The sequence below is a fragment of the Dama dama genome, chromosome 2 (genome assembly GCF_033118175.1).
Source record: "Dama dama isolate Ldn47 chromosome 2, ASM3311817v1, whole genome shotgun sequence".
Taxonomy (NCBI): Eukaryota; Metazoa; Chordata; class Mammalia; order Artiodactyla; family Cervidae; genus Dama; species Dama dama.
Window position 1 is genome coordinate 13,754,717 of NC_083682.1, and position 71,237 is coordinate 13,825,953.

At 49.2% G+C, this 71,237-nt stretch overlaps 1 protein-coding gene across 1 annotated transcript; it reads right to left on the minus strand.

The window, feature by feature from the left end:
• Positions 1–5,898: 5,898 nt before the first annotated feature.
• CD5 (CD5 molecule) lies at positions 5,899–27,487 on the minus strand. The gene is made up of 11 exons (XM_061166374.1): positions 27,335–27,487; positions 16,040–16,078; positions 14,251–14,562; positions 13,750–13,812; positions 13,165–13,497; positions 10,601–10,894; positions 9,807–9,932; positions 9,052–9,105; positions 7,860–7,979; positions 7,235–7,326; positions 5,899–6,365 (listed from the first exon to the last, which is right to left on the minus strand). The coding sequence occupies exons 1-10, from the start codon at positions 27,384–27,386 to the stop codon at positions 7,238–7,240; spliced, it is 1,482 nt and encodes a 493-aa protein (XP_061022357.1). The 5' UTR covers positions 27,387–27,487; the 3' UTR covers positions 5,899–6,365; positions 7,235–7,237.
• Between the last annotated feature and the right edge of the window lie 43,750 nt (positions 27,488–71,237).

Below are 71,237 nucleotides of genomic sequence, written 5' to 3' on the forward strand. Positions count from 1 at the left end.
CTCCGTCTCTCCCTCTAGTAGTCTAGAACCACTGTGGGCATGCAGATCCCTGGATGGCCAGTCTTCATGTGAGGGTCCCTGGACTAGCTAGTTTTTAAAAGGAACAAGTGGATTTCCTTATGGGACTGCTGGATATTATGAGGATTCACCTTCACCAGTTCTGTTCATTTCTCAGTTGCCTGAGAAAGTCATGACTAGCTGGTGAGAGCTATGTCCCTTATCTTTGGAGCTGAAAGCCCTTGTATGGTATCTTCACTTTTGTCCTGACAAACCCCATTAAGCTGCCAATTTGATGAAAGATGGCAGGCCAACTGCCTGCCTAATCACCCCATCCAAACCTCAGTGTCTCTCAACTGGACGATTTTCTCAGTGTTTTCAGCTGAGCCCTTTCTTTGTATCTTTCAACTGAGAAATCAGGTAACTTTTTATCTGCTACCAAATTGAACACAAGATTGTCAGCCAAGTTGAGAGCTCTGAGACTCGGGAGAGAGTCACCCAGTATTCTGGACTAGTGAGGCAGACAGGCTGAAAGGGCCCTTGGTGGTATCAGGGCTGCAGATACTTGGAGAATATCAGGTGAAGGAGACAAGTCTGCCGTGGGTCCCTTTGTGGTCACCAAAACTGTCAACTGAAAGAAAAATGCACAGTGTAAGAGCTGTGGGTTTGCTTTATTGAGGGACCTTACTATAGGACTGTTACTCAGGAAACAGCCTCTCAGTAGCTCAGAGAAGCCAGTATAGATATGGTTTTGGCTTGGGAATGTATGCAGTCAGGCACATATCTTGGTTAAAAAGAAAAAATGTGACTGTTACTTGCGATGATCAGGTAGCTCAGTTAATGATTTTAGTGTTTTTCTATACATAAAAAGTGAAAGTGAAAGTCACTCAGTCGTGTCCGACTCTTTGCAGCCTCATGGACTGTACTGTCCATGGAATTCTCCAGGCCAGAATACTGGAGTGAGTGTGGCCTTTCCCTCCTCCAGGGGATCTTGCCAACCCAGGGATCAAACCCAGGTCTCCTGCATTGCAAGGGGATTCTTTTTTTTTTTTTTTTTTTGTAATTTATTTTAATTGGAGGCTAATTACTTTACAATATTGTAGTGGTTTTGTCATTCATTGACATGAATCAGCTATGGGTGTACATGTTCCCCATCCTGAGCCCCCCTCCCACCTCCCTCCCCATCCCATCCCTCTGGGTCATCCCAGTGCACCAGCCCCGAGCACCATGTCTCATGCATTGAACCTTGACTGGCGATCTGTTTCACATATGGTAATATACATGTTTCAATGCTATTCTCTCAAATCATCCCACCCTCGGCTTCTCCCACAGAGTCCAAAAGACTGTTCTGTACATCTGTGTCTCTTTAGCTGTCTCACATATAGGGTTATCGTTACCATCTTTCTAAAGTCCATATATATGCATTAGTATACTGTATTGGTGTTTTTCTTTCTGACTTACTTCACTCTGTATAATAGGCTCCAGTTTCATCCACCTCATTAGAACTGATTCAAATGTATCCTTTTTAATGGCTGAGTAATAGTCCATTGTGTATATGTACCACAGCTTTCTTATCCATTTGTCTGCTGACGGACATCTTGCAGGGGGATTCTTTACCAGCTGAGCCACCAGGGAAGCCCAAGAATACTGGAGTGGGTAGCCTTTCCCTTCTCCAGCAGAGCTTCCTGACCCAGGAATCGAACTAGGGTCTCCTGCATTGCAGGCAGATTCTTTACCAACTGAGCTAAGGTGCAAGAATCTGGGTTCATTAAAATTTTTTTCTGGAACTTCGTGGTGGTCCAGAGGTTAATAGTCTGCCTGCCAATGCCGGGGACACAGGTTAGATCCTAGGTCCAGAAATTAAGATCCCACATGCCTCAGGGCAACTAAGCCCACTTACCACAACTACCGAGCCCTCACACCCTAGAGTCCAAGCTGCACAAGAGAGGCCACTGCAATGAGAAGCATGGATACTGCAACTAAAGAGGAGCCCCCACTCGCCAAAAATAGAGAAAGCCTGCACCAGCAATGAAGAGCCTCTGTGCCGCAATGAAGACCCAGTACGGCCAAAAATGAATGGACAAACAAAGCTATGATTTGAAAAGAAAAAACCTCAGCCTGTTTTTCCAAAGTATGGAGTACCTTATCCTGTTTTTCATCCTGAATGCCTTTCAGGGCACACTGGCTAATGACTTAATCCTTGTAGAACTGGGCAGTGTTCTTTGTTTTGCGATTTCTTCCACAGCCTTCAGGGTCATGCTCTGCTGAAAGGCCTGTTTGATTCACAGAGCCCCATATTTCTGCATATCATCTCTTGAGCCGCTGCCCTCCTCTATTCCTTCACTCCCGGCGGGGAGGGGGGGGGGGGCGGCTGGCTCTTCCAGTGTTTCCCTTTCCGGCTTTTGCACTCTGGCTTTGTTTCCTTCTATCCGAGGCATTTTCACGCTGGAGCCTGCACGCTTGCGGTGTCCTGGGTGCAGAGCTTGGGCGGTGCAAGGCCACAGATGCCCACTAGGTGGCGCGAGAGCCTCATTGGCGCACAGGAGGGGCTTCATTACTGCCACCTGCTGGACTGACCAGGACAGTCAGCCTGTCCGCCTGTCCAGGATCCCCAGCAGGGGTCCGAGTCTTCGCATCCCATTTCTAAACGGGGATCGAGGGGCAGCAGGCTGCTAAACTGGCTATGGAGCCAAGCTGTCTTCTGCCACCACCCAGGCTGCCTCCCTCTCCAGCTGACCCTGAGCTCAGTTCAGTCATCGTGAGCCCTGGGAAGGCATGTTCTGCCTTTCAGCCAGAAGAGTCGCTTTGGTGGAGTTAGGAGACCAGGCTTCTGATGGACCCTTGAATCATCCCTTCTGTTTTTCCTTCCCTGCAAGGTGTTCTCATCAGGACAGGCTGCCTGTGGGTGATGCCCAGAGATGCTGAGAGTCATCAGTCTTGAATACTCAACAGGGCCACACCTTGTATTAACCTTTGATGTGCAGTTATCTCACGGGCTCCTCTCAGCAGCCCTTTGGCCCCCAAGTTTAAACAAAGGGAGGAGACTGCAGGGTGGGTGGTTCAGTGACCAGGTCACTCACCTGGGGGCGTCAGGATGAGACTTGCACCCAGCTCTGATCTGGCTGCTGAGATACCTTTGTGGTTCCAGAAGTCATCAGGCCTCCTCGAGACACCACCGTCCTGAGAAAAGCCTGGGGAACCTAAATTGCGAACCCACCTACACTCTGGTCAGAGGGTTACTGTCCCTTTGCCCCCTCCTGAACTCTGACCTTGCCTTGAAAGTGTGTTGGGGCCTGGGGATGTCAGAGCACCAGGGAAAGCTAGGAGACCCCTGGGCTGTGTAGGAAGAAGCTGAGAATCTCACAGGGTGGGGTGGGGGCACAATCAAGTTAGGGCCTTGGGTTGGTCCCAAAGTGGTGGCCAGGGGCACCCAGGGGCTGGAGAGAGGAAGCGCCACTTTCTAAGTGGCTTGATGGAGAGTGAGGCTGGTCACTCGGGGCGGGCTGCCCCCGCTGCTCTTCACTCTGGCTCTCAGGCCCTCCCCCCGCCCCCACCCCCGCCCTGCATCCGCCACATGAAATCACTGGGCGTCCTCTGCCAGACCGCAGTGGGCCTCTCACTGTGTGTGGGCTGCACGGGGCCAGACCCTAAGTGTTAAGTTCAGAGCTTCACAGAGATTCCTCGCTCGGTGAGAAGGACACTTAGCTCTGTTAGCTGCCATGAGGCCATCTGAAATGTCCTTTTAGGGTAGTCCCACCCAGCACTCCCAGACCCTAGAGGCATGACCGGTTTGGGCCTAGACCTGGCTCTTGCTTGTTGGAGTGAGCTGGTCTTTTAGGGTCCCCAGTGTCCTGGACGTAGCACGAGGAGAATGTGCTAGAATCTGGTTGCCCATGAGAGTCAGGTGGATGATATGATTCAGGGGAGTGGGCCGGGGTCGGGGGGTTACACAGGTGGGTGCCACCCTCTCTGGCCGATGTAGAATGGTGAGGGATGGGGGTGGGGGCTGCAGTGTGGACCCAGGGTTGGGCCCGGGTTGCAGCGGGGCATCCTCCAAGCCTGAGGGAGACCCTGTGAGCTTCTCATCACAGGAACAGCACTGACCAGCAGCCTGTGGGCTGTGTCTGCCCACCACAGCTGGACCTGGACAGAAGCACCTCCAAGGCTCGGATAGCTCCCATTCAGTTGCTTAACCAAATGTTCCTTCTGGAGATGTATCACCCGACCCCCTTTCTGCTCAAAGGCAGTTTTTTGGGGGGAAGTGTGTTTTTAAAGTAGGCCGAGATAGCTATGAGGCCAGTGAATGGGGGCCAAGCTAGAAATGCAAGAGCTTTTGCCCAGAAAGGGGCTGGTAAGAGACATTTGGTGCCCCAGGCCCTTTGCACCCCAGTTCCCTTTGGAGGATCCTCCCTTCTGAGGAGGGTCTCCAGGACAGGAGTCTCTGCAGGTGACTTGTAGCCCCCAGGTGACTGGGTGTCCCTGTTGCCGAATTCCTGGCATGGGCAGAGGTAGAGCCATGCCCTGGGCTCTCCCATGATGGAGTCCTCAGTAGGGGGTGGGCGGGAGGTCTGCTCGGAGGGTATCGGTGGGGACAGGGGGCTGGCCTGGCTCTCTGGCATGCTCATGCCAGAGCTCATGCCAGAGCCCCTCATTCTGTAAGCACACCCCTCACCCCCGCCATGTCCTTCTAGAAACTTCCTTTTGCTCTTCCAGAGTTGGCTTTTGCGACTTGGACCATTGATATCTGTTGCTCCCAGTGGACATGGGGCCAAATCATGTGGAGAAAGGCCCCAGGCCCAAAATGTCTTCTCAGGTCACTGTCTGATTCCCAGGGGGGCAAAGAAACCTGAGCCAGCCTCTCCCTTCACTAGACCCTTAAGTTCCAGGTCAGATATTCTCCTCTGGCATGTCATTAAGAAAACCTGGGCACTGCAGGGTTAAGTATGTCTAGGCTCTTTGGGCCCATATAGTCAAAGCTATGGTTTTTCTAGTAGTCATTTATGGATGTGAGAGCTGGATCATAAAGAAGGCTGAGCGCCGAAGAATTGATGCTTTCGAATTGTGGTGCTAGAGAAGACTCCTGAGAGTCCCTTGGACAGCAAGAAAATCAAACCAGTCAAATCCTAAAGAAAATCAATCCTGAATATTCACTGGAAGGACTGATGCTGAAGCTGAAGCTCCAGTACTTTGGCCACCTGACGCAAAGAGCCGACTCATTGGAAAATAGCCTGATGCTGGGAAAGATTGAAGGCAGGAGGAGAAGGGACTGCAGGGGATGAGATGGTTGGAAAGCATCATCAACTCAATGGACATGAGTTTCAGCAAGCTCCGGGAGATAGTGAAGGACAGGGAAGCCTGGTGTGCTGCAGTCTGTGGGGTCACAAAGAGTTGGACACAATTGAGCAACTGAACAACAAAGGCTCTCTGCAGGGTAGAAGGGACCATTTAAGCTAAGGGAATGATTTAGCCCAAGGAAATGTTCAGCCCTGGTCTCTGACTCTCAGGTTAGAAGGTTACCTAATTGGCAGAAACTACTTTGCACTTTTAATAACTGTGTGAACCCAAACCCCACATTGGCTAGAATTTACTAGGTGCCCACTCTGTGCAGGGCCCTGAGGTGGGCCTGGTGCCCTTCAGGCTTGACAGCCAGTGTCCCTGCTCTCTGTCAAGCGAGGGCCCAGATGGAGGGCTGGTGATAGGCTCTGGGTCAGGCGGCCACAGGCAGCCAGGGCGCCAACACACGTGCTGGCTGGCAGCTGCTGTGCCCTGCTAGGTGGTCCTGTGTCAGGAATGAAGCCCTCCAACCACGAGACTGCAGAGCCCCCTGCCCCCAGCAGGTGCCCCTTCCCACTGGCACCCCCAGAGGGATCCACAGGGATAGATTGAGCAGGCTGGGCAGGCTTTTCCAGGAAGCAGAAAAAAGCATTATTTACAAAAAACATATTAAAAATACATGAGAGAAATCAGCCCTCCCTCCCACCACCCCCCTCCAGGTGCAGGCTTCCTATGGGTCCTCATGGGGTCAGAGTCTGAAGAGAGAGCCGATGTCCACAGACAAGGGAGGGGGCTGCCCAGGTCTGGATCCCGTGTGTCTCTGCTTGGGAAGGCTGCTTGCTTCCAGACTCTGCCCTTTCACAGCTTCCACCCATGGAAGGGCCAGCTGAGCCATGCTGGGGTCTTCCCGGGGGCTGGTGAAGATGTGAGGAGATGTCAGAGCGGACCTGCCTCTGCAGGGCAGTGGGATGTGTTGGGAAGTCCCGTCCGTGGTCCTGCCGGGCATGAAGTGGGACATGACATCCAAGTGGTGACTGCAGAGGATTCTCGGGATGAAAAGTCTGGCCCTTAATATTTGTTCCCGGGTCCCAGATCTGTGGGGTGAGAAGGAAGTGTGTTGGTGGAGGGCACCTCATGCTCTGGGGATGGTTCAAGGAGTTGGGGGACAGGCCCAGAACCCTCAACCCAACATCAGGGACAGTGGCTTTGCCCTCCTTCTGGGGTGAGTCAAGCAGGACATTTTCAGAGGTGCTTTTTTAAAACCTCAGGTGTATTGATTTACAACATTACATGTGCTTCAGGTGTACAACATCGTGATTCAGAAAGTTTACAGATTTTAAGGAAATCAACCCTGAATAGTCGTTGGAACAACTGGCTGCTGAAGCTGAAGCTCCAATACTTTGGCCCCCTGATGCAAAAAGCCGACTCATTGGAAAAGACCCTGATGCTGGGAAAGACTGAAGGCAGGAGAAGGGGACAACAGAGGATGAGATGGTTGGATGGCATCACCAACTCGATGGACATGAGTTTGAGCAAGCTCCGTGAGTTGGTGATGGACAGGGAGGCCTGGCGTGCTGCAGTCCACGGGGTCACAAAGAGTCAGACACGACTGAGCGACTGAACCGCAACATGATTATTATAAAATATTGGCTCTCTTGCTGTGCTGTACAATACACCCTCGTAGCTTATTTCTTTTATGCATAGTAGCTTGTGCCTCTTAACATTCCTCTACCCTCAGGGGCTCTTTCATGTGGTCTTCCCAGATAGAGTTTAAGGTTCATGACCCCGCTGGCTCAGAGGGTCAAATCGGCTCCCACCACCTGAATTGCTGATGCTTACGTTTCCTTTACAATAGCCCTGGCGCTCAGTGCTCGTCGCCCCACCCCGTTCCTGGATAGGCAGGGTAAGCAGACCCAGGGGGACTTGCGCTTATGCCCAGGGCAGTGCCGGGGGCCAGGCTCACCTCTTACAGCCTCTGAGCCCCGTGTAGATCATAGTCACTGTCGGAGGAGTTATCAGGCTGGGTGGAGATGCGGTGCAGGGCCCCTTCCAGAGCTGCAGAAAGAAAGCAGGCCGCGTGAGCAGGCTTATCCCTTCAGGACACACAAAGACAGCCCCTCAGAGCCGAGGGCCTTTCAGGGCTCGGAAGATCACAGAGGCTTCCTGAGCTGGTGACTCAACAGCCCGGCAGGTGTTGTGATCAAATCGGCTAGTGTCCCCTAACGATGCCGAGCGCCAGGCTCCCTGCGGCTTAATTGTCAGTGCCAGCCGGGAAGCATTCAATACAGGGCCCTGCGGGCCGCTGGTGGATGGCTCTGTTCTGCCTCAAAGAATCCAAGGGGCCTCATTTATTGAGAAACAGGTCCTTTGGGTCACAGCGGAGCTGGGCTTTAATGACATCCCGGCACGTTCTTCTCTCCAGCTGAGGGGCCCGTTAAGGCTGTTTGCCTTCCATTACCTGCCGTGACCAGCCGTCAAAGGGGCAGTTTGATCCTCCGCCCGGTTCGGCCTCCCTTCTCCCTCTGGGCAACCATGTGGCCCTCTGTTCGGCCCTGGCATCATTCCTAGGAGCGCCAGCTGGTGCTTACCTGGATAAGCTGAGATCTGGGAGTTCCTGGGAGGCTGACTGTATTCGTTCTCCACGTGGGAGGCCGTGGCATTCTCAACCTGGGACCGGACAGTCACCGTGTGGTTGCGATGGAAAGACACTGAGTAAGTGCAGGAGACGGTGTGGTTAGATGTGTTGTTCTGTTCTCCTCCTCCCCGACTGGGGCCTAGAACTCCAGTTTCCTCTTCCCATTGTGTAACGTAGGGACGGGGAGAGGAGGAAAGGACACCCAGAAATCCTTTGGCACATACTTTTTTTTCCTTTCTTCCTGGGGATGCTCATTCCAGCAGGGCTCAAACTTTCATTTCTATTATTTTTTTTATGAAATTTTTGGCCACACCCCATGGCATGTGGGCCCTTAGTTCCCTGACCAGGGATGGAACACATGTCGGAAGGCGGAGTCTTAACCACTGGACCAACGGGGATGTCCCAGCGCTCAGACTTTCAGAGCAGCTTTGGGTTGGCCAGCAAGCTGATTGGTGGGCAGGCCTTCAGTCGGTCAGTCCTCAATCATTGATCAAGCAGGGATTTGGGACATGAGTGATAGGGCAAATACGGTCCCTGCCCTCCTGGAGCTGAGCGTTTTTACCTTGTAAGAAAGACTTGACAACACAGTTGAAGGATTTGGCCTTCGACGTGTGAAAGGGGAGGATGTGGGGTGGAGACAGGAGGAAGGCTGTGGTTCTACCCACAAAAGTGCTCTGACTGTGGCCAGAAAGAAAGACGATGGGGACCAGGGGTGGGGGTTGGGTTGGCTGCATCCTAACGTCTTAAAACTGGCCTCGTAAAGTCTGCCCGTGATAAAGACACTCCATGAAAAATCTAGCTTGGACCACCCTTCTTCACATATGCCCGTTTTGGAAAGATGAACCACCCAAAAATGCCTGTGAAGGTTCTCTGACAGTTCTGAAGTTAAGATCTATGTCTAGCTTTGCTTAATTCACTGATTCCCAAGTCTCTTTGATCATGGCTTCCTCTTTTCTGAGTACCACCTGCTAGCCCACGGCCACAGGCACATCTTAGACGAACACAGTGGAGTCGGAGGCCACAGGCAGCCTCTGGCTCCATCCGCGGTCAGCAGTGACCCATGGCCCTGCTCCACCCCCTCCTTCCTGAGCCCCGAGGATGCTAGCCCCGGCCAGGGGAGGATCCTGCCCCCGGGGGATACTTACTGTTCTGGTTCATTCCCGTTGGGCCAATCCACTGGCGCTGCTTCTTCTGGCGGACTGGGTGACAGATGGCAAAAGGCACATCAGGATGCGGGTGGAGGAGTTGAGGAGAGGCATAGGGGAGGGGGACAGGGAAGGAGGGAGGAGGCAGCAGGTGCGTGCTAAGCGGCTGATTTTCCAGGAGAAACAGCGCAAGGTGGGTAGAACTAGAATTCAGACCTGGGAGGGCCGCCAGGGACCCAGCCAACACTGCCCACCTCTGGGCTTTCTCCCACCCGCCTCTCTAATCTCACAGCCTCGTCTCCAAACGATTGTCTCCCGAGCTCTGCAAGGCCAAGATGACGCCTACTGCATTTCCCGGGTCTGCCCTTGCCCATTCGTTGGATGGGGAAACATGCAGAGCTCAGACAGGAAGTGGCTCCATCAGCTGCAAAGTGGTGGAGCCGACCTGGGACACCTGTCTTCTGAGGTCAGACCCTCTGGACCCATCACAGTCTAAAGAATACCCACACCCTCCCTTGGGCCTGGAGTGGGGTCCCTCTCTGGGCCCCAGGTGTGGGCGAATCAGTGATTTTCCTGCTTGTTGCTTGGAGTAGAGAAGGGCCAGTGGGCAGGAGACGGAGGGGCGGGGCTGGGCCGTGAAGAGGAGGGGCGCCCAGCCAGCTCTCCGAAGGCGGGGACCCTCCCCTGCGGGGCTGACGTGCAGCCCTCCCCGGCAGGGGCTTCAGAGGGAGGCGGCTCAGGGCACCGTCACCTACATTTCTTCACGACCTTCTTGTAGGCCAGGGGGCCACACACGACCAGAAGCACCGCCAGAAGCACGAGGGCCAGGATAATGCTCATCACGGTGCCGGCGCCCAGGCCCGCTCGGCTGGAGTTCTGGCCTGCAGGGGGCAGAGTGGGGTCAGTCCTGGCCTAGGAGCGGGCGGAGGGGGGTACCTCAAAGCTATCCATTCGAGGGAAGCTCCTGGCTGGCTGACTGGCGTCCCCTAGGAACTGGCCAGCATGTGCAGGAGGCAGTTTTCTCTCTGGCTGGCTGTCCATCCATCTCTGAAATCCTCTGCTCCCTGTTCATTTACCCACCATTTACTATCTCACAACTGATCATCCAGCTCTCATTTACCACTTCTGCTATCAACTTTCCACCATTTTCCAGTTACTTATGAGTGATCGCCTTGCCTTCATCTACCAATAGCCGTCCACCCATCCATTTCTCTCTTTTGTATATTAGTCCATTACCATTAGTATATAGCAAAGGTGTACCCCATCCCTTGCTTTCCTAACATCCATCTGAAAGAGCAGAAGACGGAATAAGAGCCCTATTATTCACTAGCCTCCTGACAATTACAGCCAGTCTCCTCCTGATGGTTCCTGCTCATTGCTGTCTGAGCACGCTGTCCCCTCTCCCCCCACTTGTCATCTCTCCATCCTGTCCTAGGGCCCTCTCTCTTTAGTCCCTGGACCTGTTCTTCAGAAATAATGCTCATTGACTGAGTCTTAGAACAAAAATCCAGAACCACCCTCTACCCACCACGGACCATGGCCAACTCACATGTGACAAACACCCTCTTGCAGTGTGACCTTTTCTCCAGAAGCTGGTGGCACTGGGACAGTATCCCTGGGGGACAGTAGAAGCCCCCCAAGGTCTTCTCGCTGGGGTCCAGCCCCTGGTAGAAGCTGACGTTGCCGCACTGCTGCTCCCGGCACACCTCCTCCCACCGTGCCGTGCCCTTGGCCCAGGAACTGTCGCAGAGCGTGCCCCACTGCTGGCCCTGGCGCACTTCCACGGAGCCTTCGCACGTGTCACTGCCCCCTACCAGGCGGCTCTGCACCTTGGGCTGGAAATCTGGGGGGAAAGGAATGGGAGGTGAGGTGGTGGGCTCGGCCGGAGCTCCCTGGGTCCCAAGCCTGCATACCGGGCCACTGGGACCCCGTGACATTGGCCAAGTGTGGGCCCTAACAGGGCCCAGGTCTCGGCGCGGGGGGGCTTGGGTACCACGTGGGACTGCCTTCCTTTCTGCCTTTCCCTTCTTCTGGCATCCTCTTTGGCATTTTCTCCATCAAGTTCTGTCCCTGGCACCTCTGGACAGCTGCAACAGCTTGGGCACTTTCAGTGAAAAGGCCAGCAGGGGGGCAGTGTCCATTGGCAGTGCCCCCCAGCTGCCATCGTCCCCCACCCAGGTGGCAGTAAGAGAAGTGAGAAGTGAGAAATATGCTCCATCTGGGTCTGCTTCCCTCTCTGAAACATCCTCTCATTCTCTTGCTGCTCCCTGGGAGGTGGGAGGGCTTTTCAGAGAGGGGAAACTGAGGCCTGGGGATGAGAAATACCGTCTGCTTTGAGTCCCGGAGATTCAGAGCTGGGAACCATACCCAGGAATCCTGCTGCCCAGGCCTCAAGCCTGGAGGGACTGGCTTTCATAAAAGGGCATGGTGCAACAGAAAATCATTGATGTCTGCTTGTCCGTTTGGCCTGGAAGCCCATGTGTGCTCAGGTCTGAGCACTTTGTGATCTTACCAGCTGTGGCCAGTTGCTATAGCAACATCTATCTTCAAAGCTCCAGTAAATCTTCTACTCAGAAAAAAAAAAAAAAAAACAAAAAAAAAATCAAAGGCAAGCCCTCTGGGTATGGCTTTGCAGGTTGTAGCCTGCAAGAGGGCTCAGAGCAGAGTGGTGGGTGAGCCTGTGAGCCAGCCAGGTTTTTTCCCCTCCTCTGGCCGAGAGATCCTTGGGGACTACTTCTGCCTGGAGGGGGCAGCATTTTACTAATTCACACCATGAATCCAGTGTTTTGGGGATATTCCTGCTTGCAGGATGGGCCCAGTGTTCCAGAGCAATGCTTCCCAGGTTAGTGCACATGAACCCCTGAGACTTTGCTGAAATGCAAATCTTGATTAGTAGATGGAAGGTGGGGTCTGGGAGTCTGCATTTCTAACCAGTCAGATGAAGCTGCTAATCCAGGACCACATTTGGAGTGTATGCATGCGTGGGTGCACACATATGTGCTCAGTTGCTCAGTTGTATCCAACTCTTTGAGACCCTATAGACAGTATTCTGCCAGGCTCTTCCATCCTTGGGATTTCCCAGGCAAGAATACCGGAGTGGGTTGCCATTTCCTCCTTTGGGGGATCTTACCAAACCAGGGATCGAACTCACATCTCCTGCATTGGCAGGCAGATTCTTTCCCACTGAGCTACCTGGGAAGCCCTCCACACTTGGAGTAACCAAGGTTTATACTACAGACTCTGGAGTGATGCTACTTGAATGGAAACCCCAGCTAGTGTTCTGTGATGCTGAATAAGAAATTTAATCTCTCAGAGCCTCAACTTTCCTATCTGTAAAGTGGGGATAACAATAGCATCCACCTCCTAAGCCTGTTGTGAAAAGGATGGAATGCCCTGAATGGTCCCCAGTGTGATATAAGTGCTCAGTAAGTGTGACTTCTTAAAGTCTGGACTTTACTAGAACATTTGTGATAGGAGCTACTACCTGCTGAGGTCTGCTGTGCTTACCCTTAATTTGACCTCTGGTCCTTTATCCTGTTTCTCTACTGATCCTGGTTTTGGAAGCCCCCAGCCCGGCCTCTGGGCTCCTGCCTCAGCCACAGTGGCATCGCTAGTTTCTTCAGGGTGGCAGTGTATGACTCAGCAGCCTCTGCAGGAAGCCCCTGGGGGCTCCACTCTGCCCTCTCTCTACCTCCTATGAGTTACCATTGCTCCAACCTCATCTGTCGCAGTCGCGTAAACTCCCCTCCTGCAAGGCTGGTCTCCTCCAAGTGCTCCATCCTTCTTGGGCCCTTGACACAAGCCACGATCCATCAAAACCACCAAAAGACCCTGCCTCCTCCTGAAAGTCCTGCCCCTCCCCAAGTGGCAGCCGGAGGCGGCGGCACATTCGGGCCTGTTCTGCTTTACTTTGTGGAGATTCCCAGGGCCTCGGGCGTGCCACCTCTCCACCCCACCACCGCCCGACCTCTCAGAGGCCAACGATCAGCTCTCCGTTTCCCTGGGTTCTCCATGGCACTAGTGCCCTGAGCTGCATGCTGGGGTTTCAGGGACGTGCGGTAAGTGACGTGACCACGTGGGGACGCCCGTGGGTCTCAGTCGGCTCCCACTCACCAGAACAGATGAGGCCAAGAGCTTGGCCATCCTCCCGGGGCTGCACTTTTCGGAAGCACTGCTCCAGGGAGGCGCATCTCGGGTTCTGGATCTCCCAGCGGATTGGCAAGGGCCTGTGGTCTCCTGGCTCTGGTGTCCAGGCTGCCTCGGTCGCTGGCAGGGGCTTCAGGAAGGAGCCACACTGGAGGGCTGCACAGATGAGTCTCCCCAGATCCTTGATCTCATCCTGCGGCTCGATGCCAATGGTGCCGCCCAGGCCACCGCTGTAGAACTCCACCAGGCCAGCACACCGCAGGCCCCCGGGCTCTGCCACCAGCTGAAACCTGGGAGGTGCTAGGGGAGAGAAGGGAGGGGGCAGGGACTGAGCGCTGATGACCAGCAGCCAGACCTTCCTTGCTCTGTGGTTCTAACACACAGAGGAACGAGTGACTGGCTGATGACCGTAGGAGGTGGTGAGGTCCCAAATATTGCATGGAACATATGCTACAATTTTTCATGCTTACTTGAAACTCAAGCGTAAACATCCTGTGTTTTTATTTGCTAACATCCAGCACCCTACCCCCAAAGCCCCCAGAATCCTTTTACCTGTGGGCTCCGGAGTGGTTGTGGGTGGGGAGGTCGTGGGAGGAGCTGTTGTCCTCGGTGGCTCTGCAAAAAGATGCTCTGGTTAGGGAGAGGCTGGGGCCCCTGGAAGAGGAGAGGGTGTGGGGAGAGCTGGGGGCAACTGTCAGTGTTGAGAAAGAACTGGAAGTCATGATATAAGCGCCACAGGCGCCATTAAACCCACTTGACCCATACGTTGGCCTCCTGCGAGTGCCAGCCCATTTTACAGTTGGGAAAATAGAGGTTAAGAGTAGACAATGAAGTTAGCCATTGGCAGAACCAGTTCCTCTACCCTTTCCATCCCCAGACAGGGGCCAGCACCCTCTCTGCTCTCCCCTTCCTGTTCCCCACAAGTGCATGTTTCTGAGGGGGTGGTTGTAAATCGGTGACCCCTTCCACCTGCTTGCTCAGGCTCCAGGTCACAGGCATGGGCAGGGAGGCTGCCCAGGCCTAGGGAACCCACTGGGCCGGCTAGTCACCCACCTAAGCAGATCAGGGCCAGAGAGTCCACCCAGCTTCCCTTGCTGCGACTGCAGTTGGAGAAGGACCCCAGCTGTCCATGGCAGGTCACGAAGTTCCGTAATTGCTTCTCTGTGAAGTGACGCAGGGGAGAGAGGATGAAAGGGTCCCCGCACTGCAGCTCCTGGCACAGCTTCGAGAACTCCTTGGGATTCACCTGATGGGGTGAACGCTGGCCCCAGCTCTGGCTGTGCACCGCGCGCCACTCTCTCTCTTGGTAGACCTCCAGACGGCCCTGACACCGTGAGCCAGAGCTGCTTAGTCTCACAGAGAGCCCTAGGAGTCAGAGAGATGGCAAGTGGGAGGTCAGGCTGGACAGGGTCCTCCATAGGGGCCCCTCCCTGTACCCTCCCCACCTGGGACCCCAAGTCAGCCAGGCTGCCTCTACCCACGGTATCCTCCCGCCAGCTTTGCTCCTCCCGTGAGTTTCGTCCTTGGGGTCCCTTCAGGGACTTTCCAGAAACTCTTGCTGGTGCTGCTCTGGTTCCAAGTGGTCCCTTAAAAACCAGGTCCAGGAGGATGGGGCTCAAGACCCCAGGGGAACTTGGAGCAGTGAGCAAGGAGTTTTCAGCACCCACTGCCCAGCAGAATCGCTCCCCGCCCCCCACCTTGAAATTCTCTTTCGATAGACCCCAGATAGGGCCCAGCACCTGATTTTTTTCCCTCTATCCAACTTTTAAAATTAGTTTTATTGAGGCATGATCTATCTACAGGGGCAGGCACACATTTTAAAGGCACTGTTCAATGAAATTTGACAAATGTATACACGCTTGCAGCCCCACCGCGCTCCAGTCAAAGAATTTTCCCATCACCCAGAAGTTCCCTTGTGCCCCTTCATAGCCGATTTCCCCGAATCCAGCCTCAGGCTGCCAGTGATCTGCTTTCTGTCACTAGAGATGAGTTCTGCCTGCTCTCAAATGTGATATAAGTGGAGTCGTGTGGCAGGTCCCATCTGGCTAGCATTTGGAGTTAGCATGTCATTGCAGGCTTCCAGGTCCCAGTCCACCAGTGCACCAGGGACTGCCAAGGACCCCACAGCCCCTTCTGACTACTTGGTAGCTTCAGGAGACCCTCTTGCTACATTTATCTCTAAATACATTCAGCCTGATATTATCTTAGGACATGTGAAAAAGAGAGGTCTGTGGTGAAGGGAGCCTGGGGACTGCTGGATTTGAAAATGCTTAACAGAGTTCCTCATTGCAGGACTTCTCAGAGCCTTTACCAGGCCATTGTCCCCTGTCAGTCTCTAAGGTGGGATGTAGTGTGGCCTATGCTTTGTCCAACAAGTTCCATGGAACCCTGTTTGGGAAACACTCACCTCTAGGATTAAAGTCCAAGACATTTAACACACCTCACAATCTGGAGCAGCCTCTCTGCAGCCTCTGCTGCAAATGTCTCTGGCCAGGGAGCATCTGGCAGGACTGGGTAGGAAATTGGACTTTGCAAAATGCATTTATGGGCCAGTATACTTTCTGTACCCGATGAGTAGACTGTAATAATAGTTAGCATGAGAACTAGCATTTGCATGGTACTTTATGGCTGTCTAGGGCAGCTCTCTGCAAATGGGCCTCTTTAGGGTGCGTGAGTATGTGTGTGCGTGCACGCACGCGTCTGCATGCGTGTGTTTGGGGTGTACTCTTTCTCTCTCCCTGTAAGGCGGGATTCACTCTGATGAAAAGATGGTAGGTCCCCCTACAGCCTGGTGGAGTTGCAGCCCTGCTCCCTGACCCCTCTCCGCGTGGCTCTTCCTTACCTTGGTCCTCCACCTTGAGCCCTCCGAGGCAGGAAGTGACTGCGGAAAGGAGAGAGGAGGGTCAGGAAGTGAGGTCTCTCCCCTGCTCCCGTCTCCCCACCTCACCTCTACCCGCAGCCTGATCAACGGCCTATTCTGCCCCATGCCGCCGTCATGGGGTTTGGGGACCGGGGTTTTCACATTGAAGGTTGTAACCCTTAGGTGGGTCATGAAATCAATGTTGTGCATTGCAAGCATCAATTTTCTTTCTTGCTTTAAAACTTGACTTTTTCAATGAACATGTGACATTGATTTTCTTTTAGTGCACAGTTCTAGGACTATAAACATACACATAGATCTGCATGATCACTGTCACCATCAAGGTGTACAGTTCTGCACACCCCTCAAAGATTTCCTCCTGCTATTCCTCTGTAGTAATATGCAGCATGGCAACCATCGACTTTTTAAAAATTGTTTAGCAATGCAATCATCAGCTTAAAAAATATTTTTCAAACTTTTGACAGCACCCCATCTTAGTTCCCTAACCAGGGATTGAACCCATGCCTCCTGCATTGGAAGGCAGAGTCTTAACCACTGGACCCACCAGAGAAGTCCCTACAACCCTCAGTTTTTTAAAAAATGAAATGGACGAGAATAGAGAATGTCAGAATGCATCATGTTTTGTGAAGATAAGGCTCAGTTTTTGTGCACTGGGTGTCAATATAAAAATGTCCTGAGTGTCACTTTCAATCAAAAAAAAAAAAATCGAACATCTTAGTTCTAGAGAGCTGAGAAACAAGCCAGCATGGGAACCTAGGACATTTTGGTACTTTCTAGAATTCCCAAGGCAGGATAGAAACGAAGCAATTTCTCTTCAACTGCTCCCAGTTTAGGAGGAGGAAATTGGAGCTCAAAGAGGCAGTGGGACTTGCCCAAGATCAAGCAGTCAGTTGGTGAAGGAGCCCAGTGGACATGTGTTTGGGGAGAACTGGTCTACCCTTTGGCCAGGCTCCTGCCTGGGCTCCTTCAATAGGAATGTGGGCCCCTAGGAAGTCCCACTTCCTCCCAGCCTCGTCTGGAAGGAGCAAGTGGTCCTCCACTTGTGGAGCAAGTGGTCAAAGCAGCTAATCGTCAGCCTCTTGGCAGAGCAGTTCATGGCTGACTCAGGGGTAGCTGGGAAAGGTTTGATATGGGTGGGTACGAGTGGGATGGCACACTTGTGCAGCCTCCAAGCCCACCCTCCACATTTACTACTGGGCATCATCAGTGGTGGAACCAGTGGTTTGGTTTCTGTCTGCCCCCAGGGGCTCGCTTCTCAACTAGGAACTGGGGACACTATTGGGCTAGGGTGGGTACTTTATGTACTAAAGGGCTGTGTTTAAGTTGCTTTTGAGAGATTGTTGCTGGCTGTAAAAAAGCCTAGTTTTGCCTGAGTGTTCTGAAGCTGATGGTAGAATTTTAAAGGAAGTCACGCCCCACCAGCCTGCCCTCTCTTCCAACCAAGATTCCTTGCAATGACTTGGCAGCCTGTGGTAAGTCTCATCCATCCCGGCAAGAGCCCACCATAGTTGTCCTGAGAGTCCTGGGCCTCGGAAAGGGAGGGTATTTCTAATGCAGAGACTGTGTCAGGCCCAGAGCTCTGCTCTCAGCTGGGAGAGGGTTGACCAGCTATCAATCATCCAATCCACTGCAATGGGCAGGATGGCCTCAGGAGGACACGGTGAAGACACTTGGCTCACTTGGTGACAAGGAGGTAGGAGGCCCTTTGTTTTGCCCTCACCTTTCACCCCTGACCTCTTACCTCCCTTGGTGCCAATTCCCAGTGGGAATGGGGCTGTGTACTTTTAGGGAGTCATTTCTTTGGCTAAACCCTGAGAGTTGAGGCCGCTTGAAGTGGCATTCATGAGAAGAGGGGACCTAAAGATCCACCCTTTGGTGCTCAAAGCTGCAGGAAAGTTTCTCAGGCATTGAGGCCCTTTGCGGGGTCTGAGTAAGACCTCTGCCACATCCTTGGCCCCTCTGAGCCTCAGTTTCCTTGTCTGTGGCATGGGAGCAAGAAAGGGACCAGCTTTATAGCAATGTCATGAGGATGAGATGAAGCAATCTATGTGGAAGCCTTGGCCCAGGGCCTTCCTGGCCAGCATTCTCCATCCGGCATTCCGTGCTCAGATCTGGTGTTGCCGGTTGTGGAGCTGGCTGGGCCTGTGGCCCAGGTGGGTGGACTGCAGGCATGCCGGGGGTTTTCCCAGAGGGAGGGGTCCATGTCTGGATGCTTGGAGAGCTGGATCACAGAGCTCGCTGCCCCCCTTTCCCACCTGAGAACTTCGTATTTCCAAAGTCACCACAGCCAACCTTTGTTAACAGCAGCTATCAACTACTGAACACCTACTGTATACTCAGCCCTCGGGAGGGTAGTTCCTTATAGATATGGTTGTTCATCTTTCACACGGCCCCACAATGTGAGCTGAATATGTGTTCGATATAGATGTCTGTTCAGGGTGACACCACTAGATCCTAGATTCGGACCACAAGTCTGCCTTCCAAACCCACCTCTCTGCTTTCTGCCACCGATCTGGGCCTCCAAAGTGCCAAGTCCTCAGAACGGACAAACGAGCAGAAATGGACATGACCTAGACCCTGACTCTGCTGCTGGAGCCTCCAGACCCCGAAGCTCCTGAGGGCAGGGACTGGGCCTGACCATCCTTGCCGATCTCACATGGAACAGCCAGAGAACATCCTCAGGAAAGACTGCACAACCTGAGAACCAAGGACAAGTCTAAAAGAGAAAACGCCCGGTGGAGACAAGGCATCTATGTGATCCAGAGCTTCACCTTCCTTCTGGGAGCCTGACTGGCCTCAGGGGAGCAGCATTGCTTGTCACCATCACTGTCACCATCATCACCATTGCCATCACCACTATCACACTCACAACACAGTCACCATCACCATTGCTGCCACCATCACCGTCAACATAATCACCACCACTGTTGCCATCACCCCCACCTCTACCATCACCGTAAACACTTCTATGGTTCGTACTTTCTCCCAGACATTTTTATACGTGATCTCTCTCAAACCACACTGCAGCTCTGTGAAGCTGGCACTATTATTTTGACCTTCTCATTTGATAGATGAGGGCATGGAGAGATTAAATAACCTGTTAAGCAACTGGTGAGCACTGGGGCCAGGCCTCCAAGCCAAGCCACCTGGCACAGTGTCTGTGCTTTTGATGCTGGGCTGAGCTGCCTCCCTTCCCTTCAGTGGAAGGCTGTGCTGGCCTGCTCTGTGTCTCACTGATTCCTGTGTATTCCTGGCATGCAAACCTGATGAAAAGGAGTGAATTTTTAATCCCCTTCAGTCAGCAAAACATCGTATGGGAAGACTTTCCCTGCTGTGTGATCTTGGCAAATCACTCAACCTCCCTGGGTTTGATTTCCTTGTTTATAAAGTGAAGACCTTAGATTCCACCCTCCCTCACCTTCCTTTCAGTTCCAACTTACAGGATCTATAATCTCTGGTTCCTTATGTATCTCAGGCACAGGCAGGCAGGCGTGGGCAGGTGAGATGCACGACTGACTAGGAGGCTTCCTGGGTGCTGCTTCTTCCTGTCTGTCCAGGGATCTGCCAGCTTTTGATTTGTCCACAACTTATTTTCATTCTTTCTTTCAACTGCTTCTCACAGGGGCTGGACCAGCATCCTCCTTCCCTGAACCCTGCAGACTGTGCTCAGACCCCCTCCCTGGCTACACTTTAGCCTGGCCCCTGCTTGCAACCAGAGGTCCAAGGCTTTGCTGCTGCAGCAGCAGAAGCCTGGGGACCCTGCAGACCATAAGGGACACTAGTCATGGAAGCATCGCGCCATTCCCCAATCCATCATCTACCACCACAATCTGAGCAGCCAGGGCCAGGCCCCTTCCTTACCGTGCCAACCTCTCCTCGGAGCCCCCACTATTTCAGGCTTAGATTGGCCGAGCCAGGGAAAGCTTGGGGCTGAAAAAGCCAGAGAGGCAGTAGGAAGGTTTTTTCATGCTCCCTGAGCTCCTCTCCTCATCTCTGCCTTTGCAGAGATTTAGCTGTTTAGACCCTGCTGCCCTAAGGAGGTCTCGGGTGGGGAGTAAATGAATTTCTGAAAGCAACTCTGAGACTTTTATGCACTCATCCCCTCCCTTGCTTCTCCTCTTGCACCCGTCCCCTCCCCCAGCCCCCCATTCTGGATGGTTCTCTCCTTGGCTCCCTCTACTACAACACTTTGAGCTGCATCAGACCACAGATGAGTTTTATTTTCTCAGCAAAGTATTAAAAAAAATGGGGGAGGGGAGCCTGTTATTTTTAAAGGTTTCTTTTTGTTTTCTTTTTCCTCTTCTTGTTTATTTTTCAGCCTCATACATAGCATGCAAGATCTTAGTTCCCTGACCAGGAATCAAACTTGTGTCCCCTGCAGTGGAAGCACAGTCTTAACCACTGGACCACCAGGGAAGTCCCTTGCTTTTCTTTTTTATAATAAATCCCAAGATCGAGATATTGGAAAACAAGTTTTCTGTGGCTCAGGCGGTAAAGAATCTGCCTGTAATGCAGGAGACCCGAGTTCAATCCCTGTATCAGGAAGACCCCTGGAGAAGGCAATAGCTACCCACTCCAGTATTCTTGCCTAGAGAATTCTATGGACAGAGGGGCCTGACAGGCTATAGTCCATGGGTTAGCAAAGTCAGACACGACTGATTGACTTAACTCTGTTTCTGGTCATGCGGGGCTGCATTGCCGTGAGCCCAAGGGCAGTCAGTTCTATCCAGGTTTGCTAGCGTCCTTGGGGCACCCTACTGTCCCCCTACATCTGGAGAGCCTCAGCTGTAAACATATGATGGTTTCTGCAGCGAAACATGAACTTTCACACCAAGTGGGATGCGTGAAGATTATAAATAGTCTCCTATTCATTCAGGTCAGGATTTGCAGTGTATGCATTTGCTGGAAATTTACAAATACTTTTTGGAATTGCAGATGCAAGCTAGTGGGCCTGTATTATTGGTTCCACTTTATAGCAGAGCCTGAACTTGGCTCAGGCTGCTGGCTTCAGAGACTGTACCCTTGATGCCGGCCTCAGACCCACCCGTGGGCCCTCCTAGACCCACGAGCACCTCTGCTCACAGCCCCTATGTACTGAGAAATGGAGGCAAGAGTGAGGCCCACCTTGGGGAGCCCTGCCTTGCGAGGGTCCAGTGGGCACGGGGATCCCAGGGAGGCGCTGGGACTTCACTGGTGATAAAAACAGGGACAGCCACCTCTTATCCCATGTAGACCCCCGGACCAGGGTTTTACACGGGAGACCCCATTTCTTCCCTACATCCTCAATCATGGGGTCTTGTCTTCACTCTGTTTTCCAGATAAGGAAACTGACAGACCAATTTAGTATGGTTAGGAAGCCAGATGTTCCCTTTTTTCCATTAACAGTGATTCCCTTTAATGGTCCCTAACATTCTCATCAATTTACGGCAAACACAGTATGTCCACTGCCTTTGGGGCGCTTTCTGTATTTTCCTTCCCTCGGCCTCTGATGAGAGGCTGGGTCAGGAGGCCAGGAATCCTGATTTTCTGACACGACACTTGTCACTGGAGCCCTGTTAATCTGAATCTGTATCAGGGCTTCAGGGAAACAAAGATCACAAAGGGCCAAAATTCTGTTTCTCTGGTGCAGCACCAGATGAAGGGTTGGTTTTTGGTTTAGAGGACTTTTTATGTGCAAAACACTCAGAGAATCACACAGGGCTCATGCCAGGAGAAGCCTGGAGGCTGGAGCCCACAGAAGGAGCAGCGGATTCGGGTCTCTAATCTCACCCACCCAGAGCCTGCGCCAACGATTGACAGCGAGCAGCTCCTGGGCAGAACGGCCTTCGTATCTGAACTGCGATTCCACGTTCTCCCTGGTGGTCTTGTGTGTCTGATTGAATTTGCATGAGTTTCACACTTGCCGTATGTGGTTCCACTGTCACACGGACCAGCCCTCCTTTCTTTTCAGAGCCTCACTTACTCCAAAGCCTGCGCACGGGCTCGTCCTTTCCATCCACAGCCCTGTGAAGAAGGGACGGAGCCCATCTCTACTTTCAGATCAAGAAACTGATGTTCAGAGAGGCTGAGCGATTAGCCCAAGGTGGTAGGGTCAGGACAGAAACCCCCATCACCATCATTTGACAGAGCCCTATGGGGCTCTACCACTGGGAGGCCCCAGAGCCTGCTGGCCCCGAGGTACAGATGGGGAAACTGAGGCCAGAGAGAAGGAGGGCTTCACCCCACAGGGGTGTCTGTGGGACCCTTGTTGCCTTTGCCGACCGTCACCGATTTCCCGTTCTGTTCCCACCACACATCTCCCAGTTGTGCTCCCAGGGAGAAGGGAGTACCAGGATTCCTGGGGGAATGTGAGGGTCAAGCTCCCCAGGGGTACACAGCAATGGCAGGGCAGGAGTGGTGACATCGGTAGTTAGAGGAAGTAACACTGGGCCACGGCCCCCACCCTGTCTGCAATTCAAAGCCAAAACGAAATCTTTTCTGACACATTTGGTGGGAAGGTATTTATGCTTTTAGTGCACAAATGTAGTTGCACTGCAGAAATGGGAATGTGTTAGATTACAGCGTGTCGCCCAGACCTCCTTGTGTGTTGTGAGCACAGAGCACATACACAACAGTACCTTCCACCGCCTGGAAAATTCTGAGTTTCCAAACGCATCCGGCCAGAGGTTCAAGATAACGGCTTGTGGACCTCGAGAGGTCCCGTTTCTCTCCAGGGTGCTCAGCACCCTTTTTCCTTGGCTTGGCCTCAAGTGCCTCGAGTTTGTTGGGGAAAATGCCCCGTCCTCACGGAGGCCGTCATGGCTGCCCTGCCACCAGCCTACATGTGACTGCCACCGTCCTTCCTGGGCCCGTATGGTGCAGTGGAATCACTCACTTCCTACATGTATTTTCTCAAATGTGATATTCTTATGAGACCCACTGCACCCTCTCTGGGTACAGCACAGCCCCCAGAGCCCCTAACCCCCTACCCCAAATCACTCCTGACCTCCTAACACCAATATAATCCTTGACTTATCTTGTCTCTTGTCTATCTCCCCATCACACCTCCAACTACGATGTCAGCTCCAGCTGGACAGGAATTTTGAGTGTTCACTGCTGTATCCCTGGCACTTAGAATAACAGGTGCTTGATAAATACTTGCTGTCTGAATGAATGAATGAACCAGATTTAAGGATAACAATTATCCTTTGAGATGGGCGCAGTGGTTATCCCCATTTTATAGGTGAGAAGGCTGAGTCTCAGAGGCATGCTCCTGTCATTTGTGAGTGATCTCAAAGACATCAAACCCAGTTCTGCATTGCTTCAAAGCCCCACTGGCCTTTGCACGTGTGCACGCACAACACAGGTACACATATAGTGCGCGCACACACACACAAGCTCACAAGGTACCCACATGCATGCACATAGAATAGGCTTTCAATCCATTTTGTAGGATGGCAAAGTCCCTCTGTGGTCCCCTGGTTGCTGCAGGGAAACCCCGCTGAGCTGTTGGCACAGGACTGAGTGACCAGAGGGGTCAGCGGGGGCCCTGCTCCCTGCTGGAGGTGGGGAGCTTGGGGCTTCTGGGGGCCTGATTCTTTGCACTCAGAGCCTCTTGAGGCCTTGCACAATGGCCTCAGCTCTGCAGCCTGAGACTTCAGACCAGGTGGCTGGCTCTCAGTGGGCACCCCCTCTCCCCACCTCCACTATGGACATCCAGCCCCTCTAGGCCTGTCCTGCTTGTTGCCTTCACCCTCCACGTGCCCTCTGCCTGGATCACTCCTCCCACTTTTCCCTGCCTGACTGGATGCTTCCATCATTTGGGTCTCAGATGAGACATCGTCTCATCAGAGAGCAGCCCCTCAGACTGGGGGCCCCGTCAAATGTGAACCTGGTCCCAGAGGTTCAGCGGTTACTGTTTCCTTCATCACACTAATGACAAAATTCAGAAATTTGTAAAATTTTGGGTGCTCCCTCCATAAGGGGGGCTCTTGTCCGGTTCACTGCTGTATCCCCAGAGTTTTACACAGAACTGGACACATAGTAGATGCTCAATAAATATATGGAGATGAAGAAATGAACGAATCATCAGCCAGAACAGGAGGATTGGAGGACAGAAAGCCTGATCGCTAGGCTCAAGTCTTCCCCACTGGGTCCTGCCTCACCTGGTTTCTTGTTGACTCTGATAATAATGATAATAATAAATTCACATAATAAACAATAAATAATCTTTATGATAAATTACATAATAAATTTATATATTTATTATGTATTATGTATACATAGGCTTTCCTGGTGGCTCAGATGGTAAAGAATCTGCCTGCAATGCAGGAGACCTGAGTTCAATCCCTGGGCTGGGAAGATCCTCTGGAGAAGGAAATAGCAACCCGCTTCAGTATTCTGGCCTGGAGAATTTATTATGTATAAATAATACATAAGTTATATAATTATGTTACTATATAAATTAATTAGTTATTATTATTAATGCTTACTGAGCACTTACTATACAAGCTAATGTTCCTACTGAAATCTACATTCATTGATTCATTTAATCCTTACAAATCACTATAAGACAGGTGCTATTATCATTCGAGTTTTGCATAGGAGGACACTGAAGCTTACAGAACGAGTCCATAGTCACCTAACTGGCAAGGGAGGAGACCAGAATTCAGACTGCTGAGTCCGTGAGTTTACCGCGCCTTGGTGTCAGTTTCTGGAACCCTGGTGGCTAGACCTGAGTGGCTGGGTCGTGATCAGAGCTGCCTCCACACCCCACCTGCAGCAGGTGAGCCCCCGGGAGGTTGAAGCTAAGAGCAGCTGTGGAGGAAAGCAGGCCGTGGTACCTCCATGTACCAAAGGTCCCCAAGCCACGGGCACAACTTTGGTGGCCAGACAGGAGGCCAAAGAGTCCCCAGGGCTCTGGCGTTGGGTCATCTCTGCTTAGAACAGCTTGAAGGGTGCCTGTGCTGCTTGCCTCCAGCCCAGCCCAACCCGGGCCTAGGTGTCCCCAGCCCTTGGTGGCTGCCTGTCTGCTGGAGGCGGTCGTGTCCTGCGGCCATTTTCCTAGTCGTGGGAGTGGCTTTGGTGTGTCTTTGCTCTTGGCCGGGGCCACGGAGGGGCTCCATGGGAGCAGGAGCGCTGGGCTAGGGGGGGCTCTGCAGCTCACCAGCTGCTCCTCCTGGACTTCAGTTTTCCATACTGTAAAATGGGGCAATGGGCCCTGCTTACTAGGCATTTACTAGGCTACCTGCTTACTAGGCTGTTGTGACGCTTTCAGAAGAAAATGGCTTTCAAAGTATTTCTTAAGCTGTGGCCCACTGAACAGTGGAAATGTTTATTATCCATCAGTTATACCCACACACATACACACTGAGAACCCTGTGCTCCTGGACTTCCGGATGGTTCTTATACTCTGGTGAGGGCCCTGCCTTTTGGACTCTGGGCTCCGCTGGGCCTGATCCTGCCAAGAGCCTTGCCCCTGATGGGATTCAGGGGAAGACCTGCAGAGAAGGATCCCACCCCCACCTTCAGCTGGGAATTTGGCCAGACCCTTGACCCAGTGGGGTCAGAGGCCACAGGTAAGGAATAGGTTGGGGGGGAGGTGGGGATTGTGTACTTAGTCGCTCAGTTGTATCTGACTCTTTGCCACCCCATAGACTGTAGCCTGCCAGGCTCCTGTGCCCCTGGGGATTCTCCAGGCAAGAATACTGGAGTGGGTTGCCGTGCCCTCCTCCAGGGGATCTCCCCAACTCAGGGATCGAACCCAGGTCTCCTGCACTGCAGGCAGATTCTTTACCGCCTTTACCTCCCCCTTCCCTGAGCCACCAGGGAAGGGGGAGGCTTAGGACCCTGGTTTTTTGAATCTCCAGGGCCAAGGAGGCCACAGCAGCTGCTCAGGAGGGTACTGGAAAGTAACCAGGGCCCATCCCTCAGCCTCCACCCTGGGGACAGAAAGCATTTTGCATCTCCTGCAGATCCATGGAAGAACAGTCATGAGAACATGTGTGCACATGAGCCATCACCACATGCCCGGGGGGGGAAGGCAAGTTACATGCAGAAGCCATGTTTTGCTATGAAAACACACACTTGTACTCACACACTTCTCACACACATATTCACACATACACACCCTTTTCTAGAAGGGACTGAGGTGCCCCGCTAAGCAGGCTACGTCCCCTGAGTCCTTTCCTCCTAAACTGGGAAGCTTCAAGCTGCCATCTGTTCTCACCTGTTCCTGTCCTGAGTCAATCACCTCTCTCAACTGCCACACCTTCCAAATCCTTGAGAAGTGGTCAGATCTCACCCAGTTCACCCCCTGCATTTTATAAATAAGGAGGTAGAAGCCTGGAGAGGCTCGAGTCCTATTTGGGCCGTACAGGGCCAAACTTAAACCCCAGAGTTCAGACCACAAAGTACACTGCTCTCCCCCGTCTCCCGCTTGCTCAGGATCCTCCCCATTGGCCATTGTCGGTGATGCCCCAGCAGCAGGCCTCCAGTCCCGAGCTAGTGTCCCGAGACCTCAGGGATGGAGGGCTGCCTCTTCCACCATCTCCCCTCCGGCAGACAGGAGGCCCCAGGCTCACCCATCCCAAATCTTATCCCCGGCCAGCTTCTCCAGAGGCCCCAGGTCATTTCCACAGTCACCCTTGGGTAAGAGTTAGGAAGTCCCTCATCCAGGTCTGGAATGACAGCAGACCCAGTGTGAGCTCACCTCTGGCTGGGAGGCCTGGCTGAGGCCCCTAGGATGAAAACAGAGCGACTAGGAACTAAGACTTATGTTTTTGACATCTGCTCAACTGCAATCCGGTCCCCACCCGGCCTCGGCCCGCCCTGTCCAAAGCATCACCAGAACTGCCCAGGAGACGGTGAGTTTTCCCGTCCGGAGGCCCCCAAGTAAAGCTGGACACTCATAAGGCAGTGGTGAGGGTGGGTAGCTGCAGAGGGAAGCCGGCATTGAATGAGAGCTGGACAACTTGAATTCTAGGCTCAGAGCCTGATCTGAGGATGGATTCCACCTGGAAGGGGACAGTAAGGTCCCTAACCCTCCAAAAGCGCAAGAGAGAAGGAGAGGTAGGGCCCTTGTGGTGGGACAAGCAGGGCCCAGAACCAAGCTGGGGCTGGGGGATAAGACAGGGATCCTGTGGCCCCAACCCTCCGTGATACTCCAGAGAGGTGACATGCGGGCCTGAGTCAGACCGAGGGATCGGATGCTGACATCTTCTCCCTTGTACCCCGAGCCCAGGTACCCCCGGCAGATGCCCCAGAAGGGGTACTCACCCAGCAACTCCAGCAGGTACAGGGCGGCCAGTGGCGGATGCTGAGACCCCATGGGCGCGGCCTCCTCCCGCCTCAGCCTCCGCAAGCTCAGCGCCCAAGTTGAGGTTGTCTGGCCCTGTGTCTCCCTCTCTGGGAGGAGGGGGCGGGGCGGACAGGGCTCAGGCAGGGGTGGGACAGGGGAGCAGGCAGTGCGGGGCCTGCGTCACCCCTGTTTGAAGTTGAAACTGTCAACTTCCTCCTCGGTAAAAAACCATCTGCCCCAGTTCGATTAGCGGTCCTGGTCTCTGCCAGCTTCCTGCCCAGGACGCCTGGGCCTGGGGCAGTCAGTGCCTATGGCCTGGGGATGGGGTCGGGGGGATGGGGCGGTCCTACACCAGGCTGAAGGGAGGGAGGCCTGGGGGGGTTGGGGGGGAAAGGGGACACAGCTCACCAAGTGAGCTCTTAGCTGTGCTGGAGTGATGAAAGGAAGGTGGTGGACACTGCCCCAGTCCTTGCAGCAGACTCAGTGATGAAAAACCCCACCCAACCCTCCATCTCTGTTGTGGGGATGAGGTGGGAATTGGAGGTGAATCCCCGCAGGTAGCATTTTATGAGAAAGCACAGGAGAGGGGTCCTCCATGGACGCCAGACTTGCATCAGGCTGTGTGTGGATGGTTCAGTCTCTGTGTCAGCGTTGTTAAAATAACCCACTGGCTGTTGAGGAAAAGGCAGGCTGGCTGGCATTCTGCAAAACAGATGCAGGGAAGGGCTCAGCCTCTCCAGGGCCTGGGCTCAGGTCCCTCACTCCAGGATGGGTAGATGGAGCCCAGACCTGGGCTCCTTGGGGCTTCTCACAATCTGGGCCATGCCAGGCAGGGGCAAAGCGGTTCGGGGACATGACAGTAGGTGGCTGTGAAGAATTGGAGGGTAAGAGTTGGAGACGGGCCTCCCAACACCCACCCTCTCTGGCCCCCACCCAGCACCCGGCTGCAGGGTAGGGCCTCTCCCTCCCTGGGTTCTGAAGTTTTCTCAGCTCCAGCATCCAACACTCTCCCCGTCTCTGCTAACATGGGACCGGGAGGGTGTTGGGAAGCTTTAATCCATTCCCCACAGGGAAGGATCGAGGTCTGGGATCAAGTCCTGTTATAAGTGAGATTGGGGGGCACACTCATCTCCTCAGGTAAGATTTGGAGGTGCCTCCACACCTCCCCAGAGGTGACACGGAGGCATCAGCCAGCCCTTATCCGGTGCTGCAACCCTTTCCTCCCTATTGCACCCCCTCCTCCCCAGCCTTGCCATCCATCCTTCCTGTCCTATAACTGGAAATCCCAGACTTTTCATCCTTCCTTCAGTTGGGTTTGTTTATCCAACAAGTCATTTCCCCAGGCTAAGCACTGGAAGGGCTTCCTCGGTGGCTCAGATGGTAAAGAATCTGCCCGCAATGCAGAAGACCTGGGTTTGATCCCTGGGTTGGGAAGACCCCCTGGAGAAGGGAATGGCTACCCACTTTAGTATTCTTTCCTGGAGAAGCACCAGAGACACAGACCTCACTCTGCTTACATTCCAAGGACCCACCTTCTGGATAATTTTTATCTTAAAAACGATGCTGGGAATTCCCTGGCAGTCCAGCCATTAGCACTCCACGCTCTCCCTTACAAGGACTCCAGTTCGATCCCTGGTGAGGGAAGTAAGATTCCCACTGTGGCTTAAAAAAAATACAAAATCACTCCATGTTTAAGAAGCTTTTATTGGTCACACTAGTGGTGTGCATTAAGTGGCCCTTCATGGTCCCTATTACCACACTCAGTTGACACAACTGCAGCCCAAAAGGGAGAAAGAGGGTTTTTTTTTGAGCACCTCCCCATGTCGGGGGCGTGACCTCTTTTAATCTTCCCAAGCACTATGGAGAGTGGGTGGAGCTTTCCATTTCACAGAGGAGGTAACTGGGGCTCAGAAGGTAAGCTACTTGGCCTCAGGAGGTTAAAACTAAGATTTGAACCCTCGTATATTTCACTCCACAACCTTTGCCACTACCCTCCACCCGCATATACCCAAAGAAAGCAAACAAAAAATTTGGCTTTTTACTTGATCTCAGAGTCTTCATTACAGACAAAGTTGTGGTTTTTACTCTTTTCTGTTAGTCTTTGGAAAATTGAAAGCAGCGCAGTGCCTCGGGTAGCTGCCTGACCCTGTCCCAGTGGAAGCGATCCTCACACCCCTAAAGCGTCCATCCCCTCCCCAGCCGCCCGTCTACAGACGCCCCCCTCTGTCTCCTCCAGCCCCTCCCTCCGGCCGCCCACCCCCTCGCTCAGCCCCCCTTCCACCCCTCCCAGGCCTCCAGACCCGCTGTCCCGGCTCAGACCCCGGGTCCCTGGCGGGAGTTTCCTGTCCCCAGCGCCCGTACTTTCCATGACACAAGAGGAAGTCGGCTGAGCCGGGGCTGGGTTTTCCAGGCCGCCCGGCCCTGGGTGGAGGCCGAAGGTGGGGGTGAGGAGGGGGTTATCACCCCCCACCCCCCACCCCAGGGCCGTGTCAGTACCTCGTCGGCCTCCGCGGGAGAAGCGCCTGCCTGCGCTGCCCGGGCCCACACCAGGTAACCTCTGGGGCTGCGGGTGTCTGCCCCTCAGTCACCCAGCGCCGCCTCAAGCCCCTCGGAGCTCCCGAGCTCCCCAGCGCCCCCCCAGGATTTGCCCCTCTTCGCCAGGGCAAAGGGGCCAAGGGGACTTGGAGGAGAAAGGGGAGGAGCGGAGGGCTGGGAGGGGGAGGGGCAGCGGGAGGAGACGAAGGATACGTGAAATGTGACTGGTGCATAGTAGGACTTCAGCGCTTGTGGAATGAATGGATGAATCTATGGGGTGGTACCCAAGGACCCGGGGATGGCCCGGTGGCCAGAGGAGGCGCCTCTGCTCTGCGCGGTGGGCGGGAAGAACCCCCGCACGTATTTGTTTGTTGAATGACTCAGTGACCTAAATCCTTGAAAACCTGTTCTTGGCAGCCTGGAGGGCACTTGGGGCCCGGGAGTGGAGGCGGGAGGGTGGGAGTGGAGACAGCCTTCACAGCAGCTCTCCTTCCCCACCACCTCCCCCCACCACCCCACCCCGCAGCTATGTTCCAGTTCAATCAGATCTTTATTAGGGGAGGAGGCGGGGGAAGAAGGAGGGGCATAAGGTCTGATTCTGAATCTGGGTGGGTAACTGAGGTGGCGGGGGGGGGTCCCACCTCTGCTTCACAGGGTCACTTAGCGTCTCTGTTGGCTTATCTGCAAACCAGGGATTTGAATGATGCCAAGGCCCCAATCTCCGGTTCTAGGACCCCTGCCCCGTGGCTGCACCGCTGAGGGAGCTGGAGGTGGGGGATTTGTCTGATCTGGGACCTGGACGGTTTGACTCTTTCTCTCTAGTGGGAAGGTGTCGTCGGGTGCCGGGGCTTTACAGGAGGAGCAGAGTGCAGAGAACCCAAGTTTGCCACGGACAGGGGTGTGCTGGCCCCATAAGGCGGCTCAGTGTGTGTACTTTTCCTGGAGTCCTGGGTGGCCATGCAACCTGCAGGGACAGGTCAGGGCACCCTCCCTTCCACCTTTCCCAGCCGCATCTGGGACCTGGGTTTTGCCATCTGATGACACTGGCCTCACATCCCTGTGGTGAAGGACTCAAGTCAGTTGCCTAAACTCTTCATCTGTAAAATGGGACAGTTTGAAGATGAAGTGTGTAATGTATATAAAGAGCATAGCACAGTCCTGGCTCCTGGTAAGGGCTCCAGAAACCAGAGTTGTTATGATGGTCATTTCTGGGTGGAGAGTCTAGGGTTTAGGGGGCTCTGATGCCAACTTTCCATTTTGACTTGATGTGTGACCTTGGGCAAGTCATTCCTCCTTTCTGAGACTGATCATCTTGTCTAAAATGATTACAGGGTTTCTGGAAGTTTTCATCATTTAATGACATGTGTGTGCGTACACGCTAAGTCGCTTCATTCGTGTCTGACTCTTTGCGACCCCATGGACCGTAGCTCACCGGGTTCTTCTGTCCATGGGATTCTCCAGGCAAGAATAGTTGAAGAGCTTATAAATCCTAGAGCACTTGTTCCTCTAGGTGTGTGTGAGGCTGGTCAGCTCAGGCCCAGTCCACCCCAGCCTCTTGGGACCTATTCATGTTTCCTCATGCGGGCTATGTGCCTGGAGGCTCAGCTGATGCCCTTGGATGAACTGACCTGCCTTTTTTACTCCCATCCCACTAGACTTGCTGCAGGCCTCCCCATGGTGGGTGTGCAAGAAATGTCCCACAGCCCATGGCTCATGTGCAAATCACACATCTGGAGGACTCAGCATTCACGGTTTCTCTTTTGTTGCTCCTGTAAGATTAGACTTGTTCAACTAGAAGGCCTAGGTTTAGATTGAGAAAATAAGGCCACCTAGTAGACAGAGCAGGACAAGTGTTAACTAAGCCCGTTTTTCAGCGGAAGCAACTGAGGATCAGAGTGGTTAGGTGAATTTCCCAAGGCACACAGCTAACCAACAGTGAGATCTGGACTGAGCCCCCAGGTCTCCTCATCTGCACAGCACTCTCTCTTTTCTCAGGCAGCTGCTTCCTCTGCCCTTTGAGGACTTTTGCTGTGTTATAATAGACGGGGAGCCTAGGAGGTGGAGAGACCCTGCTCTGTGTCCTTGGCTGTGTCCTTGGCTGTCCTTGGCTCTCTTGGAACCTCAGATCCCATCTGGAAAATGGGCAGAGGAGAACCTCTCTGGATGGATGTTGTGAGGTTGGCTGAGTGCCCTGTGGGAAAGGTGCAAAGTGGGTCGTCAGCACAGTCGGCTTCACGACACCAGGGTGTCCAGCTTGATAGGGCAACATTCAGCATTTCTTAAGTCCTGGTACTTGTTGGAAGCATTTCTGTTTCTTTCTTTTGTTCTCCAACCCATCCTTTCTCTCCCAGCACTGGCACACAGCTCTTTACTAAATGAATGAATGACAGGGAGGCTTTGCTAATGGGCACAGGAAAGAGACTGACCAGCACACCATTTCCTATCTCCAAGCACTGAGTTTCCAATCTAGTGGGGAGACCATCCAACAGGCAGCTGGGACTATGCGTGAGCCTAATCTCTGGAAAAGTCAAGGAAGGCTTCCTGGAGGGAGTGACATCCAAGCTGACACCTGAAGAATGAGCAGGAGTTTGCTGCTTTGGTGGTGAGATTGGTTTTCCACGCTGAGGGCAAAGGCTTCCGGGTCCTTTTAGCACAATAACCATGTTACTACAGGTGAGAAGGGTCTAGAAGTTAGGGGAGTTGGGTGTCAGTCCTGACTCAGCCTTTTATAGGCTCTGTGTCTGGGGATGTCTCCCCCTACCCCAAGATGGTCCCTTAGATTCCTCAATCTGGATTGGGATCTTATTTAAAGAATACCATCGAAAACAACCTGAAAAATCAATATAGCCTTTTTTGGAAGGATAAAATGGCAAAAGTCACATTTTTTAAAAAACGCTCTTACACAGTGTTATTTTTAGAGAGCTCTCATGTGTTCCCCAGTGTGCAAATCAATATATGCAAGGGTGTTAGGCCACCGAGGGATAATGAAAAATAGGACAAAAGGCAAATAGGTTTCACTCCAACTCTATTCTGGAATATGATACAGTCAAGAGAGAGGGCACAGATCACAATGTACCAACTTGGAGAGACAGCCGTTCTGCTTAGTGACATTTCAGAACAATTTGTGTATTGCCATCTTATTTTCATAACATAAAAATATGAGTGAATTGAATAGCCAGATATGTTTCTACATTCACAGAAAAAGGTTTTGCTGAATATTCATCAAAATAATAATGATGGAGATGAATTATGGGGGACAAGACTTGGTAGAAATGGAAAAGTGAGGTTGGGTTGAGTTTTTGTTTTTATTACACACCTCTGTATTGTTTAGTTTTATTTTTCAAAGAATGTGTATTATGATTTTATGATAAATTTAATAATAACATAAAAGGGATCTGCAGAAAACCTTTTTTAAAAGTTCCATGTGTTTGTTTGTATAATTATATATGACATATAACTTTTTTATTATATGATTTTCCTTAATAATAAAAATAATGCATGTTTATTGAGAACAACCAAGTAGAGTATAAAAAAAATAAAGCCACCCACAATCTTATCATATAGTATGACCACTGTTAACATATTAAGGAATATATTTTTATTTATAATTATAAATAAAGAAATTATAAAGAAAATATTTATAATTATAATTTATAAAAATTATAAATCAGTATCAGTATCATGTATGATATATATTTTATATATATAAAAGACATGTGTATGTATTTATATAACATATAGAAAGATACGTACACACAAATGTATGTATATATACACGTATTTGTAAGCTGCTTTTTCTCTTAACATATATCTTGAGTGTCTACCTATGTCGTAGACTTATATAACATGGTTTTTGAATGGCTGTGCAATAGCTAATATATAAAAGTCCTGATGTTTATTTAATTCCTATTACTGGACATTTGTATTGTTTACTTTCTCATTTTTTTGTTATTAAAAATAAATCTGTGATAAGTATTTTTTCAGAAATACTTTTTTTCATACCTTTATTTCCTTTAAGTAAAATTATTTGAATCAATAGTTATGGCCATTCTAAATACCAAAAGCCTTTTTAGAAAATGGAATAACCCCTACCCCAATCTAGTTCCAATAAATCTGATTGTTGACTAGCTGAATTTACTTAAAAAGGGCACCCGAATGGTTTATTACCACTTTCAGGTTCAGAGTTTTTTTTGTTGTTGACCGCACCGTTCAGCCTGCAGGATCTTAGTTCCCTGATCTGGGGAAAAAACCCGCACCACTGCCCTGGGAGTGCCGCGTCTTAACCACTGGACCACCAGGAAAGTCCCAGCATCAGGATTTTTTTTTATTCTGGAATGGACACTCGGGGTCAGTGAGGGAGGGGCCCAGGCAATCTCAGGACAAATTTGAGATAATACTGCAACACCCTTTTCTTGATTAACTGAGTGTCCAGAGCTCTCCTAGGATGACTTGTTTGGCTAGTGATCTGGACCCGTTGGTGGGAGGTTCTGAAGAGCAGCAGCCACTGGCCCTGTTTTAGCGATGAGGAACCTGAAGTTGTGTGAAATGTGGGGATGGGCCCAGGAGTGGTTAGCCTCGGCCTGGCAGAAGAGGCAGGTTAGCAGAGGCAACTGGACAGGGATCAGCCCTGGCTTGGGGTGGAGGGTGAGTGTAGCCCGGCGCCCCCAACCCAGTCCAGACCCATGTGGAGCCCTCACCTAGGTGTGCATTCTAGCAGATCCCCAAGTTTCAGAATGGGTTCCACATCCTTAATTCTTTAAGCTCTGCTGAGGGCAGGGCATATTGGTTTGAGCCTCTGAGATGAACGGGAAGTAGTTACTGGACCTGTATGTGGTGGTGATGGTGTTAAAGGTTTCTACTTACCCAGGGTCTGCGCAGCACCAGGTGTTCTAAGTACTCATTATCATTTTTTTTTTAATTTGAGTATGCCATTATCACTGATATGGAAGATGATTTGAGGTGACTTACAGATGAACATCTTTATCTCAATAACTATGTGTTTGTTTTAATTTATATTAATTTAATACTCTAGAAAACAGATGATTAGCACACCAAACTCATAATTTGTGAGAATTTTATAAAATATTATTTTTTAAATTTTTTAAACTGTTGAATTGATTTAAAGGAAAAATATTAATACTTGACACTTGTACTAAGTAAATATCAGGAAGGTGGAATTTAATGTGCTTATCATTATTATTATTATTACCAGCTGCATGGCACAGCATGTGGGATCTTAGTTCCCCGACCGGGGATCAAAACCATGTCCCCTGAGGTGGAAGTGTAGCATCTTAATCACTGGACCACTAGGGAAGCCCCAGGAAGGTGGAATTTAAACAGTTGACATTTGGGACCATTAGAGACAGGTACCATTATTATTCCTATCTTTCAGTGGAGAGAGGAGAGAAGAGGAACTGGAAGCCAAGAGTTTCATTAACGGCAGAGCTAAGACTTGAACTCAGACGCTTAATTTACAAACTGTTCTATCTAAATATAGGACACACCCAGAAAAGTGCAGATACACACGCACAGCTTCACAAACTGAACACGCCCATGTCACCAGCACCCAGATCAAGAAACACAACCTGACCGGTACCCAGAGGGCCCCCTCTTGTACTTCATTGTCACCCACCCCTCCCCACCCAGGTATCCACCATCCTGACTTCTATCATCATAGTTTGGTTTTGTCTGTTCTTGGACTTTATCTCAATGGTATCACACAGTTTGGACTTTTTTGTGTCTGGCTTTTTTCACTCGTCATTATGCTCGGGAGATCCACCGGTGTTACTATGTTATGGCGGAAGTTTGTTCTTTGCTGCTGTTTGAGGAGGGTTCCATTGTGTGATGGGAACACAGTCTATTCACCCATTCTGCAGTGATGGGCATTTGGGTCTTCCTACAAAGTCCACTTTATTTTTACTCTTGAAGCTCTGCTGCCACCCACAGATACCTGCACATAAAAGAGTAGACAGGACTTTCTCTAAAGAGCTAGAGACCAAGGCAGGGTGCGAAACACACAAACCCACAATTACAGAAGCAGGTGCTTTCCTAATTGCAGAGCAGCCTTGAGGTGGCCTGGGTGGTCAGTGGTTTGGACAACTGTAGTGCTTCTCTTGCGGCATGGCACTTTATAAAGCACTTTTCCCAGCAGCATCTCACAGCCCCTTCAGATGTGGAGGTTGGGGGTAGGAGGGGCTGCCCCCATGCTATAAACCAGGAAACCAAGGCTAAGGGAAGTGACTTCAACACCCCAGGGGGAAAAAGCAACAACCAGGATCTGAACTCATATCTCCAGATACTAAGTTCTTGGCTATTTGTACCTCCTTCTGGCTGCCTGGTGAATCCAGGGGGCCTAGCCAGGCCATGGAGACCCTCAAGAGCCTGGGGATTCCAGCTGCCTTCTGAGAAAGAGTTCAAGCCAAAACCAGTTCCTGACATTTTGGAGTGAAAGCTGCTGTCCTTTGAGTCTCAATATTTTTCATTTGCAAAACAGGGGGAGGGTTCCTACTCCACCCGCCCCCCCCCCCCCCCCCCCGCATCCAGGGGAGGGTTGTGGTGGCTATTCATGATCAATAACAACTTCTGACTGTTAATCCCCCCAGAGCTGAACTTTCACATTCATTGCTGTAGCTGATCTCTAACCACCATGGGGAGGAAGGCAGCACAGATAACATTGGCCCCATTTTTGTGACACACCCCTAGTCGCTTGGCAGGTTAAAGAACTGACGGGGATCCAGGGTTCCTGACTATCAGCCCAGCAGGATACCCCTACCCTTGCTACACTGGGCCTGTCCACTGGAGGAGGCCTGCTTATGGATGAACCGACACACTGCCCCCTCCCCAATATTCCAGAAGGGAAGGTGTTTGTGAGACTCTGGATCCCCCTGTCAGAACCAGCATGCAAACTGTGATGTTCCCTTGATTATGTGCCAGGATTGCTCTGCTAGGCTGTCAGAAGCTGGAAAGTAAAACGTGTCCCTGCGGCCTGTAAGCCATAACCCACTGGTACTCGATCAGGGGAAGCGGGGTGCAGGGAAGCCGTCTGTGGAGGCGGGGACCTGCCTGGGAGGGGGGCAAGCTCAGGGCCTTGGTGTCCCTCTGAGGTTGGTCTGCTCAGCGGGCAGGGCTGGCCCTGGTCCTTGATAAGACAGGCAGGGTGGGGAGGAAGGTGCTGGCATGACGCTGGGCCCGTGCACCCAGGGTGAGGGCTGGGCGGGGCGTGGGAAGGAGTTGGGGGGGTGGCGGAAGGAAGTTGGAGCTGGTCCTGCCCCCACTCTCACCCTCAGCCAGGCCCTGGCCCAAGGCTTCCTCCCCCAGGAAGCCCTCCTTGGTTTCCACTCTGCAGTGAGGTATGGGCTGCCCCATCTCCCTCCATGTTCTTCTCTCTTCTGAGCTCCCTTCCGATTTCCCTTCTCTGATGAGGAGCTAGGGCAGAAAAGCTAAAAGTCTAAAATTCAGTAATCCTGAGGCTCTACTAAAGGTAGAGCCACCATGGCCACAGGTTGAACTGTGAGGTTCCAGGTCAAGTCCTGCTAGTAGATTGGTGGAAGGAAGAGGAGATTGAAAACATGCTCGAGGATTTCTCAAGAGGGCTCCCCTGGTCAACTGGTGTCATTCCAGTACCTGGGTCCCTCAAGAGCATGGCTGCATGCTGGGGCTGGAGACTGATGCTGGGGCTGGGGTGTCAGGGAGCTGAGGGACATGGGACTGTCATCTCTGAAGGTGGGATCTTTCAGCCCAAGGACCCTCCCGAGCACTCAAAGAGCTGCTTTTTGGGAACCCTGTTATCCACTGACCCCAGATCATGAGTGAATCTAAAAGGGGCACTTTTAGGGCCTGAGGACCTTTCTTTGTTCTGCCGACGGTTAAGGGGGCCCTGGGAGAGGAGATGAACCACTGCAGAGGCAGCCAGAACGACACCAGTCAGGATGGAGGCCCTGCCTAGTAACTCACCGAGGCTGCTAGGCCTCCAGCCGGGTTTCTGCTTCCTCTGTGGCTGCCCATGATGGGGGCCACTGTCTAGGTTCACCCTGAGTCCCAGGTGGGGCCTGGCCTGACTCTGGGGTCCAGTTTGTGCTTCAGGGTTCCATGAGCTACCTGATGTCATGTGTGTTCACTTGTGCATTTGTTTGGGGAGAAAGCATATACCTTCAGTCTGAGTCTCCGTGCCTCACTGGCGCCTCAGAAGGCCCTAGAACCTCAGAGACTGGACGAAGCCATGCAACATGGAAGTGTGGTCTCTTGTTTGGGTGGTTTGCTGGGCCTTGCTGCAGAGAATGCACCTTCCCCCCCTCGGAGGAAACCGCTGCATGGGGACCCAGGCTTTGTGCTATTTGTCTGGGTTCTGCAAGTGATCAACTGTTCTGCCAGAGGCTACAGCTCGCCTGCACTTCCCTTGGCTCCCGAGTCCTGCCATGAGGAGCCTCTGGCCTGGTGCTGGCTGCTGGGGCTGGAGGTGATGTGAACCCCTTTGTACAGAGAAGGAGACTGAGGCCCCCAGGTCAAGTGACCCTCACAGACCACAAGGCCAGTGCGGAAAGACGTCTGGGACTTGCACTCTGGGTCCCAGGCCTTTTCATCCCCTTGTTTTCCAAGCTCTTGGGCCTTCTCTGTTGCCATGGCAACAGCAGAACAAAGGCTGGTGGGAGTTCCTATTTACTAGCACTTTAGTTGCATCATCGGCCATTTCATTGACTGCTCTGCAACCCTACAAGCCCAGAATCTTTTTTTTTTTTTAATTGAAGTACAGTTAATTTACAATGTTGTGTTAATTTCTGCTGTACTGTAAAGTGATTCAGTTACACACACACACATATATTATTTTTCATATTCTTTTCCATTATAGTTTATTAAAAGATATTGAATAGAGTTCTCTGTGCTATACAGTAGGTCCCTGTTGTTTATTTTAAATACAGTACTATGTATCTGTTGTTAATTCCAAACTCCCTAAACTGATCCTCACTTTCCTCTTTGCTAACCATAACTTTGTTTTCTATGTCTGAGTCTGTTTCTGTTTTGTAGATAAGCGCACTTATATCATATTTTAGATCCCACATATAAGTGATGTCATGTAATATCTGTCTGTATCTGTCTGACCTTACTTCACTTGGTATGATCATGTTGAGGTCCTTCCATGCTGCTACAAACAGCAAGCCGAGGATCTTGCCCCCCGCCCCCCGCCATGGCCGCTGCCTGTGGACGGATAAGCTGGCTCAGGTCCTGTGGTCAGACCCCCGAGCCCCTCCATTTTCTCCGCCTCTCTGTGCATCACCAGTGGCTTCTCACACGCCAGTCGACAGCCCACTCATTTCAAGCAACAGTCTAAATTCAGCGCCTCAGAAGTGTGCTGGGCTGAGCAGATCTGACTCTGAGCCCCAGCGGTCCCTTCCTTTTGATTGAAAAAGAGACTTCTCAGGCTTTGTCTGAGGCCCTGGGGAGTTGAAGCAGCTTGGAAATCAGAAGAGGGAATCAGACAGAGCAGAGAGGAGTGGCCCCGCCCCAGATGGGAGAAGGTGTTTGTTCCCTGTTACATCCTGAACTTTTTGAAGTTAAAAGTTTCTCTTTTGTTCCCCCAGGGGTGTGGCCTGGGGCCTGGGGCTTTAGGAAGGCTTGCAATGAGGAGGGGCCGCTTTGGGGGTGGGGATGGCCATTCCCTGGTCCTCAGAGGAAATAAATCTCTTTGTGACAGAAATGAGATGGATTTGTTGTCAGCGATGTAAATGGTGAAGCTCAAGTTCCTCTCCTATCTCCTCTGATAGTGAAAAACTTCTCTTATGTTTTATGGGAAGCTTAGAAAACATAAAGGGACGGCTTTCCAGTCCAGGTAACCTGCTACCATTACCCCAGAGCGTTCGCAGCGGTCCGGTGGGGCGAGGGGAAAGGAGGCAGTAAGGGCTGCTTCCTCCTAACCCCCACTTGCAGGCCCAGCAAAGTGAGCCCCTCTCAGGGTCTCCGTGGTTGCTGTACTGCCCCCGCCCAACCCTCAGCCCCTACCCCTTAGTACTTGTCTCTGACCCACTTTCCCTCCCCAACCCAGGATCAGAGAGCTTAGTTTTCTTTTCTGAACTACCCTTTTTCGGATTAGAAAAGAATAATTAATACTCGATCATAACCCCTTGTGTGAAAATCAGAAGATACCTAAAATATATTTTTTAAAAATGTAAATCACCCCAGAATCTCATCACCCAGAGATCCTCATGGTCCCCCCCGGGCTCTGGTCATCCTGCAAATGCTTCACTTACGTGTCCCTGGCCACCTGGCTTAAACCTGATCTCTATAGCACAGTCAGTTAAGCTTATTTCAGCTTTGCTTTTTGTTTTTAAAGCATATATATTATTCTAAAGATTGCATGCTCACTTGAAAAACTTTGGAAAGCACAGAAGGGTATTTTCATGCTTCTTTCAACAGAGAAAGGAAACACATAATCGCATCTCCCCAAAGTTTAGTTTGGAATAGCTTCTTCTTGTCTTTTTGGAGTTTTGAAAACAGCATATGTTTAAAGTCTATCTTTCCACAGTTGAGAGCATATTCGATAGAGGATTCTAGGTCTTGGTCTGACCTGCAATAGTGTGAATAAACATTGCCTGTGTTGATAAAAGCAGTAGCTCCTGTGTATGGTCTGCGTGTGCTCAGACTTTGGCTAGCTCTTTGCAAGGCGACATCTCGCTTAATTTTCTCACCACCTTACGAGGCAGGGCTGGTGTTAGTTTCACAGGTGAGGACACTGAGGTGACCTTGTCTGAAGTCGAAGAGCTAGCCCTGCTTTGACTCTGAGGTCCGTGCTCTTAATCACTGGGTTAGGTCTCTTCCTCTGAATTTTTCAATAACTTTTCTAGTTCTGTGTGAAAGCCACAAACGACCATTGTTAACGCTTCAGAAGTTGCCGAACAGCATAAAGAATATTAAGAATCCCATTACCCCATATTTATTTCCAATGTATGACAGCATTTTATGCATATATAGGTCCTGTTTTTTTAATTAACTTATTTATTTTTTATTGCACTGGGCCTTCATTGCTGCACTAGGGTTTTCTCTAGTTGTGGCGAGCAGGGGCAACTCTGCATTGTGGTACATGGGCTTTGGTAGTTGCAGCCTGCGGGCTCAGCAGTTGTGGCACACAGGTTTAGTTGCTCCTTGGCATCTTCCCGGACCAAGGACAGAACCCATGTCCCCTGCTTTGGCAGGCGGATTCTTATTCGCTGTGCCACCTGGGAAGTCTTAGGCCCTCTATTTTTATAGTTATGTCATCCTCACAGGTTAGTTTTGAAAAAAAATTTTTAAACAACCTAATCTTATCTCATAGGTAGTTCCCAAGTAGACCTTTTTGTAAAAAAAATAATTTTTATTAATGATTTATGAGTTAGAGTGAATGTAATCACTTCCCAGAGACTGGGTTCTCTTTCTGAATGTAAAATCAGTCAGGGATATGTAAGCTTCTGCGTAAAACTGTTTCTGTATTTCTGTTTTTTCTCTTTTATTTAAAAATTCTTTCGGCTGCACCTTGATGCATGTGGTATCTTAGTTCCCTGACCCGTGCCCCCTACAGTGGAAGCACAGAGTCCTAACCACTGGACTGCCAGGGAAATCCTTGCTTCTGTGTTTATGATGATTTCTTTAGAATATGTCCCCAGAAATTGAATTACTGAGCCAAGAGTTTTTACAGCCCTAAATTCCTGTTGCCAAATTATTTTACAGATGGCCAGTCACTCTGCATTCTTCAATTAGCAGCATCTGATTTACTTCTAATTAGATGAGCATAAAATGCTACCTTGGTTTAATTTGCATTCTTTTTTAAAGAATGAAGGTTTTAAAATGTGTTTGTTAGTCCTTTGTATGTCTTCTTTTGTAGAAAGTATGAGCACTTTCCAATCAGAATTTTTGTGATGATTGAAATGCTCTGTATCTACACTATTTAAGGGGTTTCCAACCAGCCAAATGTGGCTCTTGAGTCTTTGAAATGTGACTAGTTTGAGTGAGAAACAATTTTTAGCTTGGCTTAAATTTAGATTGAATTAATTTACTTAACTCTTTAATTTATTGTTATTGTTTGTTGTTCAGTTGCTAAGTTAGGTCCAGCTCTTTGCAACCCCATGGACTGTAGCATGCTAGGCTTTTCTGTCCTTCACTATCTCCCAGAGTTTGCTCTAATTCTCGTCCATTGAGTCGGTGATGCCATCCAGCCACCTCATCCTCTGTGGCCCCCTTCTCCTCCCACCCTCAATCTTTCCCAGCATCGGGGTCTTTAATTTACATTAAATTCATTCAATTCTAAAATTCAATAGCCACATGTAGTTGATGACTACCATATTGGATAACCCAGGTCTAAGACTTTCCCTGATTATGTTTTGGGTGTGTTATATTGATTTACATGAGCTGTTTATATATTATGGCTATTGATCTTTTGTCATATTTGTTGCAGATATTTTCCCCAGGTTGCAATTTGACCTTTACTTTTTTGTTCTCACTGTTTATAGGGTATCAAGATAGTCAGTTGCCTGATCTCGTGATCTTTTCTTTTGTGGTTTCTCCCATAGCTTTAGGCTTAGAAAGTCCTCCCCCTCACCAAGGTTTGATAAATATGCTCATCAACTTTATTCAAGTCTTTCTGTGATTTTTTTTTCTTTAGCTCTTTAATCCACCCAGAATTAATTTTGCTGTGTGGTATGAGGTACGGCATGTCTTAGTCATCTCTATGCCCGCCGTAGAATATGTACTCAATACATTTTATCTCAGATGAGACACTTTAGTGCCTGCAGGTTAGGTGGGTGGGTGGGGAGGAGTGGGTAAGCAGGATGAAATGAAATAGAGGATAAAATACCACTACTTAAAACAATGATATGTTTTTAAGTTGTGATATTTATTAAGATTTTAATAATGGAAGAAGAGGACTCTGATACAATGTTATTTTCAAGGAAAGATAGAAAATCATATGGACAATATAATACCAACTATGTTTTTAAAATGCAGTGAAAATATTGGAAGAAGCATGTTAAAATATTAGTAATAATTGTCTCTGGGTGGTTGGCATTTTTTTTCCTGCTTCTTAACCTATCTATACTTCCCCCGTTGTCTAGAATACTTTGTTGATCAGAAACGTTAAGTACAGCACTTGAAGAAATAATGCCTGATCTCTTGATACTTCTAACTTCCCAAGCCATCATCAACCAAGCCAGCAATTCACATGGCCAAGCTCTGGGTTGAGGGCTGGTGGGCCATGGTAGGGAAGGGTCCCACCTGGCTTTCAGTTCAGGCAAGCTGTGGCTAGACTTCTGTCTCAGCTCACAGCATTTGAGTGTCTCAAGTGATATAAACTGGGGCGGTTTCCTCATCTCTAAAATAAAAAATAATAATGTCTTTGTGTGGGGTCCTGTGTGGTTATATTGTTTTGCTGTTAATTACACAGACAAATACAGTATACATATGTAATATTATATGTAACATAAAAACATATTCAAAGATGCTAACATAAACATTTTAAAAAGGAACCTTTCTTCATCTCCACCATTCTTCACTAAGCCTACCCTACAGATACTACCATGACTTAAAGTTTGGTTCAAACCTTTTTTTTTTTTTTAAGAGAAGCTGACATTTATTGAGTGCTTGTGGTGTGCCTGGTACAATTTTAAACCTTTATAGACATTAACTCACTTACTAATGCTTGTATCAGTCATATGAAGTTTAGGCACTATGAGTGCCTGCATTTTACAGATCAGGAAGTGCAAAACACAGAGAGGTTAGTGACTTGACTATGGTCTCATGGCTGTTGGGTTGCAGAGCCAGGATATATACCTGGATGTTGAGACCAGTACCTCCTGTAATCTGGGCCGTTCTGGAACTGCTCCAATAGAAGACATCCCAGAACTTACGATGGGTCACCCATTGGATGTCCCTCTCCAGAACTGGTCTGAATCTATATTTACTTATTTACAAAATGCGATATTATACTTATATACGTTTATACTGTATAATTTCTTCCCCTTTTCACCTCCCAATAAATTGTGAGTGATTTTCTATGATGGTATGCATGGATTATGTCATTCTCTTTAATGTCTGCCCAATCATCTAAAATATAAGTGTGCCAGGATTTATTTTATCATTTTCTTCATCAGCATTTAATCTGCTCCCCCTGTTGCAAGGAGAAAACAGCAAACATAGGCATGTATGTTTAGTGTCTTTTAGGGTGGCTTTCCCAGGTGGTGTTGCTTTGTGTGTACGAACATTTAAAAATTTGAAAGATAGTGCTGATACTGAAGTAATTTTTTAAAGAAATTTGAACCAGTGGACATGATTAGCATCATGGTAGGAACTCTTTGAATGTCCCCCACGTCCCCAAAGCTGGATGTTACCGACAGTCTTAACTTTTACCAATATAATAGGTGTAAAATATCTCATTGTGCTTTAAATTTTTATTTCTTTAATGTCAGGGAAGCTGACTTTTTTTTTTTTTTTTTTTCGTATGTTTGGTGGATATTTCTCTTTCTTTACTGGTTAATTATCTCTTCGTATTTTTTTGCCTGTTTTTCTTTCGGGTTGTCTATCTTTCCTGGTTGACTTATAGAAACTCTTTATATATCATGGATATTAATTCTTTGTTACATGTGTTGCAAATGTTTTTGCCTCCACTTGCCATTTTATTTTTATTATTCACTATTCGTAAGTTTAAAATTTTTATGTGGTCAACATTATTTTTCTTTCTCCTTATGAATGCTAGCTTTTTTTTTTTTTTTGGTAGATCTTTCTGATGTGGACCATTTTTAAAGTCTTCATTAAATTTGTTGCAGTACTGCTTCTGTTTTATGTTTTGATTTTTTGGCCTCTAGGCATGTGAGATCTTCGCTCCCCAACCAGGGATCAAACCCAGGCCCTCCGCATTGAAAAGTGAAGTCTTAACCACTGGACCATCAGAGAAGTCCCTATGGATGCTGGTTTTATGTCATACTTAGAAATTTTCCACATTGAGGTTACAGACATCTTGCCGTGTATTTTCTTCCAGAATTTTTGTTGTTTTATTTTATAACATACATCTTTAATTCAAGTCTGGTGTGAGATGTGACTTGTTTCAGTTATTTAAAATCGTCTTTTAAGTTTTTATTTTTTAACTTTTTTCTCGAAAAGGAGAGAACTTGTTTCAAAACCACTATCTGAAAACTCCTCATTCCCCTGACTGATTAGAAACACGACATTATTAAAAATCTGGGTCTTCCTCTGGATTTTCTCTTCTTTTCCCTTAGCTAGTCTAGTCCCAAAATGGTATAACCAGTTTTAATTTCTATAAATCTGTAGGCTTAACTATGTTCTCAGTATGTAGAAGGACATTATTTTTCTTTCTCAAACATTTCTTAGTTATTCTCCCTCATTTTCAAGTAATCTTGTCAAATCTTCCACCCTGAAAAATCCCATTCAATTTAAATTTCAGTGACTTATGTGGATTGATTTGAAGTAAAATGAACAAGATTACAAATTTGTTCTGGACTAAGTAAAATTTTATGCTTTGCCCCTCAAGTTCCCAGTTGTAAAGAGAGGAGGTTGGATTCGATGTGAAGTTCCCATGAGGTTCTCTGATTAAAAATTACGGGAACTTCCCTGGTGGTCCAGTGGCTAAGACTCCATACTCCAAATACAGGGGGTCCAGGTTTGATCCCTGGTCAGGGAGCTAGATCCCACATACCACAACTAATATAGAAGAAAAAAGTCCCCATCAGCCAGGAGCTTCTCATCTAAGGGGAGTTTCAGCATGCTTAAGACATTGTGGCCAAAATGCCCAACTAATGTTCCAGATTCATTGGCAAAAATAGATAAGAGTAAAAAAAATAAATAAAAAGAGTAAAAAATAAAGGGAGTTCCCTGGTAGCCTAGTGGTTAGGATTCCAGCTTTTCACTGCCCTGGCCTGGGTTTAATCTCTGGTCGGGTAATAGAGATTCTACGAAGATAAATAAATAAAAATTTTTAAATAAAAAAATTAATTAAAAATTAATTAGTTTGTGATCCCATAGACTGTAACCTGCCAGGCTCCTCTGTCCAAGGGAATTCTTCAAGCAAGATTACTAGAGTGGGTTTCCATGCCCTCCTCCAGGAATCTTCTCAACCCAGGGATCAAACCCAGGTCTCCCACGTGGCAGGTGGATTCTTTACCATCTGAGTCACCAGGGAAGCCCAAATAAAACTTTTTAAATAAAAAAATAAATAAATAAACAGATGGAGGCAGCTGCAGCTGTCAACCAGTCAACATCATCTTTGGGCATGCTTTGCGGGTGGCACATGAAATTTCAGGTGAAAAAAAAAAATGACCATTGGTACCTGGATCTAAATTCTTAGACAACAGGCCACCTTTTGGGGAGTACTTTCTGTTTTTAGTAACCAGCTAGATTTTGATGGGCTGAATCCCTCAGACACCGTAAGATTAAGTCCAGGCTTGGACATTCACAGCCTCTTAGGGTCGGATGGAACCTCAGAGATCAAACTCTTTCTCATGTAGACCAGGAAAATGAGTCCCAGAGAGGCAAAGAGACTCGCCTAAAGTCACACAGCAAATTGGAGCCAAGAGAACTCCAGATGGCTCTGCGGGTGCCTTTTGATTTATCCTATTTCCCTTGGGTTTCTGGAGAGAAAACTCTTCAGTGGGGGGCAGTTGTGACCCTGCTCACCCCAACTCCAGGCTGGGTAGTCAGAGGGTCTATAGAGCAGTGGGGAGTGGGGATTGCCCCCTATGGGGCAAGCAGATACCACATCCTGCTGATTCAGGCCTCTTGGGAAGCCCTGATTTTATCTAGAAAATTCCCCATGGTGCAGTACACAGGGCGTCTGAGGCCTTGGCTTCTGATCCCAGATTGGATCCTGACTTGAGCTGGGCCTCCATCCTCTTGGCCTGCGGAAACGGTAAGCCAAGCAGATGGTTTCTAAGTCCCCCAATGGGACTGGAGCCGTCAGGGCTGGCTTCTCTGTGTTCTTAGCATCTCAGCATAGTTTGGATCCATGGCTCTGTGTGTTCATCCCGCCAACCTGAGTGTGACCACAGTTGGGGTGTGTGTGCTGGGGGGCAACAGTGGGCCGTGACCGCATCAGGTCCCAGTATAGTGGCCAAAGATTAGGATGGGGAAGCTGGAAACGGCCTCACACTCACTGGAAAGCCACTTAGATTCACTGAGTGACCCGTCTCCCGGCCAGCACCACACCCTGGAATCTGCCTCTTTGATTTCCCAGTGCTGGGTGAAACCAGCTATGATCAATCCATGCCTGCTTCCACCCCAGGCAAAAGCTCCAGCTTGAAACGCGCCCCCCAACCCCTGGCAGGTCACTTAGTCTAGGCACAGGAGCCCCCCATGCATGCATTCTCCTTAGAGAATGAGACTTGGGCCTCATTATCCCGAACCCGTGTGGCCTGACCCTTAGCCTCTAAAGGCAGGAAACTGAGGCCGGGCCCCGTCACTGTCACCTCCCTCCTCTGGGACTGCCCCAGGTGAGGCCCCACGTCTTCCCAGAAGCCGACTCCCCCTCTGCCCGCCCGGCGGGTGGGTGGGGTTCTCTCACCCATTCCTGTAACCTGTCGGCCCCTGCTTTCCAGGTCTGGGTGTTTCCTTCTCTCTCTTTAAAAGCAACTTCCATACCCACTCCAGTATTCTTGGGCTTTCCTTGTGGCTCAGCTGGTAAAGAATCCGCCTGCAATGCAGGAGACCTGGGTTTGATCCCTGGGTTGGGAAGAGCCCCTGGAGAAGGGAAAGGCTACCCACTCCAGTATTCTGGCCTGGAGAATTCCATGGATTATGCAGTCCATGGGGTCACAAAGAGTCGGACACGACTGAGAGACTTTCACTTCCATGTGAATGGACCCAGAGGCTGTCATACAGAGTGAAGTAAGTCAGAAAGAGAAAAATAAATATCATATATTAATGCATACATGTGGAATCTGAAAAAAAAAATGGTAGGGCGATCTTATTTACAAAGCAGAAATAGAGACATAGACGCAGACAACAAATGTAAGGATACCAAGCGGGTAAAGTGCGTGGGATGAATTGGGAGATTGGAATTGACATATAAACAGGCTCATATGTCAATTTTTTACCGATGGCTCCGCGGTAAAGAATCTGCCTACAATCAGGAGATAGGTGTGATCCCTAGGTCAGGAAGATCTCCTGGAAAACGGAATGGCTACCCACTCCAGTATTCTTGCCTAGAGAATTCCATGGACAGAGGAGCCTGGTGTGCCCCATTCCATGGGGCCGCAGAGAGTCTGACACAACTTAGCAACTAAACAACAACACTATTGATGCTATGTATAAAATATTAATAGATAACTAATGAGAACCTACTGGATAGTACAGGAAACTCTACTCAGTGCTCTGTGGTGGCCTAAATAGGAAGGAAATCCAAAACGCGGGGATATGTTAGTCGCTCAGTCGTGTCTGACTCTTCGTGACCCCATGGACTGGAGCCTGCCAGGCTCCTCTGTCCATGGGATTTTCCAGGCAAGAATACTGGAGTGTGTTTCCATTTCCTTCTCCAAAATGGAAAGGAAATCCAAAATGAGCAGATATATGTGTAAGTATATCTGATTCACTTTGCTGTACAGGAGAAATTAATACAACATTGTAAAGCAAATATATGCCAATAAAAATTTTACAAAGAATAAAAAATAAAAATAGCTTCTGTCTTCACGTCATAGATGCCCTTCCAACTCCTTAGATGTTCCTAATTGAGATATTTATTTTCAAAGCAGTGATGTGGGTCATCTTTGTGGATGGCCTGTTCATTCATTCATTCATACTTTCCTGGATGAAGAATGCACGAAGCACCTGGCCTACACTGGGCACCCTGCATACAAAGATGGATAGAAGGCAGTCAGTTTGGAGATTCTTATCCTACCTGGATGAATGGGGGCAGTGAAGGGTTTGTTAAGCTCCCCGCAGGTTGCTGGGGAGGAGTCCACATGTTCCTTGGGGAGAGATGGGGTTCCATTGGACACTCTGAAACCAGGTGGTTCTGGAGGCCAACGTGGGGTTCCATTGCCTATGGCCTTGTGCTCAATCTTGCTGCAGACTATATTTCCATATTCAGACCAAGCAGAGGATGGTTCAGAGTCCCTACAGGACCCAGAGTGGCAATGGGCATGTCTCTCCTATAGCCCGATCAGCCTGTGGTCAACCAAGGCCATACTGAGGGCCCCGCTGGTCCGTGAATCCGGGCGGCCCCCAGAGCTGCATTCAGTGTTCTCATGTTGGGTGGGCACCTCTCCTATCACCGAGCTGCCACCACCACCACCAAGTCTGCAGGAAGTGGTTCTTTTCTCTTTGTTTCCCCCTCTTCAGTCACACATATACGCTTGGTGCCAAAGGAAGGAGAGGCCAGGCGGGAGGGCCAGGGCCTCAACATAAACGGCTCCTGACAGGTGGTGCCAAGGTCTGGCTATAGAGACTGCCCTGCAGGCTGGACCCCCCTTGGGGAAGCCTTGGGAGTATTTAGTATGTTTTTCTAAAATGAATGAACCCTTCTGTTTGATTAACTAAGAATACTGATATGTGCTAATTGTCAAATTACTTGCAGAAGACAGAAAAGAATAAAAAAGAGAGTTTTCCTCTAGGTTCACTAACCAGTGACAACCACTGTTGATGTTTCTGATATGCATTGTTCCAGACACTTTCCTATGCAATCATACACACCTTAAAAAAAAAAAAAAAAGCAAGAACTGGCTGATGCAACACATGCTTTTGTGCTTCATATTATAGTTGTCTCTTCAAAGTAGGAGTTGCAGGTTCCATTCTCCCTCTTTCTTTTTTGTATCTGTTTTCTTGTTCATTTGCTTGTTTTTTATTTTTTGGTTGCTCCGAAACATGTAGGATCTTATTTCCCCAACTAGGGATCAAACCCGCACACCCTATGTTGGAAGCATAATCTCAGCCGCTGGACCGCCAGGGAAGTCCCAGGTCCCATTCACTCTTCTCGCAGAAGTCATGATTATTCAGCCCAGTCCCCTGATAGCGGGCACTCAGATGGTTTCCATTTTTTCCCCTTGCCAGCACTCCTTGGGTGGACATCCCTGTACTCAAGTGATGGTGGTGAAGGCTAGGTGGCTGCCAGGGAGGTGGTGGACGTGGTCAGAGTCTGGCTACATGTTGAAGGTGAAACCAGCAGGATTTTCTCTGGATGGATTGGCAAGAAAGAGGAGTCAGGGGGTACTGGCCAGAGTACCTGGCAGAATGGGGTGGCCTGTCCTGAGATGGAGCCAATTAACTGTTTGCTTTTGGCCCACATTCTGCTTGAAATGCCATCAAACATTCCAGTAGGTGTGCTGAGAGCACTGTGGGGAGTGGGAGATGTGAGTCTGGGCCCAGGAGAGAGGTCCAGGCTGCGCACATACCGGCGTCATCACTGTGGACGTGGGCGGGACAGTGGGCGGTGGTGGCAGAGACCCATGAAGTCACTACCCCGCCTTTCTCTGCCCCGCGGTTGTGCCCCAGAGAAGAGCCAGACAGTGCCATCCGGAGCCCACCCTCCTTCACCTGGCAGCCATTCCCCTCCCCCTCCCACCTTCCTTTTCCAGCCACCTGTTGTCTCTGTGTGGGTGGAGGGAGGGGGTTGCTATTTTGGGCTCCCTCCATCCCACAATGAACAGAGGAAAGAGCTTCCGAGGCATCGGCGCCAGCCCCAGCTCGCTTGAAACTAGGTCAGTCTGGAGCCTGGGGCCTCCACACCCAGCTCTGGTCTGTCATCGATCTGAGACCCGCATGATCAATCTGAGACCCACGTGTCCCTGCTTCTGGCCGGCGCCATCTGGGCCCCCCCAAGGCTCTGACCGCCCCCCTGATCCTCTGTTCAGGCTCAGAATGTGAACCGGCCAACTCTTGTTCAGGCTCCAAGCACGGGCAGTGGGAAGGGGCATTTCTGCCGACACTGTCCGGCAGGCTGACTGGAAGGGCTGCCTACCATGATCCCCAGGAAATACAAATGTGTTTGCAGAATCCTCCGTCTGATACCTCACAGGAAGGATTCAGGCTCAGGCAGAATTGTCTTTGAGCCTTTTCCTTGGTTGGCTGTAAAACAGATGTGTATTAAATAGACACTGTCAATGACTTTAAAAACACACAAATTTCACTGAGTTACAACACACACACACACACAAAACCACTGCACACTTTGAGATATAGAACATTTCTGCCCCCCAGAAGGCTCCCTAGTGTCTCTACCCATCCGTAGCTCCGTCCTGCCATCACGAGTTAAGCCCTGTTCTGACTCCATTGTGGTCGATTCGTTTCACCTCTTCTTGGGCTTCATGTAAATGGAATCACAGAGAAATTGCTCTTCGGTGTCTGGCTTCTACCACTGAAAATTATGCCTGTGAAATTCAGCCTTGTTTTTTAGTATAGCAGTGGTCTGTGCTTTTTAATTGCTGTTTTGGATCCCATTGTATGCATACCACATCTTTTCAGTGTTCATGACATTTCTCTAAGTAACATGAAGAAGTGTGTCTTTTCCAGCATTGTATTCCCAGAGCTTGGCATGAGCTTGCTGTACAGTTTGTCTGATAAATGAATGAATCATTGTTCGAATTCCCCTGGGCTGTATTCAAGCCATTGTGTGCCCGCCCAATTTGTGGACTGCCTCTCAGTCATGCTGGGATTGTCTATCAAGGACCAAGTAGTTACTCATGAAAACCTCTGGCGAGGACCTGGAGTCCACAGTCCTTATCCCTGCTCCCTGCTCTCTGAAGGGTGCATCTCTTCCTCCATCAGCCCCATAGCAGACCACTACCTTATTACAGTCCAGCTCTGGGTTTGCTTGAGCCCCTGGTCTGACCCCTCATCCCCACCTTGGGGAAATGAGTGGCGACATCTGTACACCAAGTGGCCTGAAGCAGTGTAGGCTGCAAAGGTGAAGTGCTCAAGCCAGAATGAGGACATTGGATGCTAGAGCCTTGCTGTGTGACTACGGCCATACCACTACCCTCTCTGGGCCCTGCTTCCCTCATCTGTGCAGAGGTTCAGCTTTGTCTCATTTGTGGGTTTCTTTTGGGGCTTCTGTCTGCTGACTGTGGGACCCACAGGATGGGGTGCGCCTCCTCTATTGGCTTCTGGAATGGGCTGATGGGGTTCAAAGCTGCCATCCTGGAATTATACTTCTCCAGGTGGGAAGCTGTTGCTCAGCCAGGTACGTTGCTGAATGATCACGCCCCCAGCCCTGCCCCGGTCCTCGTCTTTGATGGTGAAATGTGAAATCAGGAAGCGGCTAGCTTTTGAGTGAAGTCGTATCGAAATGAATCCATCAAGGCAAATGGGATCTTGATTTTTTTTTTTTCTGTTCCGTGGTTGCTGTTTCCTGAGTGGAAACATAGAAGATGACAGGGTGCTTTCAATAGAAAACAAAGCAAGAGGGGTGATGGAGTGCATGTTAGGTGGGGATATTAAAACCAGACTGTGGGAAGAAAGGCTCCTCCAAAGCACTCTGAGTCTTTTGCCTTCACACAGAGGCTGCATCTATACAGTCTAAACATCTGATGAATCCAAATGAGAAGAGGCTAGATATTTTGTCTACACTGGTAGCAAGCGTACAACACATATAACCATTCCATTCCTGTGATCACTAATCAATTACAGTATTCATTTCTGCCTAGTTCAAATGCAGCTTAGATTCATTCCTAATATAAATAGCATTTCACACCATTAGATCTGGTGTGTGAATTGAAATCTGTTAACTCTGGTCTATACATAAGTCATTGGAAAGACTGATGCTAAAGCTGAAGCTCCAATACTCTGGCCACCTGACACAAAGAGCTGACTCACTGGAAAAAAAGAAAGAAAAAAAAACCCTGATGCTGGGGATATTGAAGGCAACAGGAAAAGATAGCAGCAGAGGATTAGATGGTTAGATAGCATCACAGACTCAATGGACATGAACTTGAGAAATATCCAGGAGATAGTGGAGGATAGGGAAGCCTGGCATGCTGCAGTCCGTAGGGTTGCAAAGAGTCAGACATGACTTAGTGACAGAACAACAATACGTAACCAAGTAGTATGAAAACTTGAAAACTTTTGCATGTTGGCTGAGTTTTTTTTTAATCCAGGTTTTGGGCTCCATTTAATCTAGATGCTCACTGGATAAAATCTGAGAGCTCTAGAAAGAGCCACCTGAAACCACTGTTAGAGCATCCTTCCTTGACGTACCCTTTAAAAGTAGGAAGTGGGAGAATCTTTCCGAACCTTTAGCGTAGGTTTTCTAGTCTGAGAAAGGGTCTTGGGACAGCATCAGAGCTGGGAACTTTGAGGGAAAGGTGAAAAAGGAAAATGACAGGCTTGACCCTCGTATCTGACTTCTCCTTTAGGGTTTGAGTCGGTCCTGGATTGAAAATGAGATGACTAACAACAGTGACAATAACATAACATCAAGATGTCTCTTGGGTCTGTAGGTCACGTTACAGTTTTGTTTTGTTTTTTAATATTTATTTTATTTATTTAATTGGCTGTGCTGGATCTTAGTTGAGTCACTCGGGATCTTCAATCTTCCTTGAGGCATGTGGGATCTAGTTCCCCGACCAGGAATTGAACCTGGGGTCCCCTGCACTGGGGGAGCAGTGTCTTAGCCAGCAAATCACCAGGGAAGTTCCCACGTTGCAGTTTACAACGTGCTCTCCCAGACCCTGAGAAGTGTCATTATCCTCATTTTTAAGTTTTTATTTCTGGATTTATTTCTCTGGTTAGGGCTAGGAGTTATTCCTCATTTCTGGGGAAACAGCACAGAGAAGTTCAGTGATATATGCAATGACACACAGCCAAGAGTGGCCCGAATCGTCCTGTGTGACCTCAGCTCCCCCTCACTCACTGCTGAGTGAGGTGTCCCTCACGGATCTACTTCTTAGCTGACCTCTCTGTCACTGTCTTTGCCTGCTGCCCTGGCTGCTGACTGTCCCCGAACTGAATGAGTTCACGGCACATGTAAAGTGGAGACATTTTTCTCCACTTTCTCCCTGGCAGTTCCATGGGCTTAGCCCTATCTCTTCCCCTAGTGGGGAGATGACGTGGGTTCTTGCCTCCAGTCACCCCGCAGCCTTGCTCACGGTGCTTCTGTGTGCTGCTTCAGGTTGAGAACATAGCAGGTAGTGAAGGTCTGGAGGCTTGAGAGTGAACTTAGGTTTGGAGCGATATGGACCTGGTCTCTGCAGCTGGCTAGCTTCAGCGTTGATGTGGAATCAACTTATTAAAGGCTGCAGTCCCCAAAATGCCCAAGAACCTCTTCCTGGTTTCTCCACTTGACTCTAAGTTACTTTGGAGTTTCTCTCCTCACCCCCCCGCCCCGCCCCGCAAACCTGCTGCTTCATAAGTGACACTTACATTCTGATCCCCCAGGGAGAAAATAGAGAAGAGAATCCTTGCAAAACCAGCCCACAGTTTGGATCCGGCCTGGACAGTACTGTATTTCCTAGTCAGCTTCCCACCTCCAAGCTGGTACTCCATCCAGTCCTTCTTTCAGACAGCTACCAGAGTGATCTCTGTAAAACAGAAATCTGAAAACTTTCCTCCAAGCTCTTCAGCCCCTCCCGCATCACACACAGCAGACAGATACTATCAGACCAGACTAGGGGGACCCTGAAGTGGTGGGGGTTGCCCTGAACCAGGAAGGGGGCAGCACGGACGGCTACTCCCTGTCTAAAGAGAACCAACCCAACCCTGATTGTTGCCGTAGAAGAATACTGCTGAGGTCCCAGATCCCGATTTTCCAACACAACTTGAGTAATCTGGATTTTTATAGGAAATCTCCCAATTTTCAAATGTTGGTTTATATTTTTAAGAAATCACCATGTGGGTGAAATGCACAAACAAAGCATTTCCCACAACAAAACGTACAGAAGCATTGTGACCTCTGCTCAGGAGATGCTGGCAGTTCTCTGTAAACGCCATGCTCTTGTGTCTGTGGCTTCCCACTTCTTGATCTGTATGCTATCTTCACAGATCAGCTTGTCCACCAGCTAGCTGTGTGGCTTTGGGCCAAATGAGGGAACATCTTGGTGACTCCTTCGTAGGGTGAAAAAAATATTGTCACCTACCTTGTAGAATAATGGGAAAGGTAATATAAGTGAATGGATGTGTAAGGCATGAGAAAGTTCTTGGCATATCGTAGGTGCTCAGCCAGTGTTAATTAACATTGTCGTTATTATCATTATCATCCTTCTACTCTTGGTTGACACCTTCTCTGAGAAGCCTTCCTAGAATCCTTGAGGCCAGCCCATCTGCCCCTTCCCCTTGATCCTGTAGCACAGGTGCTCTCCCATCCTAGCATCCATCTCTCTATACTTGTGTTAGTATCTCAGTGTCCCCATGACAGTGAGCATAGGGAGAAGAGGAACTATGTCTTTCTTTCCAGGCACAGCTCCTAGCAACACCCGGCCCAGAAGAGGCCTCCATAGAGGCTGGATGAATAGATGTCCCTCGAATGAATGGAGGGCTTCCCAGGTGGGGCTAGTGGTAAAGAGTCCACCTGCAATGCAGGAAACACAAGAGACAAGGATTCGATCCCTGAGTTGAGAATATCTCCTGGAGTAGGAAATGGCAACCCATTCTGGTATTCTTGCCTGGAAGAGGAGTCTGGCAGACTACAGTCCATGGGGCTACAAAGAGTCGGACAGGACTGAGCACATAATACTAATCAATGAATGAGTGAATGGGAGGCTGGAAGCCTGGTCAGCTGGATATTTCAAGCCTGCTGTAGGGCAGTGCTCCTTCTAGAGGCACATCAGGTGGGCCTGTCTGGTCCCCACTGCGGTGTAACATCCATTGTTTCCAGCAGCTAGGCTGGCTGAGGGAAGCAAAGAAACAAGAAGCAAAATTGACAGACACTGACCAACTCCTTTTCACTTCCGGTGTGAATGAAAGAAACTGAGCCCCTTGAGAGCCGGGTGGGGGGGTGTGGGGTGCGTGAGTCATGGTGTGTCATAGAGATTTTTTGGATGCATCTTTCAGTTTCAAAAGCACGAAACACTCTTACTACGGGTTGAGAAACCGGAACGCCAAATGACTTGTCCCAAACAGGACGCTGCTTTCTGTGTCTGGTAAAGTACCTGGGAGTTTTTTTTTTTGTTTTGCTCCATCTCAGTTGGTGGCTGAGCTGTGGGGCCTTACAGTGATGTTATGGTCCGATACAGTAGCGTTCCTGAACCTCTGAGCCCTGACTAATTCTTCTGTCCTTGAGCTGGTGTTAAAAAAAAAAAAAACACAAAAACCCTCTGTGGTCACAACCGAGATGTGACTGATGATAGACTCTGAGTCCCGAGAGTCTCACCAGCCTACTCTGGCACGTTTTGGGGATGCTGTGAAACTCGACAGAGCTGCCTGTCATCATAAGAGAACCAAATGAGTGGGGGTAAGAACTTCAGATCAGCGCACGAGTTCTCTTTCTTGCTGGTGGTACAAACAGACACTTGCCGGAAGCTGCCTCAGTGGAAGCAAGGTCGAGCTTTGCAAGGGTACTGTCAAGTCTTTGCTGGGAATGATGGAGGTTTTTTCCGCTTTCTCATTTTCCATGACTCAAATACTGTTATGACCTGGGACTTTTCGTGTGTGGGATCCTGGCTGAATGTTTGTGATTTTCAGGAGTTCTGGTGGGAGTCAGGTATGGTGTGGCTGGGGTGAATTTGAAACTCACCTCAAATTTACATTCCATTCATCATGATTGGTGACCCACATGTTTAATAAGGCTTTGGTGAGATCAAATCAATGGGACCAGGCAGGCAGAACATGATTGCTTTCATTGGTCCCTCTTGCACTCACCCCTCAACCTCCAGGCAAATTGACCTTGAAGCTGGACAGTCAACCTCTCAAGGGTGCCTACTTTCATGGCCCTAATTTTGTGTTCAGTTGGATTTTTTTTTAAAGAGGGCCCCTAAACTGTATAAGCTTCAGGTCCCCAAACCTGGATCCATCCCCAATCATGTATTATGAATAACTAACTGACTCGATTGACTAAGAGCTGGAATCTTGGTTTCATCTAGGATCCAGCAATTGACAGATTTGTTTATCTTGTTTGTAGCTGTTATGGAAAGTATTTACTTCATACCCCAGATACAAGTCATACACTTGTGACCAGTCAACCTAAGTAAATAATAACTATGGGTAGCCCTTGCTAGAAAATAAAAGGCCCAACATAATATGCATTTGAATTAGCTTGGATGGCAGAGAGGGTTGTAAGTGTGAAGAAGTTTCTCAGTTGACCCTGACAGCTGACACATACATGGTCCTCTACAAGATTTCACAGGTGGGGTTTCGAGGGGCTGACAACTACCGGTGAGGTGGGCAGGACAGGGGTCATTATCATCCCTTGCAACAGGTACATAGACAGATCTAGAGGTCAAGGAACTCATTCAGGGTCACAGTGCCACTAAGAGGAACAGCCAGGATTCAAATCCAAGTCGTTGAAACTCCAAATTCAGTTAAAACTGCCACCCTGTTGCTTTTCTAAGAGGCTGCATGCGAGAAAGGCCAAAATATGTTTGCTGATAAGTATTTACTCCTTGGGCTTCCCTGGTAACTCGGCTGGCAAAGAATTTGCCAGCAGTGGAGAAGAGACCCCAGTTCAATTCCTGGGTCTGGAAGATCCCCTGGAGAAGGGATAGGCTACCCACTCCAGTATTCATGGGCTTCCCTGTGGCTCAGATGGTAAAGAATCCACCTGCAATGTGGGAGACCTGGGTTCGATCCTTAGGTTGGGAACATCGCCTGGAGGAAGGCATGGCAACCCACTCCAGTATTCTTGCCTGGAGAATCCCGTGGATAGAGGAGCCTGGGGGGCTTACAGTCCATGGGGTCACAAGGAGTCAGACACGACTGAAGCGGCTTAGCCCCTTTGCTCCTTACGGAGAGTGACCGCACTTGAACTCTACCTGGATGGGTCAGCAAGAGTGAAAGTGACTGAGAGGGGTCTGTGTGCTGGGCTCTGTGCCCAGCAGGGTCACTAAGGCTCTCAGTCCTACCAGGTGCATGTTATTCTCTGGGGTTTGCAGAAGAAGAAGCCGGGGCTCACACAGAAGGTGGACTCGCTCCCTCTCCCCCACCTCCTTTCCTTGATTGTCCGGTTCAAGGTTAACCCACAGAGTGGTTCACCAGATGAAAAACCAAAGTGCCCACTTGAGATGTGATGACCCTTTGATTTTGTGACTCTCTTTTTCCCAGTTGACTATTGACTTGAATGTTTGGTACAGTGTGAGGGGAGACGGTCTGGTGTTTTGACTGATGCTACGTTGTACCTAACAGATTAATACTGGACAGCTAACCTACCTGTTTAGCTACAGTTGAGGTACACAGCATTGTCAGGCTACAAGGACTCTAGAACATGGCAGGACTAAATGGATTACTGCGTGTGTCTAGTCCTACCTAGGGTTACAAACTCAGGTGCCGAAGGTGCTGGGCAGTGGCCATACCATGGGAACCAAGCCAAGGATAAACTGTCTATCTGTCATTCCAGATAGATTTAGCCCCATACCACGCCAGTGTGGTCAGATATTCATTGTACCAGCAGGAGAACTGACGCCCTAGGAGGCAGAGAATTAATGAATTAATTCAGAAGTTTGTTCTTAGAAATTTTTTTAAAAGCCCTTCATTTGTGCATAAGGTTTCAGCATTTATTAAGTGTGTGATCACACAAATTATTTCAGTGAGTCCTCATAATATCCTCATTTTAAGTAGGAGGAGATCAAGGTTTCAAAAGCTTAGCCAGCTACAACTTTATGTTGTATTAGTTGCTTCAGTCATGTCCTACTATTTGTGAGCCCATGGACTGTAGCCCACCAGGCTTCTCTATCGGCGGGATTCTCCAGGCAAGAATACTGGAGTGGGTTGCCATTCCCTTCTCCAGGAGATCTTCTCCACCCAGGGATCGAACCTGGATCTCCTACATTGCAGGCAGATTCTTTATTCTCTGAGCCATCAGGGGAATCCTTTGTGTTGTGTTGACTTGGTGTTGGGTCCTGCTCATCCAGAATGGTCCCGACTTATACCGACTGTCCCACTGTTGGTATTAATAGCTCCCTTTGGAGAAGGAAATGGCAACCCACTCCAGTATTCTTTCCTGGAAAATCCCATGGATGGAGGAGCCTGGTAGACTACAGTCCATGGGGTCACAAAGAGTTGGACCCGACTTTTGCTCCCCAAAGTATCCCAGCTCAAGGAATAAATCACCGGCCACCCTAGCTGGAAGGTCCCTGGGGCATCTGGACTTCGCCCTTTGCCCTGACCTTCTTTTTTTTTTTTTTTCTTTTTTTTTTTATTATTATTATTATTTTTTTCCAGTGGGTTTTGTGATACATTGATATGAATCAGCCATGGATTTACATGTATTCCCAATCCCGATCCCCCCTCCCACCTCCCTCTCCACCCGATTCCTCTGGGTCTTCCCAGTGCACCAGGCCGGAGCACTTGTCTCGTGCATCCCACCTGGGCTGGTGATCTGTTTCACCATAGATAGTATACATGCTGTTCTTTTGAAATATCCCACCCTCACATTCTCCCACAAAGTTCAAAAGTCTGTTCTGTATTTCTGTGTCTCTTTTTCTGTTCTGCATATAGGGTTATCGTTATCACCTTTCTAAATTCCATATACATGTGTCAGTATGCTGTAATGTTCTTCATCCTTCTGGCTTACTTCACTCTGTATAATGGGCTCCAGCTTCATCCATCTCATTAGGACTGGTTCAAATGAATTCTTTTTAATGGCTGAGTAATATTCCATGGTGTATATGTACCACAGCTTCCTTATCCATTCATCTGCTGATGGGCATCTAGGTTGCTTCCATGTCCTGGCTATTATAAACAGTGCTGCGATGAACATTGGGGTGCACGTGTCTCTTTCAGATCTGGTTTCCTCAGTGTGTATGCCCAGAAGTGGGATTGCTGGGTGCCCTGACCTTCTGAGGCATCACATTTACACTTGGCCAAGCAGCTCTGGTTCCTCATCTAGTCTTTCTTCTGCCATGTCCTTGTGAGAAGGACAGCAATGAGGATGCTTAAGTGACCCCTGGGAGAGGTGGGGCAGTGTGTCTGTTAGGGAGAGCACAGGCTCTGGTTTCTGTCTAACCCCAGTTCCAATGCAGACCCTGCCACTTACCCACATAAACTACTTCACCTCCCTGAGCCTCAGTTTCCTCATCTGTGAAATGGGGCTAGTAATAACAGCAACTTCACAGCCAGGGTTTGAGGATTAATGGAGAGGATTCAGGGAAAACCACTTAGCATACAGCTGGCATTGACACTGGCAGTTACCATGGTGCATGTGAGGAGTGTTTGGAATTAATTAACCTTGGAATTAACCTGTGGGGAACTGTCATGGTCTAAGACATTTGAGGCAATTTGAAGCCAAAATCATTGGTCGGTGGTGATGTCATGGCCTGACGAGTTTGAAGGCATGAACCCCAGGACTGGCCTCGTGCTCAGTCCTGGTGCTGGGTCCTGGTGCTGTACCCAGGCTACATGGGAGCTCGGGTGAGATGTGATGGGGGTGGGGAGACCCGCTGTAATTTTTGTGACTCTGCACTTATCTCACTGAGGAGGTGGATTTGGAGTTGAGTTTCTAGAGTGGGAGGTGGCGGGTTGTTTGGGGTGCACTTTGGAATTTGACTAAGATGTGTTTTACCAGAACTGCATGCTGTCGGGGTAGAGACAAGGCCCAAGGGCAAGGAGAGGAAAGCAGGAGGCAGGTGAGCTTTCAAGGACACTTGGGACATGTGGGTTTGTGGGCACTGTTCAGGCCACCCAGGGAAAGCACTCAGAATGCAGCCATGCTGTGGGCGGTGGTTTAGAGGCACCAGGACTTGAAAACTAGCTGGGTCTCTTTAGGACCCAGCAGCTCTCCACCTTGGCTGTACTTCAGAATTCCCCAAGGAGCTTAAAAGAGGCCCTCAGTCCAGACTGCACCCCTGGACCAATTAAGTCAGGATTCCTGGAGTGGCTGCAGCCATCAGAACTCAATTATCTCTGAGCTCAGCCCTCATTCTGAAAATTAGGATCAGACCCATTTGTGACTGTGAGTACTCATTCTTCTTATGAGCAAATGCAGATAATGCTGGAAAAGCACTTTGGAAGTCATCAGGGGCCATGTAGTTATAAGGTCATAACCATCAATCCATCCATCCCACAGTACTGCATCCCGCTGACAAATGGGTCTCCTTGGACAACCACCCTCACCCCCCGACATCTACTCTTTGGATAGGTAGAACCCCATGTCAGGTCATACATGGATGTAATGCAGAGGCCAGATGAGAAACAGCACCCTGGGGTCTTCAGGATGCGGACCTAGAGTCTGAACTGATTGAAGCTTGCAGGCAACAGTGTGGTGACAGCCTTCTTGTGGTCCACAGCTCTGGGTTGGCGGGCCAGCTCTGTCACCGCCGGCCACATGACTTCCCCAGTCCGGGCCTCAGTTTCCTCCTTCGTCCTCGGGGCTCTGTGTGCCTGCGGGCGCAGGTTCCCATGAGAAGTCAGGGCAAGGCTTCTACTTGACCACACACTTTTCAGCCACACTCCTTGGAAGCCCTTGAGTTGGACTGAGGGCTCCTCTTCTTTTTTACTTTTGACACAGCAAACTAATGATCTGCTCTGATCTCTGGATCGTTCTCTATTTGCATTTCTATTTCCCTGCATTACTGGGAGTTGATGGTTCTCAAACTTCTTAAAAATTACTGGCCAAGGTTTTTTAAATGTTCTTTCCCTGTTTCAGTAGGTAGGAGGTGGCAGGCCTAGGAATCTGCATTTTCTTGTGTCCTTGTGGCAAGTGTGATGTGGGTGATTTGCCCAACCCAGAGCTTGGTTCCCCTCCTGTCTCATTCCACCCTCTCTCATTCATCCTGACGCCCTCACTTAGCACGTCACCTAGGGGCCTCTGGACTTGGACTTTGGGGTAAATGACCAGCTTGGACCTACTTTCTGCCACTTACCTTTTTATACAGTTCTTGGGGTTCTTACAGCAAGTATACTGGGGTGTTTTGCCATTCCCTTCTCCAGTGGATCATGTTTTGTCAGAACTCTCCTCTATGACCCATCTGTCCTGGGTGGCCCTGCACGGCACGGCTCATAACTTCACTGAGTTACACAAGCCCTTTTGCCACGACAAGGAAGCAATCCATGAAGGGAGATTCAATGCTCTGGCCACCTGTTGTGAATGGCAGACTCATTGGGAAAGACCCTCGTGCTGGGAAAGGTTAAAGGCAGAAGGAGAAGAGGGTGACAGAGGATGAGATGGTTGAATGGCATCACCCACTCAGTGGACATGAACTTGGGCAAACTCTGGGAGACAGTGAAGGACAGGGAGGCCTGGCGTGCTGCAGTCCATGGGGTCGCAAAGAGTCAGACAACTTGGTGACTAAACAACAACAACTCGCCACTTGTGGCTGTGAGACACAGGACAAGCGTTCTGCCCCCTTGAGCCTCAGTGTCCTTGACTGTGAAGTGGGGAGACAGCTCAGGGCTCAGTATGTGTCGGCCAGAGTTACATTTCCCTGTGCCTGCCTGGGTTCTGTGACTGCACAGTCCGTGTCTTCCTCTGATCCCAGTGCTGGCTGGCCCCCAGCCCCTGCCCCTCACCCCGGCTCAGACACTGCCCACCATCCTTGTGTGGGTTTTCAAGCTGACCCTCCATCATGGCTGATACTTGGAGAACAGGGAGCAGCCCTTTGTTGGGTAGAGCAAGCTCAGGCTGGTGTGGAAGGTGAGAGGATGTTCAGGTTGAATGACCATGTCTAAACCTAAACCCAAGGGATTCTGGCTAATGGCCATGAGCTGCAGAAGGGACACTGGGATGAACAGGATGTGTCTCCAGCCCTGTCGGTCTTGGGGCCCTGCTCTGAGCTGTTAGGATAGCAATAGACAGGATGACGGTGATACTGTAAGATGCGGTTGCTGAGCCTATGGCCGTTTGCAAGGCTAATGCTAAGCGACTTGCATCTTTAACTTATTTAATCTTCACATCAGCCCCATGAAACTGTTACTGTCTCCATTCTAGAGATGAAGGAGCTGGGCCCAGGTAGATAGGACTAGACTTGATTCCAGGTCTGTTGCTGTGGTTACACCCACTCTCCTCTATTGCCTTATTCAGCATTAGGACTGGCAGGGCTGGCAGCTCATAGCACATTACAATTTTCAAAACACTTTGTATACAAAGTATGTGAATTGGTTCTTAGAACTAACACTCTTCACTGGGTACTTCTTATGAATAACTTTATTGTAGTACTATTTACATAGCACAAAACTCACTTGTTTTCACTGTACAATTGAATACTCTTTAGTAAATTTACAAAGCTGTGCAACGCAAGACCTGTGTCACCAGAGTCCAATTTTATGACATTTCCATCAACAGGAAAATCAACTGTGCCCACTTGCTGTCGCTAACCATTGTTATCCCAGCTCCAGACAACCACCATCTACTTTCTGTCTCTAGAGATTTGCCTTTTGTGGGTATTTAATATAAATGGAATCATATGACACATGATCTTCTGTGCCTGGCTTCTTACACTTGGCAGAATGTTGTTGAGGTTCATCCGTGTTGTTACAGGTGTAGTACTTCATTCTTTTCTTTTTTTTCCCCCACTGTGGGGTTGTATTCCATTGTATGCATTTACCACTTTGGGCTTATCCATTTGCCAGTTGACAGGTCTGGCTTATTTTCAGTCTTGCCACCAGGCTCTTGTGACATCTTATAACTGAGTGCTAAGAGTTATCACCGTCCTCACGTTACAGCTGAAATGTCTTACAGTTAACCTGCTAGGACGTGTCAAAGGCAGATTTGAACCCCATCGGCCCAATTCCAAATGCACTTTATGGTTCCTGAAAACAACCTCTGGCTTCAGCTACAAGCCCGGGCAGTCGCTTTCCCATTCATCTGTGAAGATCCCTTCTCCATGTGCTCCTCAGGGATTCCCAGGGAAGGGAAGCCACCTCCCGCCAGCCCGCTGCTGCCAGCCCAGCAGCAAGAACATCCCGAGGCTCCAGAGGCCTGGAAATCAATTTCAATTGAGCAGAAGCTCTGTCTGTCCTAAGAGACAGGGGCTAATTTCCTGCAGTGAGGAGGAGGACAGTGATGTGTGGTTTGGGCTTGACCCAACTCCCCAGGGTAGGAAAGCTAGCACACTAAAACACTGCCCGTGTCTCTTTGATGTTAATTTAAAAAGCTCTCAATTGCTGAGGAGCTAGACCCAGATACAAGCGGCTTCAGGACACACAGAGAGCGTTTTCTGGTCTATTTCTCCTTCCACAGAATTAGGGAGACAGTGCTTGCTGTTCTGGGGACTGATTGTTCATAGCATCACCTGGGACACCCACTTACTCAGGTTTCTGGACCCGCCCCCCCCAGTGGGACCCCTCTAAGGTCTGGGGATCAGGCCATGGCTGGGGAGAAGGGAGCAAGGTGGGGGTCCTCATCTGTGTGCCCCCTGCCCAGCCCAGCTCTCTGTGGTCATGGCATGGGGCAAAAGCTGAGCTAACCTTGTCCCCCCAGGTTTAGAAGGCCTTCCACAGGGAGGCAGGGTTGAGTGGAAACAAGGGCCTGCCTAGAGCCATCCCAGGGTGATGTGTGGTCCAGTGTGGGGTTCACATTGGCATATGTGAATAGTCTTCAACGTCATGGGAGGACCCTGGTTAGAAATGGAAGTGTGGGTGTGATGGGGGTTCCCATACCCCTCACCTCCATGCCTCAGCTGTACTGAAATCCTGTCTCAAAGCAGCTGCCTTGGGAGGACACCTATCTCTTCAGGCGGACAGCATGGGTTGGGGGTGGGCATGGACAGGGACTCCTGCCAGACCTGGTGGGACCCTGGCTCTGTTACAACCATGTGACCCTGGTCGAGGTGCTTCACCTTTCTGAGCCTCAGCGTTCACACCTGTAAAATGGGGCTGGATGCCTGCCCTGCCTCCCACTGGCTGTGTTCCCAGCATCCTTAGGGGAAGAGAAAGCACCTGTGCCTCATGCCTAAGAGGTGCACTGTGGTCAGCTCAGGCTGCTCATGTTCTGGGCTTCTTCCCAGGCCCCAGGAAATGGCAATTGTGGGCATCTGCAGGGCCCAGAAGAGGAGAGGAACAGTTCTGTCTAAGCCCTTGGAGTTGAAATGCTCACTATTTTGTTTCCTCCAGAGATGATATACTCATTTTATCTGGTGATTATAAATCAAAGGCCCAAATATGCAGAAAACCATTTTCATAGAGATTTTAATGAAGTCAAAGGGAGCCAGGGTGAAAAATGGACATTTTAGGGGCTGGAATGAGGAATCACAAGGATTCTCCTCTCCTGGCTGTGCCTTTATGACACTGAGAGGAGCTGTTAAAGACACCACGAAGTGAGTCTTATGCAGCCTTTAAAACTCATATAAGAGGCCTTCCCTGGTGGCCCAGTGGTTGAGAGTCCACCTTCCAAGGCAGGGGACGCAGGTTCCATCCCTGGTTGGGGAACTAAGATCCCACATGCCGTGGGGCAACGAAGCCCACCCACTACAACTAGAGAAAGCCTGGATACCTCAACGAAGACCCAGCACCACCAAAATAGGGAAAATAGGACAAAAAACTCATTGAACAGTTTATAATGATGGGAAATACTATCAATATGATGTGATGTGGCACTCAAGCTAGACATGTGGCTTTACAGTCTAATCACAGCCCCTTCATATATTTTGAGTGATAATGTACAACTTTGCATCTTTAACTTATAAACATAGTAAATATATAATATATAAAAATAATTTCAATTTTAAAATATTGGTTACTAACATCTATTTACTAAAATAAATGTTTATCCTTAATTAGTCCCCGCTTTCTTGGGCCCTCACTGTGCTCCAGGTTCTGTGAACAATCAACCCTTGCTGTGTCTCATCTTAGGGAACCCTCCCAACAACCTTGTAAGGCAGATTGTCTTCTTCTCCCCATTTCACAGATGAGGAAATGAGGCTGAGGAAGTTTCAATGACAGGACTAAGGTTGCATGGATAGGAGGTGAAGTGGTCAGAGCAGTACCAGCATCTCTGCATCTTTGGCCATCCCATGGGGTTGTAGAATCTTAGTTTCCTCAACCAGGGATCAAACCTGGGCTCACAACACTGAAACCACTGAGTTTTAACCACTGGACTGCCAGGGGATTCCCTGGTCTTTACACTGTTTTATTGACCCACACTTCTCTGTGCTATGGACTTGCTTGGTGGCTCAGACAGTAAGGAATCTGCCTGCAATGCAGGAGACTCAGCTTCCATCCCTGGGTCGGGAAGATTCCCCTGGAGAAGGTGATCAGCTAACCGCTCTAGTATTCTGGCCTGGAGAAGCCTATGGACAGAGTAGCCTGGCGGGCCACAGTCCATGAGGTCACCAAGAGTCGCACAAGACTGAGCGAATAACACTTTCACTTTCACTTTTCTGCCCTGTACTATAGATAATGCACCTCGCATGTGTCGATACAGAAGGGGGATGGAGAGACTTGAAAGTCCTGGGATGTGATACGAGGTGACACGAGGCAAAACCCGGCAAGGCCACACGGGGACACAGAATCACATGGAGCAAGACCACAGGGGGCCGGGCTCAGGGCACAGCGGTCTGTGGGTGACACAGAGTGGGGCCGCAGCTGCCTTCTCTCTGCCTGGGACCCCTGTAGTGGATGTTTCATTCGTGCCATTTTAAAACTTGGAGGAACCCAGGGGAAGAAAAAAAATCAGTCAATTCATTTTTAAAAGGACAGCACAGAAAATCAAACTAAACGAATGATTTTTCCATCACAAAGCATTGTGTCATTACAAAATAAAAAAAGACTAGAAAAGGCCTTCTTCCCACAGTGATGAAACTGCGGTGGTTGGTTTTACAAAGAAAACAGAATTCAGCTGAACGTGCTGTGAGAGTGTGTGAAAAATAGATGTCAAGGCTTTTGAAAAGCTTGAAGCAGTAATAACCACAGAGCATTAGCGGCTAGGATTTATTAAGCACTTACTATATGCTGGGCACTGAGCTGGGAGTACCCTCTCAGAGATCCCTGTGGTCACAATGATTTCATGGGGACGGGGGTAATGACCGGATCTTTATTGGATCTTTATTGGGCGTCTGTAGTGGGCAAGCACTGCTGTAAGTGCCTTTCATGCCTTTGCTCAGTTAGAATCACAACGACTCCGGGGAGATGAGGAAACAGACACAGAGAAGCAAAATAAACAGCTGCTTCAAGGTGTGGGATGGGCACCATGGTTATCTCTATTTCACCAGATGAGACGTGAGCGTCTGAGGCAGGTGAAGTAACTAGCTCAAGGTTCAGAGGTACATGCTCAGTAGACATCAGTGAATTGAGAAAATAAATATTTTTCTCGTGCACGTGGTATTTAGGAGCGTTTCTTTACAAGCCTTGGTTTTTGCTGTTTGGCCTGGGCACTGGAGTTCATCTAGACTTGAACCACATGGACACTTAGTGTGGGGAGTTTACCATCACACTCTTTGCCAAGACAAAGTCTTTTTTTTTTTTTTTTTTTTCTTTTTTGAGCTTAGTAGCTTTGCAATGTTGTATTAGTTTCCGCTGTACAGCAAAATGAATCAACTATATCCACTCTTTGGGGAGGCTTCCCTGATGGCTCAGATCATAAAGAATCTGCCTGCAATGCAAGAGAGTTGGGTTTAATCCCTGGATTGGGAAGATCCACTGGAGAAGAGAATGGCTACCCACTCCAGTATTCTTGCCTGGAGAATTCCATGGACAGAGGAACCTGGCGGGCTACAGTCCATGGGGTTGCAGAGTCAAAACATGACTGAGTGACTAACCCATTGCCATTTAGGTCATCACAGAGCATTGAGTAGAGTTCCCTGTGCTATACAGTAGGTTCTCATTAGTTATCTGTTTTATACATAGTACCAATAATGTCAATGTGTCCATCTCAGTTTCCCAATTCATCCCATCCACCTCCTTTCCTCTTTGGAGTCCATACATTTGTTCTCTATGACTGTGTCTCTATTTCTGCTTTGCAAATAAGATCATCTATACCATTTTTCTAGATTCCATATATATGCATTAATGTATGATTTTTTTTTTCTCTTTCTGACTTACTTCACTCTGATGATAGTCTCTAGGTCCTTAATGACAACTTCGGCTGAAACTTAAGAGGAAAGGGCGCGTGCAGACAAGCAGGTAGCTTTATGTGAAATTGGTTGAAACCAAGCTAGTGGTTGAAGAGCAGGCAGCTCACTCAGCTCCTCTTGAGGCTGGGCCTGCAGGTGGGGGTTGGGGGACTGGGAGCAAGTACCTACCCAACTGTGCTGAGCCTGCAAAAGAGTGGCCCCCAGGGCCTGGCTGGGTCAGGAAGGTATGGTGGGCTCCCTGGGACCTTACCTGGGATAGAGGCTGGGGAGATAGGGTGCCAGATGGAGAGAGAGCAAGTGCAAAAGTTTGATGACCAGAGGAAATCGGATGTTTTACAGGGTCTGGTGAATTTCTGGCTCCTGCCTGGCCATGAGTGTGGGAACTATAGATGGGGGAGGGTTTTGTATCTTTTGCTTTTTAACTCAGATGTTCTCTCTCTCTCTCTGGGCCCTGATAGGCTGCTCATTTAGAGTTCTGATCCCAGGAGACAGCATGTCAAAGACAATTTTAGTTTAGTTTAGTTTCAGGTGCTTGACGTTTTGTTGAAGAATACTTGGTGTACATTCTTGTGTTAGTTTCAGGTGTCCAGCAAAGTGATTCAGTCATGTATTTTTTTTCAGATTATTTTCCATTATAAGCTATTACCAGATGTTGAATATAGTTTCCTGTGCTGTACAGTAGGTCTTTGTTTATGTTCTACAGTGGTGTGTATCTGTTAATCACAAACCCCTAATTTATCCCTCCCTCTTTCCCCCTTGGTAACCATAAATTTGTTTTCAATGTCTCTTCGTCTGTTTCTGTTTTGTATAAGTTGATTTGCATCATTTTCTAGAATTCTACATGTATGTGATATGGTATATATTTGTCTTTCTCTGTCTGACTTACTTCACTTTACATGATAATCTCTAGGTCTATCCGCACTGCTGCAAATAACATTATTTCATTCTTTTTTTTTTGGCTGAGTAATATTCCATTGTATAAATGGACCACATCTTTATCCATTCATCTCTCAATGGACGTTTGAGTTACTTCCATGTCTGTGCTATTGCAAATAGTGCTGCTGCTGTGAACACTGGGGTGCATATATCTTTCTGAATTAGAGTTTTCATTCAAGGGCAATTTAATTTACTGACATTGTCCCCTTTACCTGGGCGGGGGCGCAGCAGGGAATGTGAGTTTGCTTTGATGATTAAGAACACAGTGTGGAACAGTTGAAGAAGAAATGGAAAGGGTCAAATAAGGCACTTCTCTCTGCAGTGGCAAGGATGGGATGACTCAGATCAGCTCATCAGGGTGACCACCCCCTCAGGTGACCTTAATCATCAAATGTGAGGAAGGGGCTCAGAGTCTGGGGACCAGTCCTTTTCCTGTTTCTGACTTCCACCATTTATTTATTCCTCTTCTCGTTCCACCAAGGGTATGAGGCAGCAACGCATTAAAGGGAACAGGATAAAAAATAATAAGAGAAATCTGGATGATAGGAAAATACGAATAGAAAATGAGCTGAATTTGGTGTGAAAGTCGTCCACAGGATGCACTGTACCAAAAGGTCTGTCCATTTCATAGGTGGTGGGGCACTGGTTTGCTTCTGAAAGAGGTAAAGGCAGCCACCTGAGGACTCTGTCTGCTGTCTTGAAGGACATTCTTATCATCAGTATGAGCAATCAGCGGCAAGTTTCATGGAGATTTTCTTATGAAATCCCTCAAGGCTGGAAGGTTTCCCCAAAGCACAGTTCAGGGAAAGCAGTTCTTCGGGATTCAAAGTAAATTAATGCCTGTGAAGCAAGGATTTATGTATCAGAGGATTAGGTCTTGCTAAGCCTGGTTTCTAAAGTCAGAAATACTGTTAAAATCTGGGCTTCTTGACAAAGATTTCCCCTAGCTGCCTTCAGGAACTGCCTAGTCCTCTAAAATGAAGCAATGAGGGAAATGTGCTTAGAACAGTGTCTGGCACATGGTAGGTGCTCAGTTAAGTTTGTTTGTTTTAAATTGAAGTATAGCTGATTTATAATATTGTGTTAACTTCTGCTGCAGAGCAAGGTGATTCAGTTTTTTTTATATATACATTATTCTAATCTTTTCCATATGGTTGATCATAGGATATTGAATCTATTTCCTGTGCTATACAGTAGGACCCTGTTGCTTATCCTTCCTATGTGATAGTTTGCATCTGCTCACCCTAAACTCTCGCGGCATCCTTCTCCCACCTCCCTTCTCCTTGGCGACCACAAGTCTGTTCTCTGTGTGGGAGTCTATTTCTGTTTCATAAATAAGTTCATTTGTGTCATTATTTTAGATTCCACATATGTAAGTGATAGAATGTGGTGTTTGTCTTTCTCTGTCTGACCTACTTCACTTAGAATAAACTCTAGGTCCGTCCATGCTGCTGCAAACGGCACTTTTTCATTCATTTTTATGGCTGAGTAGTAGTCCATTGTATATATGTACCACATCTTCTTTATCCATTCATCTGCTGATGGACTTTTAGGTTGTTCCCTTGTCTTATCTATTGTGAATAGTGCTTCTGTGAACTAAGGGGTGTGTGTATCTTTTTGAATTGCAGTTGGATTATAGTTTTCTCCCGTGAAGTTTGTTTTTGATGCTGTGGGGTGAGAGCTAGTGTGCTAAGATGAAGTCCATTGCTATATAACAAGAAGTTTCTTGCTAAAAAGAAGCCCATTTTAGGAGCGTTGTGTAGAGGGTATGGTGCTGCTAGCAGGTAGATTATGGAGAGGTTTGTTGCAGAGCAAACACAGAACCTAAGACATCCTAACATGTTTGAGGGTCAAGAAAAAGCCATACAGAAAAAGGCAGGACTCTGAAAGCGGTGTGTAGAAAGAGAGAACTAGGTGACTGAGTGAAAGGCCTGCATGGCTGTCTTTGTTCAGTGGTGAAGGCAAAGCTGCTTTCCTGTGTGTTCACAGCCCGAGGTGTCCTGGGACGTCACCTTCCAGTCACCCTGCAGATAGGATAGAGGTACCGTTTAAGCCTGCCTGGTATTTGAGGGCTTTTACGGTATCATTTGAAAAAGGAACACTCTTCTTAGCTGTGCCATTTATTCTAAATGACTCCAGACACTTCCTATCCTTGAAAAATCAGTTGCCACCTGAAGAAATCAGAGAATGCTACAGCTGGAGACAACCCAGGGTTCTCCCCGATGTCCCCGTGTCCTCATCTTACAAAGGGAAAAGGAGGCTGAGGCCCAGACAGAGATAGTGAACTAACAATAGATAAGACCACTAGCCTGGAGGCCGACTCCCACCCAAAGCAGCCCACTCACGGATACGTTAATCACTAAGT

Bases quoted from the DNA above. Each gene is read 5' to 3' on its own strand.
- CD5 (XM_061166374.1), bottom strand. From the start codon at position 27,386: ATGGGGTCTCAGCATCCGCCACTGGCCGCCCTGTACCTGCTGGAGTTG. The intron at 14,563-16,039 runs GTAAGGAAGAGC...TCTGACTCCTAG, and splicing joins GCTCAAGGTGGAGGACCAAG to GGCTCTCTGTGAGACTAAGC. The intron at 7,327-7,859 runs GTAAGCACCAGC...TTCTTTCTGCAG, and splicing joins CCAGATCTCAGCTTATCCAG to CTCTGGAAGGGGCCCTGCAC.